General features: G+C 45.4%; 1 protein-coding gene across 1 annotated transcript; it reads right to left on the reverse strand.

Moving 5' to 3' along the window:
* Positions 1-20,706: 20,706 nt before the first annotated feature.
* On the reverse strand, positions 20,707-49,626 carry LOC138638133 (carboxypeptidase N subunit 2-like). Its single transcript, XM_069727173.1, has 2 exons — positions 49,503-49,626; positions 20,707-23,706 (listed from the first exon to the last, which is right to left on the reverse strand). Exon 2 carries the CDS (start codon positions 23,697-23,699, stop codon positions 21,288-21,290), a length of 2,412 nt encoding a protein of 803 aa, XP_069583274.1. The 5' UTR covers positions 23,700-23,706; positions 49,503-49,626; the 3' UTR covers positions 20,707-21,287.
* Between the last annotated feature and the right edge of the window lie 22,463 nt (positions 49,627-72,089).

Consider the following 72,089-nt stretch of genomic DNA (forward strand, 5'->3'; position numbering starts at 1 on the left):
GTGTTGCAACTTTTGTGCATGTGGCAATTTTTCCGCGTGTGCAAGTTTTGCGTGTGGCGAGTTTTCCATGACGTGAGTTTTGCACTTGTGGCGAGTTTTGCGTGAGCCTAGTTTTTGCATGTGGCAAGTTTTGCGCGTGGCGAGTTTAGAGCGGCGACTTTTCTGTTTCGACTTTTATGTGGCGAGGTTGGTGTATGTGTGGTGAAACGTGTGCTGAGGGTAATATGTGTTCAAGCACGTGGTAGTGTGTGGCGCATTTTGTGTGTGTGTTCATATCCCCGTGTGTGGTGAGTATCCCATGTCAGGGCCCCACCTTAGCAACTGTACAGTATATACTCTTTGGCGCCATCGCTCTCATTCTTTAAGTCCCCCTTGTTCACATCTGGCAGCTGTCAATTTGCCTCCAACACTTTTCCTTTCACTTTTCCCCATTATGTACGGGCAAAATTGTTTGGTGAATTGGAAAGCGTGGGGTTAAAATTTCACCTCACAACATAGCCTGTGATGCTCCTGGGGTCCAGACGTGTGACTGTGCAAAATTTTGTGGCTGTAGCTGCGACGCCTCCAACACTTTTCCTTTCACTTTTTCCCCATTATGTAGATAGGGGCAAAATTGTTTGGTGAATTGGAAAGCGCGGGGTTAAAATTTCACCTCACAACATAGCCTATGATGATCTTGGGGTCCAGACGTGTGACTGTGCAAAATTTTGTGGCTGTAGCTGCGACGCCTCCAACACTTTCCTTTCACTTTTTCCCCATTATGTAGATAGGGGCAAAATTGTTTGGTGAATTGGAAAGCGCGGGGTTAAAATTTCACCTCACAACATAGCCTATGACGCTCTCGGGGTCCAGACGTGTGACTGGTGCAGATGCCAATCCCGGACATACATACACACACATACACACACATATACACACACACATTCAGCTTTATATATTAGATAGATAGAAAGATTAAAAGCCGGTTTTTCTTCTATCTATCTCTCTGTACAATATAAATATATATTTATATGTATGTGTGTGTTTTGACGAATATTTCCTTTGAAAATTATGTGTAAATGACAAAGAATTGCTGTATGTAAAAGCTCATGTTAAAAAATTCATTGCAATCGCACTGCATACGGATACATAGGTGCGAGAAAATCGCATCATCGTGTTACGACTTGTGCGACTCTCGGCAGGGAGACTCGGACCGATTTTCCATACGGTGTGACCCCGGCCTTAGAGGCAGATGCTGGACATGTAATACAGCCGGCATCTGCTGCATATAAAGCAGTGTCAGCTCTGAGCTGGATTCATGCTTTGCCTTAGTGACCTATGACAAGAATATACATCATGGGTCATTAAGGGGTTAGCACTGAAAATTATTGAAGTATTTATGAGTTACTCTAGTCTAATTATTATTTAAGGGGTTATAAGTCCCCTGTCTACAGGTTCTAAGTTGCTACTAGGCACCTGAGGGCAGGTCGTGGTGGGGGGCGACACCAAGAAAGAAATATATATTTATTTTAAATTTCCCCCTTCTTCTTATATCCGCTGGACAAAGTTTGAAAGCCGCCATCTTTATTGGGGGGAGGGCGGGTACATGGGCAGAGGAGCACAGATCAACTCTCTGCCTGGATGGAAAAGGATGAATCACTAAGGTAAAGGACCTGTGATGACGTCATGCCCATGTGACTCTTATGGGAGGAGCAAAGCTACAGATTGGGAGTAAATTGGATTCCCTGGTAGGGAACAGCAAATTAGTCACTGGTGACAGGACATTAGGCAACAGCGGGGTGCATGCTACATGTGGGGGTACATATAGGGGTGCAGGCTATATGAGGGCATAGAAATAGGAGTGCAGGTTATATGTGGGGGTACATATGGAGGTGCAGGCTATATGTGGGAGTATATATAGGGTGCAGGCTTTATGTGGGGGTACATATAGGGGTGCAGGCTATATGTGGGGTACATATAGGGGTGCAGGCTATATGTGGGGTACATATAGGGGTGCAGGCTATATGTGGGAGTATATATAGGGGTGCAGGCTATATGTGGGGGTACATATGGAGGTGCAGGCTATATGTGGGGGTACATATGGAGGTGCAGGCTATATGTGGGGGTACAGGCTACATGTGAGGGTACATATAGGGATGCAGGCTATATGTGGGGGTACATATGTAGATGCAGGCTATATGTGGGGGTACATATGGGGGATGCAGGCTATATATAGGGGTATATATGGAGGTGCAGGCTATATGTGGGGGTACATATGGGGGATGCAGGCTATAGGGGTATATATGGAGGTGCAGGCTATATGTGGGGGTACATATGGGGGATGCAGGCTATATATAGGGGTATATATGGAGGTGCAGGCTATATGTGGGGGTACTTTCCAAAAAAGCAAAGGTCATACAATTAAAGCTCATCTATAGAAATAACAATATCAACCGAAAACACAGATATGGATCACAGAGCAATAGAATTTTATTAACAGTTATTGATAACAATAATATACCTCATTGAGGTTGGTTTATCAATGGTGCTCTGACTTTACCACTTATACCAATAATGTCTGAATGTCCTCCATTTGTTATTATTCTTCAGCAATTATGACATGACTTTGTTAGCCTTTTGTGAAATGGCAATAATAACTGGGTTTCTATGAGATGGTCTTTGTTCAAACCTTGTATTGCACTGTGCACTTATCACTTTATATTTGAATTAAAGCTCTTATGAATATCCTTAATTATCCCTTTAGCTGCTATTTCACTGCTATCTTTTGACATCTATTGTGCTGTTTATCATTAACCAGTTTACCAATGATGGAAACATCATATATATATTTCTATGTGGTTTAATTATGCCTCTCTGATTTAACCAACCGCCTTTGGACGTGGCACTCAGGTGTCACTACCCCTTTAATTTACTCTGTATCTACAAGTTCTTACAAAGAAAAACTTTTTTAATGTATGTTATCAATAACTGTTAATAAAATTCTATTATCTATTGCTCTGTGATTCATATTTGTGTTTTGGCTGATATATGTGGGGGTACATATGGGGGATGCAGGCTACATGTTGGGGTACATATGGGGTTGCAGGCTACATGTAGGGATACATATGGGGGTGCAGGCTACATGTGGGGATACATATGGGGGATGCAGGCTACATGTTGGGTTATATATGGGGGATGCAGGCCACATGTGGGGGTACATATGGGGATGCAGGCTATATGTGGGATAATATATGGGAGATGGAGGCTACATGTGGGGGTACATATGGGGAATGCAGGCTACATGTGGGGGCAGGCTATATGCAGGGGTATATATGTAGGGGAAGGCTACATGTGGGGGTACATATGGGGGATGCCAGCTACATGTAGGGGTACATATGGAGGTGCAGGCTATGAGTTGGGGTACATATGGGGGTGCAGACTATGTGTGGATGTACATATGGAAAATGCAGGCTATATGCTCAGGTACATATTGAGATGAAGGCTATATGTGCGGATACATATGGGGATGCAGGCTACATGTGGGAGTACATATGGGGAATTCAGGCTACAAGTGGGGGTACATATGGGGATGCAGACTACAAGTGGGGGTACATATGGGGGATGCAGGCTACAAGTGGGGGGAGATATGGGGGCGCAGGCTACAAGTGGGGGTAAATATGGGGGTGTAGGCTATATGTTGTGGTACATTGGTTATAGGCTATATGTGCGAGTACATATGGGGGTTCAGGCTATATGTTAGGATACAAATAAGGATGCAGATTATATGTGGGGGTACATAAAGGGGTACAGGCTATATGGGCAATACATATTACTTCAGGTATATGTGGTGGTCCAGGCTCTATGGGCAATACATATGGTGAACATACTATCTGTGGGCATCCAGGCTCTATGGGGTGTGCATATGGGAGTGTAGGCTTTATGTGGGTACATATGAGGTGCAAACTATATCTGGGGGTATAGGCTCTATTGGTGTTACATATGTGGGATGCAGGCTGTATGTGAGAGTTACATGGGGGTGCTGAAAAAACATCTTCTATCTGTTTATGTAAATGACCCCTTCCAGGTTGTGGGCAGGATGTTGCACAGAAGATAATGTCTCCACACTTCATGTGCATAAATCTCACCTCCCATCAGTGTCACTCGGTCCCTGGAATTTTGTTCAATCGAGAGGAAATTTTGTGCTTGCGCATTACTGTTCTTTTCTTTCCTCCGCAGTCTTTCACCCTTCTATGGGTACAGGCATCAAATTCAAGTGCCTTCTGAGTAGGTGCCGTTCTCAGTGTTCCCAGCGTGATTATGTAATGTGGCGCGGGATGGTAATTGTGGGCGAGGTACTTATCTTTCACGGTCTGGCATGCTACATGAAGATGGAGATCCTGGTCAGGTGTGTGGGCTTTATCCATAGGGGCGCTACACCCTTGCGGGTCACATGATGCTGATGACTTCAACTGTTGAGCGGTTCAATGAGAGAGACCACCAGTCAACAATAAACAGTTTTTTAGTGAACGGTAATTTGGCAGGAATTATGTACAATAGGTAGCGGCCACATAACTTCACAAACATTTTTTTAGAACATGGAGCATCTTCATATAAGCAGTTTGCAGGATGCAGTGATGGACAGGAGGCAGACCAAGGGTTAACAAGGGGTTTAATAAACAGTATTTACTCCTCGTAGAGAGATATGTACACAAGGATCAAGGTTATACCTAATACAGAGAAAACTAATAGGGGGAAAGATTTTTAACAAACAGGAGAGAATAATACAAATAATACTCAACACTTTGGGCATCAGCTACGGGTGTGCTCCTGCCTATGACTGAGGACGTTTAGATTATGTGACAAAAAAAAGGATCTGTCACAGTTCTATGAAAACAATGAGGGAAACTTCCCTGATGTTAATGGTGTCCTCCTGTGGTCCTGATGATGGTGGTGTCCTCTGGTGGTCCTGGCGGTGGCAATGTCCTCTGATGAACCTGGCAATGGCGGTGATAGTCTGTGGTATTATCATGGGCAGTGGCCCCAACGGATGAATGGAGGAAGGAGGAATAGTCTCTTCCCTCAGCGGTGAGAGTCCCTACAATGCTGGTCGCTTTTACGCTGTCCCGATACACTCTATAATGGCCAGCTCGGTCTGCTGTGCCATACTGATGAGCGCCTGTATCCCGTACACAGACCTTGCCTCTCTCGGTCAGTACACCCGGCCGGGGCGGTCTTGTCAGCGTCGTCGGTTGAGTCAGCAGTCTCTTAAAGGTCCACGATATAAGCGGGGACAGCAGTGTTAGTGAAGACAGCGTTATCTGTGGTGTCTCAGCGGGACCCCGTCTGTCGTTTCCTGTCAGCGCATCCTCTCGTCCCCGGCTCCAGTCAGCGCGCCCCATCGCCCCACAGCTAATCTACTCTGACAGGACTCTCATACGCGTGCCTTTCCTGCCTGAACTGTTTGAATTTCTGCACGCGCATTAACTGTCTGCTAAGCCACGCCCCCTTGTCTCGAGCACAGGGACACCCCAAGCTCTCCCCCTGTATCCTAGGTGACAAACCCATTAAAGATGAGGCAAACCTGGTAAGTTTCTCCCTCTTACATTCCCCCTCTCTTTGTGCTCGCGATTCCATGGGCGAGAGTTCCTGCAAGAGGCATTGATATTCTTTTATGTTTTGAACACATTGTAGCCAAATAAAATTTTCCTGGTCAAATCGATTAGGGGGTTTTCCTGCTGTCGAACGTTTAGAACGTCGTTCGCTCTGCCCTGGAGAAACAGCCCTTGTAGGAATTTACGGAGTCTCTGGAGTCTCAGATTTCTGTTCTTTTTCTGATTCTATCCCTGTAGGTTCAGCATACTCGTCATCTTCTTCATTACTTGCAATGGGTAGAGGATCCTCAAGGGCATCCTGCTTTTCTTTCTCTATTCGCAAAGGATCTTTAGACACGCAGGGGCGTAACATGTTTCAGTGTACAACACGAGTAGAAGTATTGTCAATACCTTTGGGCTAGACTTCGTAAACAGGTCCTTCACAATTGACTAGTCACCGTACACGGTACGGTGTCTTTTCCCATCAATGATCTAATTTGTTTCGAGGATGCTTCTCTCTGATTAACACCCTGCCGCCGGCCTGTAGAGCTGTTCCCCATAGAGGAGCCGTTTCTGTATGTTCCAACGTTCGAAAACGGATCTGAACCAGACGATTCAGAGTCTGTAGTCGATGACGATATCCTCGGACCCAGCTTGACACCCCCGTCCTTGGGTTGTCCTCCTTAGGGTCAAGCTCCAACTCAGTGATTTCTTTTCCTGGCCAGCCGAAAAGCAGAGTATAGGGCGTGTATCTGGTGGTACGATGTACTCGATTGTTATACACCCACACTAGTTCTGCTACATAATCTGGCCATAATCCATCTTCTAGGGTTTGCTACATTTGTATGAGGGTTCGATTGAACCGTGTAGGCAGTTGGTTGAGTGCCACCCATTGCCGAAGTCAGGCAAGGTCTTCATCTTCCTGCTGAATCAGTACCCACTCATCATGAGGATGCTACAACACTCCCCCCGGAATTTCTGCCTGTTCTGTTTCCCTAGTAGCCGCCAACGTACTGGCAGATCAGTGGAACTTCGGCACTTCATCAGCCTCCAGCTCTTCATCACAGTTGTGTACCGATGAGTGCTTGTATCCCGTACACAGACCTTGCCTCTCACAGTCAGTACTCCCGGCCGGGGCGGTCTTGTCAGCATCGTCGGCTGCGTCAGCAGTCTCCTGTCAGAGCAAACTCTCATCCCCGGCTGCAGTCAGCGCTGCCCCGTCACCTCACAGGTGACCTACTCTGACAGGACTCTCGCACGCTTGCCTTTCCCGCCTGAACTGTTAAAATTTCTGCACGCGCATTATCTGTCTGGTTAGCCACACCCCTTCTCTCAAGAACAAGGACACCCCAAGCTCTCCCCCTGTATCCTAGGTGACAGACCTGATGGTTCTGGACCCGTTACGGATGAGGCAAACCTGGTTAGTTTCTCCCCCTTACATTCACACACACTTTTTGCTTTCCTTCTCTAGTTTCACTTGCCTCTGCCTCAGCTAGGATCTCTACCTTCATCACCACAATGCACAGTACTCCGGGTGTCTCTACAGTCCCCAATAATGGTACCACCATCCAATAAATGAGTGTCCTATACTTCAACCCGTGGTTCTGCATCCTCCTTTCCCTTAGGGGAACTAGTATGGCAGTTACTTAACTTCTTTACTTGCTGATGCCTTGGAACTACCGCCCAGGGCACTCTCTTCGTCTTGCATTCCCTGTTCCATCTTAGCCTGTTACCTCTCTGACTTGTAAACTCGTACAGCTAAGCATCTTGTCCCATGACCCATCTCTGGTGCATCACTCTGTCCTTCTGTCACTTTTCTTTTCTCTACTCCAGCTCTCAATATTTGCTGCCTTGGTCTAAACTCACATCAGGGACACTGACATTATGCAGCTCTGCTGACTAGTCAGACCTTAGGGCTGCTTCTGTTCCATGCTAGGCCCTATCTGATCTCCTGACAGGAAACTGTCTCTGTCCTTGTTACCTTAGCCCCTCCCACTCTGGACTAGTCACAAACATTAAGCCTAACTGCCCCCTACTGTTGGACAAAATTCAATGTATTACTAATAACGTATGCTCAATACACGTTGCACAATATAACAATACATGTGTCTTCAAGGGGGAACGTAGGCAGACTGTATATCTTACAACACTAGGGACAGCACCTGGGCACAAGATGGTTGAGGCCTGTGCCCAAAGAAGGGCAGAAAACTGCAGAAGAAAGAAGAGAACAGTAATGCACATGTGCAAAATTTACTCTCGAGCAGCCGATGTCACAGGTAGAGTGACACTGATGGGAGGCGAGATGTGTGGAGGTGAAGTGTGAAGGCAAAGTTATCTTCTGGACATTGTCCTGCACCATAGCCTGGAAGAGGTCATTTACATAAACTGATAAAAGATGATTTACTAGCAACAAGGCATCTGATAAGAGGCAGACAGATATCACATTTTTCAGCATTCTATAACCTGTATGCTCATATTCTTAGTTTAGATAGGTCAAATGTGGTGACAAATTCCTTTTAAAAATGATTTAACTCAACAAACTAATGTGTCGCTCGTACATCGGTGACTGGAAGGCTGTTTGGAAAGGCTGATAATCGGTTCCAATGTAAATGCATTTAAAGAGTGACTAAAATTTGTGGAGGGTTTTTTATGTTTTAGGCACTTTATTTGTGAAAAAGAAGGGATACTTATCATCACTCATAGTGTCAAGCGCAGCTCATGAATCCACAAATTCACAGAGGGAAGTACGGATAATAGATTCCCAGTTGGTTGCTGGGTGGAGTGCAATAGAAAAGGAAACAAAATCCAGCAATCCCAAATAGAAAAAAAATATTAAAATTTCACATTTAATAGAAAATCTTTAAAAAATTTTATCATGAAATAGAATAAAAATAGTGGAAAAATGATAGAGGAAAAAAGGGGGAACTATAAATTATGCATATGTGACGCATTTCAAACCACACTGGTTCTTAACCATTGCTAAATCTAAAAACTCTGATTGTGCCAGAAGTACTGCTGCACTCAGGAAATGGATTAATACATCATTGGATTTAGGATCTCTTTGCCTATATCTGGCTGCTCTCAGATGAGGTAGAAGTAACCTGCTGACAGTTTTCCTTTAATTTGTCAGACTTGACAACAGTGTACAGTGTACCAGTGTACAAGTGTGAGATGTGTGTCAGCATCAGTATAATGCTGTACCTGTTGTAAAGAGATTTGATTCTTTGAAGTAATGTTCTTATTCGGTCACAAGATGTCGCTGTTCCCTAAGCGTTACTGAAAGACTGTAAAAACACAGGCAAAGATGCTTAACTGTCCAGGCCTCTAAACAAATGCACTATCAGGGTGCAGCGGAGCCAAGTAAAGATGGCAACTACACAGGTGCAGTAATACCGATGATGCAGACAGCTTACAATACGTAAGCTGGCATGTGGCCATAATATCAACTAATACCTTACATACACATATATTGTTATGTGTTTTTGTCCAATTTATTTTTTGGGGTGCAGCTGGGCCCAGATGGCTCTGTAAACTGTGGCCTCTATTCACACTGGATGCATTATAGTTATCACTGGGCAGCCCGCCATAGGGCATCATTAATAGGCTGTGAGCCAGATGCTCTGCGTTTTCTGTGTGAACATCGCTACATGCAGATTATTTTTTGTTTGCACTGGTGTGCCAAGCGGCCAATCTCTGACTGTAGGCTGGCTGCCTCATCGGTATTACTGCACCTGTGTAGTTGCCATCTTTACTTGGGTCCGCTTGCATTTGTTTAGAGGTCTGGACAGGTAAGCATCTTTGCCTGTGTTTTGGTGTTTTTCAATAAAAGTGGAGGATTTTTCCTCTTTTGGTTGTTTTTGTTGTTAGAGTAGGACTGGCAATTGTGAGGACCCTTGACGTGGGTTGCCAGCTTACGTATTGTGGCCATGATATCAACTAATACCTTACATACACATATATTGTTATGTGTTTTTGTGCACTTTATTTATTTTTCGAGGTGCAGCTGGGCCCAGATGGTTCTGTAAACTGTGGCCTCTGTTCACGCAGGATGCATTATAGTTGGCACTGGTCAGGCCGCCATAGGGCATCATTAATAGGCTGTGAGCCAGATGCTCTGCATTTTCTGTGTGAACATCGCCGCATACAGATTATTTCTTGTTTGCACTGGTGTGCCAAGCGGCCAATCTCTGATTGTACGCTGGCTGCCTCATCGGTATTACTGCACCTGTGTAGTTGCCATCTTTACTTGGGTCCACTGCGCTCTGATAGTGCATTTGATTAGAGGCCTGGACAGGTAAGCATCTTTGCCTGTGTTTTGGTGTTTTTTTTTTCAATAATAGTGGAGGATTTTTCTTCTTTTGGTTGTTTTTGTGGAGACACAATGAGAAATTAGGTGAAACACAGGAACAGGAAATGTGGCTATCCTAAGGGCAGTCTACAGTTATTGAGATCAGGGAGAGGACATGCTGGAGGGGAATCCAACAACATCCTCTCATGGAAACAACACTGAGACCAGTGCAGTTGCAAAGTGGAGCTGATGGTTTCCGTGACCAGAACCTGTCCAGATGTGAGAAGATTTCTGCCAGCCACACTGCTGACAGATGGAAAAGGCCAGGATCTAGCGTGAGAGGTGTTGGACACCGCTGAGGAGTTCAGTGACATTCATCAAAGGTACCATTCATCTGCCCTGCATCGGTCCATATACACCAATTGTTTTTCCCGAGCAGGCCAGGTTGAGTAAGAAATATCAAAAGATTGACCATCACTTCCAAACAGAAATCAGGTGTGTACAGACACTTGCTAAGAGTAGCCATCTCCATATCTAACAAACAAAATAAAGTAGCACTCTGTAGCAGTATAGCATGCAAACATGAAATTTGAATTGCATTACTGCACTAGAAGATATGAAAAATTAAGAATACTTAGAGCATAAATTGGCAAATTTGCATGTACCTGACAGTCGCAAAAAGGTGATTCTTGTTGATAGGACCTATCCTGTGGGGACTCCTCTCATGGGCTAATAGCGTACATTTATATGGGAAGGTAGGATCTTACTGTAATTAAAACTGTCAGATGCTGAGGGATGGAGTGCTCAGTCAGAGCCAGTTTATGTAGTCGGTAAGAAAACTTAGGCCCACTGCACCGCAGTGGGTAACCTTGCATGCACCTCACTACATTCACTCAAGGCTGAAATAGAGCCTGTAGTTAGATAGTGTGGCATAATGACTGCTTCAGGCCACGTTTGTTGCCAACATTAGCGTCCAGAATGTCCAGATTTGCTGCCACGTTTCCTGTGAGTTCCGCAATTAAGAAACTTAATCTACACCAAGGTGCCACAACCAACTTTAGGCCAAACATGAACTTCTTTTTGTTTCAGAAGAGAGTTTCTGAGCAAAATTATGGCACAGGATAATTGTTCAACTTCGATAGACTTTTGTTTACGGCTAACTATCTGTCGCAGTTTTGTAACTGTTACGGTATATACGGTAGTTGAGGTTGGACAAGTCATATGAGTTCATTGAAGTCACATCCAGATGGGGAAGGGATATTTGGTTTGGGAATAGAGGTCAAATGTCACAGCATGGGAGACCCTGAAGACAGAGTGCCGACACCACAGGATTGGCGCCTGCACAGGAGGTGAGTATAAGCTTTGTTATTTTATAAGGTTCAAGCAAGGGGTATGAGAAGAAGCTGTCCAAGTAGTGGACAACTTCTGTAAAAAAAAAAGCCATGTTGGAATATTTTGTTTTTTATTTTCCTGGAAAAAAAATGGGTGAGAGAATTTTACCAAGCGGGATGCCTCTCTGGCATCAAATTTGAGATCAGAATTTTTTTAACATTTGTTAGATATATAGAGTATTTTTCGGACTATAAGACGCACCGGACTATAAGACGCACCCAGGTTTTAGAGGTGGAAAATTGGGAATAATATATTTGAAGCAAAAAAGGTGGTAAAATATTTAATAACATAAACATACTATTATATGTGTTGTTATTATATATAATAGTATGTTATTATGTTGGAAGCTGCAGGTAGAAGATGGTGCTGCGGGACCAGTGTGTCTGTAAAGTACTGTATGAAGATGCTGGAGGGTGAGTATAAAAAGGGGGGCACAGGGCTTATATTTAAAGCACCACTCCAGCACTGAAAAATAGATCCCATTGGGAGAACTATAACTCCCAGCATGTCCTGCAGAACCTATGGCATGCTGGGAGTTATAGTTTACCACAGAAGTGGCAGAGTGCTTTACTGTGTGTTGTAGTGACTAACCTTTTAATTGTGGCAGCCAGCCACACTGTGGTGAGGTAAAATGCTGGAGCATCCCATCCCATGACACCACAGAGCGCTCCCTCTTGTTGCCTCTCCACAGCACAGGAGTTAGCTTGCAGATTGTAGTGTGGTGTCTGCAGGACCTGTGATGACATCAGAAGAGGGAGGGCTCTGTGCTGTCATGTGATGCTCCAGCCTGCCCTCTTCATGACATCACACAGGTCCTTGTGCTGGAGCACTCCGCATCCATCCAGCACAGCTCCGGCAGGCAGGTATGCAGCGATCCTGTCCCCTCTGGCCCCTGCTGCCTCCTCCACCAGACACACAGGTCTCCCCAGCTGCTGCAGGAATCCAGGGCTGGGGAAACCATGTGTGTCCCTGTGAAGGAGTATTCATTTGCTGCTCCTGGCTCACCACTCAGCTGACAGGTGGGTGGAGAAGCAGCTAATGAATATTCACTGCACTTTAATGATCGGGACCATGTGGTTTCCCCAGCAGATTCCTGAAGCCCACATGGACATTTTTCTGCCTCCTGCCTCCCAGGGAAATCCCACTCACTGCTGCCCCCTCCCCACGTTACATCCCTACTAGGGTTGAGCGACCTTTACTTTTATAGGATCGGGTCGGGTTTCACGAAACCCGACTTTTTCAAAAGTCGGGTCGAGTGAAATCGCCCGATCCTATAAAAAAAGTCGGGGTCGGGGTCGGCCGAAACTCGAAACCCAATGCAGTGCATTGGGTTTCCATGGTTCCCAGGGTCTGAAGGAGCGGAAACTCTCCTTCAGGCCCTGCGATCCATATTTTAGTGTAAAATAAAGAATTAAAATAAAAAATATCGCAATACTTACCCTCTGACGCGCCCTGGTACTAACCGGGAACCTTCCTTCCTTAGAATCAGCCTTCCAGGACCTTGCGGTGATGTCGCGGTGACGTCGCGGCTTGTGATTGGCCGCGCGGCCGCCCATGTGACCGCTCGCGCGACCAATCACAAGCCGCGACGTCACCGAAGGTCCTGGAAGGGCTGATTCTTAGGAAGGAAGGCTGTCGGAAAGAAGCAGGGCGCGTCCGAGGGTGAGTATATACCTAATAGGAATATTAGGCGGCCATGGGCGGCCGCGCGGCCAATCACAAGCCGCGATGTCAGCGCGACGTCACCGCAAGGTCCTGGATATATTAGGTATATACGCGCCCTGCTTCTTTCCGACAGCCTTCCTTCCTAAGAATCAGCCCTTCCAGGACCTTCGGTGACGTCGCGGCTTGTGATTGGTCGCGCGAGCGGTCACATGGGCGGCCGCGCGGCCAATCACAAGCCGCGACGTCACCGCGACATCACCGCAAGGTCCTGGAAGGCTGATTCTAAGGAAGGAAGGTTCCCGGTTAGTACCAGGGCGCGTCAGAGGGTAAGTATTGCGATATTTTTTATTTTAATTCTTTATTTTACACTTAAATCTGAATTCCGATACCAATTCCCGATATCTTAAACATATCGGGAATCGGTATCGGAATTCCGATTCTAGATTCAAAAGATCGCCGACTTCATGGCCGACCCCACACAGGGGTCGGGTCGGGTTTCATGAAACCCGACCTTGCCAAAAGTCGGCGACTTTTGAAAATTTTCGACCCGTTTCGCGCAACCCTAATCCCTACCATAAGACGCACCCACACTTTCCTCTCAAATTTGGAGGAAAAAAGTGCGTCTTATGGTCAGAAAAATGCGGTAGATTATATTTTTAGATTATATGTGTACCATGTATACTTGTTCATGCCAATTATCTTATGTTATATATTACCATAATAGAGCAATTTTCTGGTAAATTTCTATATGTCTCTATATTAGCCTTACTTACCTCCTACTATACATTTTGTGGGATTGTGCTGCATCTTGTGGTTTCTCACTTTTTTATAAACTTTCAATATGTTGTATCTTGTAATGCTATAATAAATCCATTTTCATTAGTGATGAGCGAGCGCTAAAATGCTCTGGTATTCGAGTCAAGCAAATCATAATGCTTGGGTGCTTGACCCAAGTAACAAGTATAATGGAGGTCAATGGGAAAATCGACCATTTTTCCGGTGGCCCCTACTGATAGTCTGAAGTGGGTCTAAAAATTGCTGAAAACTATGGAAATAGTGCTGAAATGGCATGGGAACAGCAAGTGGAAGACAAGGTTGGTGCTGAAAACAATGTTGTCAGAGTATTACGCCACTTTATAACATACAAAACCGGACTTAAAATGGATTTGACTGGAAAAAATGTTAAGAAACATTCTTTCCAGGATAATGATATGTATATAAGACAAAATAAATAAGAGAAACAAGCGTTGCTCCACACCTTGGGCAATATTCCCACCCAGTGTTTTTGCATGTTTGCATTGCTTTCAATGTTGAAGAAACATTCAAAAGGAAATGTAACTTTATAATTTTAATACCTTATCTGGCCATGTGGTGTGTGAGACATGGTCAGACACATTAAAAGTCACTTTTTTCTTTTCAGGTCATCACTATTTGTAAAGGACCATCAGGGGGCCTTTTGTACTGTTAGAGGACCAGAAGGTGTCTTGGGGACAGATAAGACCAAGATAGAGTTTTTTGGTAAAGCACATCATTCTACTGTTTACTGTAAATGGATTGAGGCCTACAAATAAAAGAACATAGTATGATGGAGGTTCAAAGATATTTTGGGGTTGTTTTACTTCCTCTGGTCCTGGGTGCCTTGACTGTGTTCGAAGCATCAAGAAATGTGAAGATTACCAAAGGATTTGGGTATGCAATGTAGAGTCTGTGGCCAGAAATCTGGGTTTGCATCATAGGTCATTGGTCTTCCAGCAGGACATTAACCCGAACATACTTCAAGAAGCACCCAGAAATAGATGGAAGCAAAGCACTGGAGAGTTCAGAAGTGGTAATTCCAGCTCCAGCGTAAAGTCCCCTACCACTGCCTCTTACATACAGATGCTAGAAACTTCAAATGGACACATCAAATAAACTCATTTTGCCTGCTTTGATTAATTTCTGAGTACAGAAAACCATAAAAAACATTAATTGGTCAACAAGTGCATGGAAAAAAAACAGCAGCAAGGCTTAGAATTTATAAGGTAATAATCCCTGACTAGATGCCTCTCATACGCTATTCCTACTGCCACACCTCACTGTGGTCAAAGTGCATATGAGATCGATATTATCATAACAGAATAGAATCTATTTGAATTAGTCTTGAAAAAAAGTGATTAGCTTAATTTAGCAGCATCAAGGACTGTTATTTCATCAACCTTGCTGGGGAATACAGTGGAGCGTTTCACATCTACTCAGCCTGATATGGAGGAGACCAGGATCTTCTGTACTTACTGCTCAAACTCTCCTGTCCAAGCTGTGAAATCCTGTATGCAGTGTGAGAACTCCCTATGTGACGACCACCTGACAGCCCACAGCAAGGCACTGTATCATATACTAATAGAACCCATAGGTTCTTTTGGTTTCAAAAATATTTCCCTCAACTAGAAGTTGGATCCACTGAAAAGCAGTTTTCCCTTTGCTAAGGAGTGGATCTCCTACACTGGTAAAGGGTATGTACTAAGTGCAAGGGATGCCAAAAATTAGAAGCTGGCACTCCCAATACCACTTTGAAGAGACGTAGTGGAGGGCCTCAGAAAACATTTTTTTCCCATTATTAAGGAGTGGGTTTTCTAGACTGGTAATGCCCATGCACTAAGTGTATGGGCTAAAAAACATTTACCCCTGGAGGGTATACATACACATAAAAGAATGTTAAAGGCAGTCCTCTAAAACTTGTCAATGGAGCATCATAAACACCCTTAAAAATGTATAGAGAGGGTAGCATGATCACCCTGTTGATATGGTGGTGGAGGAGGACGACACAAAAAAGGATGAAATCCTGAAGCGTATACCGTGTGGGTGGGAAGGAGTGCATGGGAATAGACCAGAAATAACCTCCACTAGATTTGAGTTTAGGTTCTCCTGCTGTCATCCGGTGATTTTTAAAAGTCTGGCCCAAGAGTGGGGTATAGGACAACAGAAAGGAGGTGGTGAGAAAAGTTGAACATGGGACAGTAAAAAGCAGCTACAGAAATGTATGTATGAAATGGCAGGAAGTTTTGCAAGCAGTTCATAAATGTGACTGAGGAAGAGGTCTTTAGGTTCTGCACTAGTCCAGCTAGAATTTGAAGACCATGACATAACTGATCAGCTGGGCGATTCTACAGGAAGCTTGGTGACTGAGCCCACAGCATTCTTGAATCACTTACACACTCTAATTACAGCATTTACAAATGCATTGTATGAGGTCACGCCAATTTAGTCATAATGTTGTTGGGAGTACACATATCGCACACTTGACTTATTATTTCTACACAACTGTGCAGTAGTGTTGAGCGATACCTTCCAATATTTGAAAGTATCGGTATCGGATTGTATCGGCCGATATCCTAAAAATATCGGATATCGCCGATACCGATATCCGATACCAATACAAGTCAATGGGACACAAATATCGGAATGTATCCTGTAATGGTTCCCAGGGTCTGAAGGAGAGGAAACTCTCCTTCAGGCCCTGGGATCCATATTCATGTGTAAAATAAAGAATAAAAAAAAAAAATATTGATATACTCACCCTCGGATGCGCCCTGGTTGTAACCGCTGCATCCGCCATGCTTCCCTTCCTAAGAATGAGCGCGTGAAGGACCTTCGATGACGTCGCAGCTTGTGATTGGTCGCGTGACCGCTCACATGACCAATCACAAGCCGCGACGTCATCGCAGGTCCTTCAGGCGCTCATTCTTAGGAAGGGAAGCATGGCGGTTGCAGCGGTTACAACCAGGGCGCGTCTGAGGGTGAGTATATCAATATTTTTTATTTTTATTCTTTATTTTACACATGATTCTTCTTCTCGATACCGATTCCCAATATCGCAAAAATATCGGAACTCGGTATCGGAATTCCGATACCGCAAATATCGGCCGATACCCGATACTTGCGGTATCGGAATGCTCAACACTACTGTGCAGCCATTAACAATAGGCAAACATTTTCCAATGATACACAGGAAAGTCGCTGTGATTTTTATGAATATTCTGCATTCTATCCAATCCACTACAAGGGACACAGAAAGCACTCTAATATCTCATTTAGTTAGCCATCCACTAAATTATACCTGTCAATAAGGCCGGCTTCACACATAATTTTACAATCTGTGGCTTTGATTCATCAAGACCGGCAATGTTCACGCTAATCTTGATGAGGGGTGTGTTGGAGTCAGATGCTTCTGATTTATTAAGAGGAGCACACCTCTTATTGAATCAAGAGTGTCTAAAAAGTGTTATACGCCACCATGCACAGAGCCTGGGGAGGGACTGGACTAAGGTTTCTGATATAAGGAAAGCCTCAGCTCATTATGAATTAGACAGCGCTTCATAAATCCCAATATGGGTGGATATGGGCAAAATGGGCATAAGAACACCAAAGGCAAATGGTACAAAAATTTAGCGCAGCGCTTTGTTAAGCCAAAATGTAGCTATTTTTCAATTTACAATTTATATCAGAATTCTAGCATACTTGCTTGGATAAGTTGGGGCCTATGTGCAGTTCACAATTCCAGGAGAGACTTCAGGGTTATTGACCTAAAAGCCTCATATATGCCTATAGGAATCTTAATTTGGGTCTTGAAACCAGTGATCTGTCTCAAAATTGCAAATTGTGTGCAAAATTGTGAGGCCAACCTTAATCTCCTACCTTATTTTCATAGCATTGTGTGATGGGTACTATGAGCACAGGAGATGCATATGGTGAACAATGTAATATAAAGGATTGTTCACAAGTCAAATATAATGGGATAAGGGATCTGCACATGCCACATCAAAAAGACCATTCTTACAATACTATACAAAGTGCAAGCTGTCACACAATATATATTTTTATTCATACTTTAAACATTTCATTACACATCATAAACAATATTTTATTTTATGCTATCATGAAATCTCTCATGTGCCTAATATTTGGTCTGTTTCTGTTACTATAAAATCTTAGGGGCTGATCCATTAAAGCGTTTTACATCAGTTTTCTGGTATAAAATCGTTTGCAAAATGTGAAGATGCGCAAAAAAATGTTGCAACCTTTGGCATTATGACACCAGTCTTAGCCAGCTCTGCCAAAATGAGCTGAGCTTGGTTATGACTAGGGTCTGTCTAACATTACCAGATGTGGTGGAAGCACACACCCCTTGGAAGTTGTGCTTGCTTCATTTAGGATACCGTCACACAGTGCCATTTCGATCGCTACGACGGTACGATTCGTGACGTTCCAGCGATATCGTTACGATATCGCTGTGTCTGACACGCAGCAGCGATCAGGGATCCTGCTGAGAATCGTACGTCGTAGCAGATCGTTTCGAACTTTCTTTCGTCGCTGGATCTCCTGCTGTCATCGCTAGATCGGTGTGTGTGACACCGATCTAGCGATCTAGCGATGCGATCTAGCGATGCGTTCGCTTGTAACCAGGGTAAACATCGGGTTACTAAGTGCAGGGCCGCGCTTAGTAACCCGATGTTTACCCTGGTTAAAAGCGTAAATGTAAAAAAAACAAACAGCACATACTTACATTCCGGTGTCCGTCAGGTCCCTTGCCGTCTGCTTCCCGCACTGTGACTGCCGGCCGTAAACTGAAAGCAGAGCACAGCGGTGACGTCACCGCTGTGCTGTGCTTTCACTTTACGGCCGGCAGTCAGTCAGTGCGGGAAGCAGACGGCAAGGGACCTGGCACTACGATTTACCTACGATCACGGCCAGGTCGTATCGCTGGTCGTGATCGTAGGTAAATCGTATAGTGTGACGGTACCTTTAGAGGCATGTTTCTCCCTAATGAATCAGCCTCCTCTAATTCAATCTAGTCCCTTCCTTAGGACCAAAGTGAACAATCCCAGTATTACTGGATCAGATCATTAGTCTTACATTTCTTCACATATTGGGCACAAAACACTGTGTGGACATGAAAACTAGTGTATATTATAACTTTTATCAGAAATCCCACAAACCAGGCATTTATTGCTCTTTTTAAGCTATGTACATTAGATTAAGTAAGATCTTGGAGATGTTGAAAGGATCTGCAATCAATAGAATGGGCAAAGTTGCTTACCGAATTGTGTTAGGATCAGGATGGAACATGTTCAATGCCAATCCCGTTGTACAAAGCTTCCACTGGTAGATTGGGCTCTGTAAGAAATATCAAGCAGATGCTTGTCTCCCTCTCACTTTTGGCATATATTGAAGGTGAGGAAATAGCAATTAAACCAAAATCTTGCTAACACATATAATATGTGTATGACCAGCTTTAGGGACAGAGGGTAAAGCCATGCAATCGTCAGTGATTCTTTTTTTCCCTTGTGGCTTATTGTGCACTTTGAGTCTTTACTGTATAGCACTGAGTCAGCTCATACACTTTATGGACAGAAGTGTTGGACACTATATCTTAATAAGGTTTTTAGTCCTACTGTCAAAGGTGTATAATATCCACCAGTCTGCCTTGCTTTACAAACATTTTACAAACATTTGTGAAAAGAATGGGTCTTTCTAAAGAGTTCACATACTTCAACCATGTTAGTATAATAGTATGCCACTATAGCAACAAGTCAGATCAAGAAAATTTTTTCCCTTCTAAATATTCCACGATCAACTGAAAATGCTATTAGTGAAAAGTAGAAAAGTTGGGGAACCACAACATTGGTGGCGACCATGTAAAGTTACAGAGCAGGGTTGCCGATTACTGAGGCACATAGGGCATGAAAGTCATCACTTTCCTGCTGACTCACAAAATCTGTATGTTAGAAGCTTTAACATCATGGATTTAAATGTCTGAGTAGCTGCATTAAAGTCTTAGGGTACCGTCACACTATACGATTTACCTACGATCACAACCAGCGATATGACCTGGCCGTGATCGTAGGTAAATCGTAGCGTGGTCGCTGGGGAGCTGTCACACAGACAGCTCTCCAGCGACCAACGATGCCGAGGTCCCTGGGTAACCAGGGTAAACATCGGGTAAATAAGCGCAGGACCGCGCTTAGTAACCCGATGTTTACCCTGGTTACAAGCGTAAAACTAAAAAAAAACAAACAGCACATACTTACATTCTGGTGTCCGTCAGGTCCCTTGCCGTCTGCTTCCCGCACTGTGACTGCCGGCCGTAAAGTGAAAGTGAAAGCACGTCACCGCTGTGCTCTGCTTTCACTTTACGGCCGGCAGTCACAGTGCGGGAAGCAGACGGCAAGGGACCTGACGGACACCAGAATGTAAGTATGTGCTGTTTGTTTTTTTTTAGTTTTACGCTTGTAACCAGGGTAAACATCGGGTTACAAAGCGCGGCCCTGCGCTTAGTTACCCGATGTTTACCCTGGTTACAAGCGAACGCATCGCTGGATCGCATCGCTAGATCGATAGATCGGTGTCACACACACCGATCTAGCGATGACAGCGGGAGATCCAGCGATGAAAGAAAGTTCCATACGATCTGCTACGACGTACGATTCTCAGCAGGATCCCTGATCGCTGCTGCGTGTCAGACACAGCGATATCGTAACGATATCGCTGGAGCGTCACGAATCGTACCGTCGTAGCGATCGAAATGGTATAGTGTGACGGTACCCTAACATCTCCAAGCACAATGACAAACATTGGATGAAGTGATATCAAGGACGCCACCACTGGATTCTAGAGCAGTGAAACTGTGCTGTGACAAATCACTGTTCGCTATCTGACACTATGGTAAACAAGTCTGGGTTTGGTAAATGCCAGGATAGAGTTCACCACCGACTATATTGTGCCAACTGTACAGGAGGTATATATGGTATTTTTTTTCCGCATTGGTCTTAGTTCCTGCTAAACAAAATCTTAGTGGTTCAGCATACCAAGATATTTTGTGCCATTATTTGCTTCGACTTCATGAGAACATTCTGAGGAAGGCCATTTTTTTCGAGCACGATTGTGCCCCAGTGCCCAAAGCAAGGTCCATAAAGGAATAGTTTTGGGAGGTTGATGTGGAAGAACTTTACTGACCTGCACAGAGCCTTGACCTGAACCCTATCTCACACCTTTGGGATAAATTAGATAGCAATTGTGAGCCAGGCCCTTTGGCCAACTACAGTGTCTGATCTCACAAATGAGGATGAATGGGCAAAAATCTCAGCCACACTTGGAAGCTTTTTTTAGCGCTAGAGGATGGACCAACTCCATATTAATGCCTATGCATTTGGAATGGGATGTCATGAAAGCTCCTGTAGGTGTCCCAATACATATTTTTCATACAGTTATATAAATTCCAACTGGCATACACCAGCTTTAGGCTACACACCTACATTAATGTCACTATAAATTATTTTCATAGAGAGCTTTACGGTTCCTTTCATGGTCTCTATAATCACATTGCTTAGTAAGTGTGCCTAAGTCTTCTCTTTTTTACTATACATATGCACCAGCCTTACAGGGAGCACTGGTATTTTTACACTACGTATAGATTTATGCAGAGTGTAAGTAAATATTATTAAAAAAAATGTAGTGCAGAGTTCAATACATAATAAAGTTAGGTAGGAGACAAAAAGGAACTGACAGTGATGAATTCTAGATCCAAAGAGAAGATTGTCTTTTAACTGTGACTTTTCTGATGAAGGTAGTACGTATTTTTCACCATCACTAATTATCTCGGTGGTTGTCATAGTACTTGATGCACTTAAGTTGCTTTCTGTAGAAATGGCATTGATAAAGAAGATTGCTGTTGTGGGTAATGTGGCACCCTGTGTTGAAGTCTGTGATGTTGGAATACATGTAGAAGAGACACTTGTAGTTGTCTTCTGTGTAGTAAATAAACTAGTTAGTTCCCTTGGAGTGCTTGCAAATGTAGATGGTGTAGACAATGTTGTGGCTGCTTCAGTGTGTGTAGTATAGACAGTTGATGTAGTTTGATGATTGCTTGTTGTTTCCATGATTGTAGTTGGCAGAGATGTTGTCGCTTGAATTGTTGATAGTTTCATTGTTGTAGTTTGGGTGGTTGTAAGTTTTGAGGTTGCCATGAGTGTTGTAGCTTGTGGTGTTGTTAGTTCTCTCGTAGTAGTTTGTATTAGGGTTGTTTTTTGAGGTGCTGTAGATTTTAAAGTTGTTGTAGGTTGTGGGGTTGTCTGTTCTGTGGTTGCCATAGTTGTTGTCATCTGTGATGTTGTGACTTTTTTGGTTGTTGTTGTGATAAAAGTTGTTTCTTGAGGTGTTAAAATGCTCAAAGTTGTAAAACCTGTTGTAAGCTCTGTTGTTGTAATGGTGGTGGTTGGGATAACAGTAGTTTTTCGAGTAGTAGTTGGCAGAAGAGTGGTGTAAAGAATTGTTGTTTTAAGTGTTGTAGGCAATACAGTTGTTTGAGGCCTTACAGTAGTGACCTGCAGAGTTGTGAGAATAGTTGTTGGCTGAGTTGTGATAATGGGTGCTTTAGTGGTGGCTAGAGATGTCCTAGGAGTTGTTAAACAAATGAGTTCATCAAACTTTAGAGAGATGATTACACTTCCTTTGAAGTTATCTGGTGATTCACACAATATGTCCTTAATGTCTTTCACTTTTTGTTTGTTATCATTAATCCAGTTGTGAAAATCTTTAAGGTTACAGTCACAATTCCAAGAATTATTCCTTAAATATATAGTAGTAAGTTTAAGCACTGAATCAATTGGTTTAGGCATGATGGTGAACTTGTTGTTATTCAATCTTAAAGTCTTTAACACTGGTAGGGATGAGAACACATCATCTTGTAAGCTGCTGAGATAATTATGTTCCATATTGAGTTCTGTTAACCTCCCGAGATCTAAGAATATTTCCTTGTTTAGCATAGTGATTTGGTTTGAGGAAAGCACTAACTTTTTCAAAGACCTAAAGTTATTGAATGCAGTAGCTGGAATATCAGTTAATTCATTCTGGCTCAGATCAAGTTCTATAACATTTATACCATCAGTTATCTCATCTGGAAGCATTTTCAGTTTATTTGCATTCATTTTGAGTTGCTTTATTTTATTTAACCCAAATAACATTTTATTTGGAAGCTCCTCTAATAGATTTCCATCCAAAAGCAATTTTTCAAGATTTGCTAAATTAGATAAAAAATTTGGGGGCCACAGTTTTATTCTGTTGTTATACATATTAAATTCCGTTAGATTTTTATTATTGTCCACCAATCCTTGAGGAAGTTCTGTGAGCTCATTTTCATAGAGACGAAGGACTTTTAGGTTAAGTAATTTACTGAATATGTCCACAGGTAACTGAGTCAGTTTATTTTTTGCTAGATGCAATATTTTGAGTTTACCAAGTGCATCAAAAATGCCTGGGGGAAAAGAAGATAATTTATTGAGATTTAAGTAGAGTTCTTCCAAATTGTGCAGGTCATCAAAAATTCCTTGGCCCAAAGAACTAATGTTGTTGTATTTAAGAACCAGCTTCCTCAGATTGGTAAGATTGCTGAAGATTCCAGTCTTTATTGCATGCAAATCTGCATTTGCAGATAACTCCAATTCAGAAAGGTTTTGTAAGTTATAAAAGGCACCAACTTCTATTTCGCTAATTTTATTATTCATGAAGTATATTTTTTCCAAGTGACCCATGTATTTGAATGCATCTTTTCTGATAGTCGAAATTCCTGTTTGCACTAAGAAGATTTCCGTTGTTTTTGGGCTTATGGATTTAGGTACGTCGGTGATGGTTTCCTTCATGAAGACTTCCTGGTAATCTTTGGGGCAGTCATACACAACTTGACAGTTTGTAGTTGAAGAAAATGTCACATTAATTGCTCCAAGTAATGCCAGAAGGTGTAAAATCAAATGCATTTTATGTCTGTAAAAGAAAATAAAAATAGAGTGTTAGGTCTTAGGTCTGCTTTACATATAGAGTTGCCAACCATTCACGCATTTCTGGACGGTCTGTAAAACTTATAGATTTTCTTCATTTAAAAAAATTGCAATGTTAATGATTTTTTTTAAAGGTTGGAAAAATTGATCATCATTTTACAGATTTCTATAATTACTGCAAATGTAGGAAGGAATACTAATTTTATTCTTAATAGTTTATTTTTGTTTTCCATAGTATTCATAAATAATGTTCAGTGATTTTTTCCAGAATACACAAAAATTTAGGTTGGCATCCCTTTTGAACAACTCATACATTTTACACAGTTGAATCATAAATCTCCACCAAAATCTAAGATAAAGTCCACATTTTGCTGCATTTTGGGGGGTGGATGTAACTCATGACATTTCGGAGTGTACAGGGCATTCGGTGGATTTCTTGCTGTGCACTATGTGAATTGGTTTTGTTAACTACATAATTTATAAATTGCTTTATAGCTCTGCCATCATGAACCTGTAGGTTCATGCGAGCATGTAAAAAATCGTTCAGAGTTTCATCTAGAACACTTGGACAATTTTTTCTCATTTGTCATCTGTGTGCAGTCTGTATGCAAGTGGATTATTACAGCAGCAGCTATGAATCACTTATAGTTTCCTATGTTACAGAAATGCAATGAATTAGTAAAAATCATATGTTATACTGTGGCTCCGTATGGAATCTGATTTTTTTTGAGCATCCATAGACTTGAATAGGCACATCTCATCTGATTTACGGACGAAACTAGTGCATGCTGCAATTTTTTCACACTCAAATTCAGTCATTTATACTGCGTCATTGAATAAGGCCTCTTTCACACTTCCGTCTTTCTTTTTCCATCACAATGCGTCATTTTGTGAAAAAAACGTATCCAGCAAATGTTTCTGCTGGATCCATTTTTTTCTCATAGACTTGTATTAGCAACGGATTGTGACGGATGGCCTTCCGTTTCATCCGTTGTAAAATTGACAGCAGAGACAGCGCACAGAGGAATTTTTTTTCTGTATGTCGGACAATCGCTCAGTGACAGATCCTGCGCTGTCCGTAGTTGGCTATAATGGAAGTCTATGGACGCAGGATCCGTCGCTGACTGTCAAAGGCTGGTTTCACACTTGCGTTTTTGTCTGCAGCGTTTTTAATGCATTTAAAACGCATGCAAAAACGCATGTAAATGCATGTCAACGCTGCGTTTTTTTGATGCATGCGTTAAACGCATGCGGCAAAAAAACGCAGCGTTTACATGTGTTTGCATGAGTTTTTGCATGCGTTTGTGTTTTTTTTTTAACATTTCACAAAAAAATTCAAGGAGCCAAAAATAGATAACCTGACACCACCAATGGGAATTGAGAGGGCGTATATGATGGGCTCTCTATATATTGACCCTAGGGGTACAGAAATGTTAACAGCTTGCTACTGTTTCCTGTGTTATGATGGATCTTTCCATGGAGAGCTTTTATTTCAACCTGGATTTCAGCTTCAAGATTTTTCTGGCCTGTGCTTTTGCTTGGGAGCAAGACCGAAACCGCCAAAGATGGAGAAGGAGACAACGTAGGCGTTTTTGGAGGCACCCCATCATTGAAGTGCGTAAGAGCCGTGGAGCCTATCACACGCTCTATGCCGAGCTGAATGCCAACCCGGAGAAATTCCAGGATTACACGAGAATGTCACAAGAATCGTTCCGGGATTTGCTGTCTCGTGTCCAAGGAGCCATACGGCGACAGGACACACAGCTCCATAGAGCGATTCCACCCGAGGAACGTCTGCTAGTGACATTAAGGTACGTTCAAAATCTAAACCAATGACAGTCCAAATTTTGGTTATTATGACATGTATTTTATGTGTTTTTTTCTTTTTGTTATTTTTAAACACAGCATAAAAAGAGTAGATTTTAATGTTGTTGTTTTTACGTGTGTTTTTCTTCTAGATTTCTTGCCACAGGGGAGAGTTTATCTTCCCTCCACTTCCAATACCGCCTTGGAATATCAAACCTGTCCGGAATAGTTGTGGACACCTGTCGTGCGTTATGGAATGTACTCCGTGAGGAGTTTATACCAGTACCCACCGTTGACATGTGGCGTGAAATTTCCGATAAATTTTTGAATGTGTGTGATTTCCCCAACTGTTTAGGGGCGGTGGATGGAAAGCACATCCGCATTATCAAACCTGCCAGAACCGTATCGGAGTTTTTCAACTACAAAAAATATTTTTCTGTAGTGCTCATGGCAATAGCGGATGTGGAGTGTCGCTTCATCGCCGTGGACATTGGAGCTTTTGGCTGTGGCAATGATTCCCAGACTTTCAAGAGCTCGGATATGGGCCGTCGGGTGTATGGCAACAATTTTAATTTTCCCCCTCCACAGCCTCTCCCCAACACTCAAGGCCCACCGCTGCCATTTGTTATGGTTGGGGATGAGGCCTTCCAGATGTGTGAAAATCTACTGAAGCCATATTCTAGTCGGGACTTGGACCACACTAGAAGGATCTTCAACTACAGACTGACCAGGGCCCGAAGAACAGTAGATTGCACCTTTGGCATTCTGGTGTTGTGATAGGCAATTCAGTATCACAATGGACATAGCGGTCAGAGCACATACAGTGATCTGACAATAACCCAAAATAATAGAACGAGCTCTGAGACGTGGGAACTCTGCAGACCGCAATCCCTAATCCTCTCCAAACAACACTAGAGGCAGCCGTGGATTGCGCCTAACTCTGCCTATGCAACTCGGCACAGCCTGAGAAACTAACTAGCCTGAAGATAGAAAATAAGCCTACCTTGCCTCAGAGAAATACCCCAAAGGAAAAGGCAGCCCCCCACATATAATGACTGTGAGTTAAGATGAAAAGACAAACGTAGGGATGAAATAGATTCAGCAAAGTGAGGCCCGACTTTCTTAACAGAGCGAGGATAGGAAAGATAACTTTGCGGTCTACACAAAACCCTAAATAAAACCACGCAAAGGGGGCAAAAAGACCCTCCGTACCGAACTAACGGCACGGAGGTACACCCTTTGCGTCCCAGAGCTTCCAGCAAAACAATTAGACAAGCTGGACAGAAAAAATAGCAAACAAATAGCAAAGAAGAACTTAGCTATGCAGAGCAGCAGGCCACAGGAATGATCCAGGGAAAAACAAGTCCAACACTGGAACATTGACAGGAAGCATGGATCAAAGCATTAGGTGGAGTTAAGTAGAGAAGCACCTAAAGACCTCACCAGATCACCTGAGGGAGGAAACTCAGAAGCCGCAGTACCACTTTCCTCCACAAACGGAAGCTCCCAGAGAGAATCAGCCGAAGTACCACGTGTGACCACAGGAGGGAGCTCTGCCACAGAATTCACAACAGTACCCCCCCCTTGAGGAGGGGTCACCGAACCCTCACCAGAGCCCCCAGGCCGACCAGGATGAGCCACATGAAAGGCACGAACAAGATCGGGAGCATGGACATCAGAGGCAAAAACCCAGGAATTATCTTCCTGAGCATAACCCTTCCATTTAACCAGATACTGGAGTTTCCGTCTAGAAACACGAGAATCCAAAATCTTCTCCACAATATACTCCAATTCCCCCTCCACCAAAACCGGGGCAGGAGAGTCAACAGATGGAACCATAGGTGCCACGTATCTCCGCAACAATGACCTATGGAATACGTTATGTATGGAAAAAGAATCTGGGAGGGTCAGACGAAAAGACACAGGATTAAGAACCTCAGAAATCCTATACGGACCAATGAAACGAGGTTTAAACTTAGGAGAGGAAACCTTCATAGGAATATGACGAGAAGATAACCAAACCAGATCCCCAACACGAAGTCGGGGACCCACACGGCGTCTGCGATTAGCGAAATGTTGAGCCTTCTCCTGGGACAAGGTCAAATTGTCCACTACATGAGTCCAAATCTGCTGCAACCTGTCCACCACAGTATCCACACCAGGACAGTCCGAAGACTCAACCTGTCCTGAAGAGAAACGAGGATGGAACCCAGAATTGCAGAAAAATGGCGAAACCAAGGTAGCCGAGCTGGCCCGATTATTAAGGGCGAACTCAGCCAAAGGCAAAAAGGATACCCAGTCATCCTGATCGGCAGAAACAAAGCATCTCAGATTGGTTTCCAAGGTCTGATTAGTTCGTTCGGTCTGGCCATTAGTCTGAGGATGGAAAGCCGAGGAAAAAGACAAGTCAATGCCCATCCTACCACAAAAGGCTCGCCAAAACCTCGAAACAAACTGGGAACCTCTGTCAGAAACGATATTCTCTGGAATGCCATGCAAACGAACCACATGCTGGAAGAACAATGGCACCAAATCAGAGGAGGAAGGCAATTTAGACAAGGGTACCAGATGGACCATCTTAGAAAAGCGATCACAGACCACCCAAATGACTGACATCTTTTGAGAAACGGGAAGATCTGAAATAAAATCCATAGAGATATGTGTCCAAGGCCTCTTCGGGACCGGCAAGGGCAAAATCAACACACTGGCACGAGAACAGCAGGGCTTAGCCCGAGCACAAATCCCACAGGACTGCACAAAAGTACGCACATCCCGCGACAGAGATGGCCACCAAAAGGATCTAGCCACTAACTCTCTGGTACCAAAGATTCCAGGATGACCAGTGTTGTGAATTCTGTGGCTGAGTTCACTTCTGTGGTCACAAGTGGTATTGCAGTCTCTGGGCTTCCTCCCTCAGGTGTTTTGGTGAGCTCGTTGGCTGCCTTGCTATTTAGCTCCACCTGAGGCTGTCTTCCTTGCTCCTTGTCAATGTTCCAGTGTTGGATCTGAGCTACTGCATCTTTCCTTGGGCCTGCTGCTCTGCTAGATAAGTGCTTCTAGTTTGTTTTCTGTTTTTTTCTGTCCAGCTTGCTATTAACTTTTGCTGGAAGCTCTGAGAAGCAAAGGGGTGCACCGCCGTGCTGTTAGTTCGGCACGGTGGGTCTTTTTGCCCCTTTGCGTGGTTTTCGTTTTAGGGTTTTTTGTAGACTGCATAGTTCTCTTTGCTATCCTCGCTCTGTCTAGAATATCGGGCCTCACTTTGCTGAATCTATTTCATTCCTACGTTTGTCTTTTCATCTTGCTAACAGTCATTATATGTGGGGGGCTGCCTATTCCTTTGGGGTATTTCTCTGAGGTAAGTCAGGCTTGTATTTCTATCTTCAGGCTAGTCAGCTCCTCAGGCAGTGCCGAGTTGCATAGGTAGTGATAGGCGCAATCCACTGCTGCTTATAGTTGTGTGAGGATAGATCAGGTACTGCAGTCTACAGAGATTCCACGTCTCAGAGCTCGTCCTATTGTTTTTGGTTATTGCCAGATCTCTGTATGTGCGCTGATTACTGCACGCTGTGTTGCCTGATTGCCAGCCATAACAGTACAAGGAGCCACACCAATGATTCCCAATAGAGGGAAAAAAGAAATCCTGACATCATTTTTTTTTCTTAGCTCTGTCTTCAGTCTTTTTTTTCCCCTAGACATTGGAGTGCTTCAGGACACAGCTGTGGACATGGATATTCAGGCTCTGTGCTCCTCAATGGATAATCTCGTTGTAAATGTACAAAAGATTCAAGATACTATTGATCAGAAATCGATGCTAGAACCAAGAATTCCGATTCCTGATTTGTTTTTTGGTGACAGAACTAAGTTCCTGAGCTTCAGAAATAATTGTAAGCTATTTTTGGCCTTGAAACCTCATTCTTCTGGTAATCCTATTCAACAGGTTTTGATTATTATTTCTTTTTTGCGCGGCGACCCACAGGACTGGGCATTTTCTCTTGCACCAGGAGATTCTGCATTGAGTAATGTTGATGCATTTTTCCAGGCGCTGGGATTGCTTTACGATGAGCCTAATTCAGTGGATCAGGCTGAGAAAAATCTGCTGGCTTTATGCCAGGGTCAGGATGATGTAGAAGTATATTGTCAGAAATTTAGGAAGTGGTCAGTACTCACTCTGTGGAATGAATCTGCACTAGCGGCTTTGTTCAGGAAGGGTCTCTCTGAAGCTCTTAAGGATGTAATGGTGGGATTTCCTATGCCTGCTGGTTTGAATGAGTCTATGTCCTTGGCCATTCAGATCGGTCGTCGCTTGCGCGAGCGTAAATCTGTGCACCATCTGGCGGTATTGTCTGAGAGTAAACCTGAGCCTATGCAGTGCGACAGGACTATGACTAAAGTAGAACGGCAAGAACACAGACGTCTGAACAGACTGTGTTTCTATTGTGGTGATTCTACTCATGCTATTTCTAATTGTCCTAAACGCACTAGGCGGTTCGATAGCTCTGCCGTTATTGGTACTGTACAGTCCAAATTCCTTTTGTCCATTACCTTAATGTGCTCTTTGTCATCGTATTCTGTCATGGCGTTTGTGGATTCAGGCGCTGCCCTGAATCTGATGGATTTGGATTATGCTAAACGTTGTGGATTTTTCTTGGAGCCTTTGCGGTGTCCTATTCCGTTGAGAGGAATTGATGCTACACCTTTGGCCAAGAATAAGCCTCAGTACTGGGCCCAGCTGACCATGTGCATGGCTCCTGCACATCAGGAAGTAATTCGCTTTCTGGTACTGCATAATTTGCATGATGTGGTCGTGTTGGGGTTGCCATGGCTACAAACCCATAATCCAGTATTGGATTGGAACTCTATGTCGGTAACCAGCTGGGGTTGTCAGGGAGTACATGGTGATGTTCCATTTTTGTCTATTTCGTCATCCATTCCTTCTGACATCCCAGAGTTCTTGTCGGACTTTCAGGATGTATTTGAAGAGTCCAAGTCTGATGCCCTACCTCCGCATAGGAATTGTGATTGTGCTATCGATTTGATTCCTGGTGGTAAATTCCCTAAGGGTCGTTTATTTAATTTGTCCGTACCTGAACACACCGCTATGCGCAGTTATGTGAAGGAGTCCCTGGAGAAGGGACATATTCGCCCATCGTCGTCACCATTGGGAGCAGGGTTCTTTTTTGTAGCCAAGAAGGATGGTTCGCTAAGACCGTGTATTGATTACCGCCTTCTTAATAAGATCACTGTTAAGTTTCAGTATCCCTTGCCATTGATTTCTGACTTGTTTGCTCGGATTAAGGGGGCTAGTTGGTTTACTAAGATTGATCTTCGTGGTGCGTATAATCTGGTGAGAATCAGGCAGGGAGATGAATGGAAAACGGCATTTAATACGCCCGAGGGTCATTTTGAGTATCTGGTGATGCCGTTCGGACTTGCCAATGCTCCATCTGTTTTTCAGTCTTTTATGCATGACATTTTCCGTGAGTATCTGGATAAATTCTTGATTGTTTACTTGGATGACATTTTGATCTTCTCAGATGATTGGGAGTCTCATGTGAAGCAAGTCAGAATGGTTTTCCAGGTACTGCGTGCTAATTCCTTGTTCGTGAAGGGATCAAAGTGTCTCTTCGGTGTGCAGAAAGTTTCATTTTTGGGGTTCATCTTTTCCCCTTCTACTATCGAGATGGATCCGGTTAAGGTTCAGGCCATCCAGGATTGGACTCAGCCGACATCTCTAAAAAGTCTGCAGAAATTCCTGGGCTTTGCTAATTTTTATCGTCGCTTCATCTGTAATTTTTCTAGCATTGCCAGACCATTGACCGATTTGACCAAGAAGGGTGCTGATTTGGTTAATTGGTCTTCTGCTGCCGTGGAAGCTTTTCAGGAGTTGAAGCGTCGTTTTTGCTGTGCCCCTGTGTTGTGTCAACCAGATGTTTCTCTTCCGTTCCAGGTCGAGGTTGATGCTTCTGAGATTGGTGCAGGGGCGGTTTTGTCACAGAGAGGTTCTGGTTGCTCAGTGTTCAAACCATGTGCTTTCTTTTCCAGGAAATTTTCTGCTGCTGAGCGTAATTATGATGTGGGCAACCGAGAGTTGCTGGCCATGAAGTGGGCATTCGAGGAGTGGCGTCATTGGCTTGAGGGTGCTAAGCATCGCGTGGTGGTTTTGACTGATCATAAGAACCTTACTTATCTTGAGTCTGCCAAGCGCTTGAATCCTAGACAGGCCCGTTGGTCGTTATTTTTTGCTCGTTTTGATTTTGTGATTTCATACCTTCCGGGCTCTAAAAATGTGAAGGCGGATGCTCTGTCTAGGAGTTTTGTGCCCGACTCTCCGGGGTTATCTGAGCCGGCGAGTATCCTCAAGGAAGGAGTCATTGTGTCTGCCATCTCCCCTGATTTGCGGAGAGTGTTGCAGAAATTTCAGGCTAATAAACCTGATCGTTGTCCGGCCGAGAAACTGTTCGTCCCTGATAGGTGGACTAGTAAAGTTATCTCTGAACTTCATTGTTCGGTGCTGGCCGGTCATCCAGGAATCTTTGGTACCAGGGAGTTGGTTGCTAGATCCTTCTGGTGGCCGTCTCTGTCACGGGATGTGCGTGCTTTTGTGCAGTCCTGTGGAATTTGTGCTAGGGCTAAGCCCTGCTGTTCACGTGCCAGTGGGTTGCTTTTGCCCTTGCCGGTCCCGAAGAGGCCTTGGACACATATTTCGATGGATTTCATTTCTGACCTTCCCGTTTCTCAAAAAATGTCGGTCATTTGGGTGGTCTGTGATCGCTTTTCTAAAATGGTCCATCTGGTGCCCTTGGTTAAATTGCCTTCCTCCTCTGATTTGGTGCCTTTGTTCTCCCAGCATGTGGTTCGTTTACATGGCATTCCTGAGAATATTGTTTCTGACAGAGGTTCCCAGTTTGTCTCGAGGTTCTGGCGAGCCTTTTGTGGTAGGATGGGCATTGACCTATCTTTCTCCTCGGCCTTCCATCCTCAGACTAATGGCCAGACCGAATGAACCAATCAGACCTTGGAAACATATCTGAGATGTTTTGTTTCCGCTGACCAGGATGATTGGGTGTCATTTTTGCCGTTGGCTGAGTTCGCCCTTAATAATCGGGCCAGCTCGGCTACCTTGGTCTCTCCATTTTTCTGCAATTCTGGGTTCCATCCTCGTTTCTCTTCAGGACAGGTTGAGTCTTCGGACTGTCCTGGTGTGGATTCTGTGGTGGACAGGTTGCAGCAGATCTGGACTCAGGTAGTGGACAATTTGACCTTGTCCCAGGAGAAGGCTCAGCTTTTCGCTAATCGCAGACGCCGTGTGGGACCCCGACTTCGTGTTGGGGATCTGGTTTGGTTATCTTCTCGTCATATTCCTATGAAGGTTTCCTCTCCTAAATTTAAACCTCGTTTTATTGGTCCGTATAGGATTTCTGAGATTCTCAATCCGGTGTCTTTTCGTCTGACCCTCCCAGACTCCTTTTCCATACATAATGTATTCCATAGGTCGTTGTTGAGGAGATACGTGGCACCTATGGTTCCATCTGTGGAGCCTCCTGCCCCTGTTTTGGTGGAGGGGGAATTGGAGTATATTGTGGAGAAGATTTTGGATTCTCGTGTCTCTAGACGGAAACTCCAGTATCTGGTCAAATGGAAGGGTTATGCTCAGGAAGATAATTCCTGGGTTTTTGCCTCTGATGTCCATGCCCCAGATCTTGTTCGTGCCTTTCATGTGGCTCATCCTGGTCGGCCTGGGGGTTCTGGTGAGGGTTCGGTGACCCCTCCTCAAGGGGGGGGTACTGTTGTGAATTCTGTGGCTGAGTTCACTTCTGTGGTCACAAGTGGTATTGCAGTCTCTGGGCTTCCTCCCTCAGGTGTTTTGGTGAGCTCGTTGGCTGCCTTGCTATTTAGCTCCACCTGAGGCTGTCTTCCTTGCTCCTTGTCAATGTTCCAGTGTTGGATCTGAGCTACTGCATCTTTCCTTGGGCCTGCTGCTCTGCTAGATAAGTGCTTCTAGTTTGTTTTCTGTTTTTTTCTGTCCAGCTTGCTATTAACTTTTGCTGGAAGCTCTGAGAAGCAAAGGGGTGCACCGCCGGGCTGTTAGTTCGGCACGGTGGGTCTTTTTGCCCCTTTGCGTGGTTTTCGTTTTAGGGTTTTTTGTAGACTGCATAGTTCTCTTTGCTATCCTCGCTCTGTCTAGAATATCGGGCCTCACTTTGCTGAATCTATTTCATTCCTACGTTTGTCTTTTCATCTTGCTAACAGTCATTATATGTGGGGGGCTGCCTATTCCTTTGGGGTATTTCTCTGAGGTAAGTCAGGCTTGTATTTCTATCTTCAGGCTAGTCAGCTCCTCAGGCAGTGCCGAGTTGCATAGGTAGTGATAGGCGCAATCCACTGCTGCTTATAGTTGTGTGAGGATAGATCAGGTACTGCAGTCTACAGAGATTCCACGTCTCAGAGCTCGTCCTATTGTTTTTGGTTATTGCCAGATCTCTGTATGTGCGCTGATTACTGCACGCTGTGTTGCCTGATTGCCAGCCATAACAGACCAGCCAACACCGAACAATGAACCTCAGAGATAACTTTATTCGTCCACCTATCAGGGACAAACAGTTTCTCCGCTGGACAACGATCAGGTTTATTAGCCTGAAATTGTTGCAGCACCCGCCGCAAATCAGGGGAGATGGCAGACACAATTACTCCTTCCTTGAGGATACCCGCCGGCTCAGATAAACCCGGAGAGTCGGGCACAAAACTCCTAGACAGAGCATCTGCCTTCACATTTTTAGAGCCCGGAAGGTACAAAATCACAAAGTCAAAACGGGCAAAAAACAGCGACCAACGAGCCTGTCTAGGATTCAAACACTTAGCAGACTCGAGATGAGTCAAGTTCTTATGATCAATCAATACCACCACGCGATGCTTAGCTCCTTCAAGCCAATGACGCCACTCCTCGAATGCCCACTTCATGGCCAGCAACTCTCGGTTGCCCACATCATAATTTCGCTCAGCAGGCGAAAACTTCCTGGAAAAAAAAGCGCATGGTTTCATCACTGAGCAATCAGAACCTCTCTGCGACAAAACAGCCCCTGCTCCAATCTCAGAAGCATCAACCTCGACCTGGAACAGAAGAGAAACATCTGGTTGACACAACACAGGGGCAGAAGAAAAACGATGCTTCAACTCTTGAAAAGCTTCCACAGCAGCAGAAGACCAATTGACCAAATCAGCACCCTTCTTGGTCAAATCGGTCAATGGTTTGGCAATACTAGAAAAATTGCAGATGAAGCGACGATAAAAATTAGCAAAGCCCAGGAACTTTTGCAGACTTTTCAGAGATGTCGGCTGAGTCCAATCATGGATGGCTTGGACCTTAACAGGATCCATCTCGATAGTAGAAGGGGAAAAGATGAACCCCAAAAATGAAACCTTCTGCACACCAAAGAGACACTTTGATCCCTTCACAAACAAAGAATTAGCACGCAGGACCTGAAAAACCGTTCTGACCTGCTTCACATGAGACTCCCAATCATCCGAGAAGATCAAAATGTCATCCAAGTACACAATCAGGAATTTATCCAGGTACTCTCGGAAGATGTCATGCATAAAGGACTGAAACACTGATGGAGCATTGGCAAGTCCGAATGGCATCACTAGATACTCAAAATGACCCTCGGGCGTATTAAATGCAGTTTTCCATTCATCGCCTCGCCTGATTCGCACCAGATTATACGCACCACGAAGATCTATCTTGGTGAACCAACTAGCCCCCTTAATCCGAGCAAACAAATCAGATAACAATGGCAAGGGGTACTGAAATTTAACAGTGATCTTATTAAGAAGGCAGTAATCTATACAAGGTCTCAGCGAACCATCCTTCTTGGCTACAAAAAAGAACCCTGCTCCTAATGGCGACGATGACGGGCGAATATGCCCCTTCTCCAGGGATTCCTTCACATAACTGCGCATAGCGGTGTGCTCAGGCACGGATAAATTAAACAGTCGACCTTTTGGGAATTTACTACCAGGAATCAAATTGATAGCACAATCACAATCCCTATGCGGAGGTAGGGCATCGGACTTGGGCTCATCAAATACATCCCGGTAATCAGACAAGAACTCTGGAACCTCAGAAGGGGTGGATGACGAAATTGACAGAAATGGAACATCACCATGTACCCCCTGACAACCCCAGCTGGACACCGACATGGATTTCCAATCCAATACTGGATTATGGGCTTGTAGCCATGGCAACCCCAACACGACCACATCATGCAGATTATGCAACACCAGAAAGCGAATAACCTCCTGATGTGCAGGAGCCATGCACATGGTCAGCTGGGTCCAGTATTGAGGCTTATTCTTGGCCAAAGGCGTAGCATCAATTCCTCTCAATGGAATAGGACACTGCAAGGGCTCCAAGAAAAACCCACAACGCTTTGCATATTCCAAGTCCATCAAATTCAGGGCAGCGCCTGAATCCACAAACGCCATGACAGAATACGATGACAAAGAGCAGATCAAGGTAACGGACAGAAGAAATTTTGACTGTACTGTACCAATGGTTGCAGACCTAGCGAACCGCTTAGTGCGCTTAGGACAATCAGAGATAGCATGAATGGAATCACCACAGTAGAAACACAGCCCATTCAGACGTCTGTGTTCTTGCCGTTCAACTCTGGTCATAGTCCTATCGCACTGCATAGGCTCAGGTTTAATCTCAGGTAATACCGCCAAATGGTGCACAGATTTACGCTCACGCAAGCGTCGACCGATCTGAATGGCCAAAGACATAGACTCATTCAAACCAGCAGGCATAGGAAATCCCACCATGACATCCTTAAGGGCTTCAGAGAGACCCTTTCTGAATATAGCTGCCAGCGCAGATTCATTCCATTGAGTGAGCACGGACCACTTTCTAAATTTCTGGCAATATACCTCTATCTCATCCTGAGCCTGACAAAGAGCCAGCAAATTTTTTTCTGCCTGATCCACTGAATTAGGCTCATCGTACAGCAATCCAAGCGCCAGGAAAAACGCATCGATATTACTTAATGCAGGATCTCCTGACGCAAGAGAAAATGCCCAGTCCTGAGGGTCGCCACGCAAAAAAGAAATGACGATCCTAACCTGTTGAACTGGGTCACCAGAGGAGCGAGGTGTCAAAGCCAGAAATAGTTTACAATTATTTTTGAAACTCAGAAATTTAGTTCTATCTCCAAAAAACAAATCTGGAATAGGAATTCTCGGTTCTAACAAAGAATTCTGAACCACAAAATCTTGAATATTTTGAACTCTTGCCGTGAGCTGATCCACACATGAAGACAGACCTTTAATGTCCATTGCTACACCTGTGTCCTGAACCACCCAAATGTCTAGGGGAAAAAAAAGGCAAAACACAGTGCAAGGAAAAAAAAATGGTCTCAGAACTTCTTTTTTCCCTCTATTGAGAATCATTAGCACCTTGGGCTTCCTGTACTGTTGTGATAGGCAATTCAGTATCACAATGGACATAGCGGTCAGAGCACATACAGTGATCTGACAATAACCCAAAATAATAGAACGAGCTCTGAGACGTGGGAACTCTGCAGACCGCAATCCCTAATCCTCTCCAAACAACACTAGAGGCAGCCGTGGATTGCGCCTAACTCTGCCTATGCAACTCGGCACAGCCTGAGAAACTAACTAGCCTGAAGATAGAAAATAAGCCTACCTTGCCTCAGAGAAATACCCCAAAGGAAAAGGCAGCCCCCCACATATAATGACTGTGAGTTAAGATGAAAAGACAAACGTAGGGATGAAATAGATTCAGCAAAGTGAGGCCCGACTTTCTTAACAGAGCGAGGATAGGAAAGATAACTTTGCGGTCTACACAAAACCCTAAATAAAACCACGCAAAGGGGGCAAAAAGACCCTCAGTACCGAACTAACGGCACGGAGGTACACCCTTTGCGTCCCAGAGCTTCCAGCAAAACAATTAGACAAGCTGGACAGAAAAAATAGCAAACAAATAGCAAAGAAGAACTTAGCTATGCAGAGCAGCAGGCCACAGGAATGATCCAGGGAAAAACAAGTCCAACACTGGAACATTGACAGGAAGCATGGATCAAAGCATTAGGTGGAGTTAAGTAGAGAAGCACCTAACGACCTCACCAGATCACCTGAGGGAGGAAACTCAGAAGCCGCAGTACCACTTTCCTCCACAAACGGAAGCTCCCAGAGAGAATCAGCCGAAGTACCACTTGTGACCACAGGAGGGAGCTCTGCCACAGAATTCACAACATTCTGGTTGCTAAATGGCGCATTCTTGCAACAGCCATAAATCTAAAAGTGGAAACAGTGGACTAGGTGGTCAAAGCCTGTGTGGTTCTCCACAATTACATAATTGCTAAGGAGCGACCCCACATTGAACTGGATGAACCAGTTGCACACCCACTGCCTGATTTTCAGCATCACCCGATGCGGTCAACTGCAGCCGTTGGTCTCATGCGGGACCAATTTGCGGCCTATTTTGTTTCCGATATTGGACGGGTGTCATGGCAGGACAATGTTGTGTAAATGTCCTGTTGTATCTTTATCTTTACCAATTATTATATACTGATAAAAATTTTTCAAATTAATAAACTTGAGTGTTGGTTGTGTTGACCGTGTTTCTTATCTTTTTCCTCTCTAAACAAAGGTTGACCAAAGACGGGCAGTAGATATATGTATGTATATCATATTTTGTAATCCAAAACCAGGAGTGGGTGATAGATGATGAGGTAATAGTTATTATTTTAATATCATAATTGACCTCTTATATTGTTGCACTCCCTATTTTGGTTTACAAATAATGATATAAAACACTGGCCGCATACTTCTAATAATGGCAACCATGTTGATTTATTGGTAACCATGTTGATTTATTGGTAATCTTGTTGACGTCATTGCGTCAAGACTAAAGGTACCTTCACACTAAACGATATCGCTAGCGATCCGTGACGTTGCAGCGTCCTGGCTAGCGATATCGTTCAGTTTGACACGCAGTGATGTCGTTGGTCGGGGCTAGAAGGCCAGAACTTTATTTGGTCGCTGGCTCTCCTGCTGACATCGCTGAATCGGCGTGTGTGACGCCGATTCAGCGATGTCTTCACTGGTAACCAGGGTAAACATCGGGTTACTAAGCGCAGGGCCGCTGTCTGTCCCCGGCGCTGTGCTTTCCTGCACTCACTGTGAGCACAGCGGCCGGAAAGCAGAGCGGTGACGTCACCGCTCTGCTTTCCGGCCGCTGTGCTCACAGCCAGTACAGAGAAGCACAGCGCCGGGGACAGACAGCGGAAGGTAAGTATGAAGCGTTTGTTTTTTTTACTTTTAGGATGGTAACCAGGGTAAACATCGGGTTACTAAGCGCGGCCCTGCGCTTAGTAACCCGATGTTTACCCTGGTTACCGGCATCGTTGGTCGCTGGAGAGCGGTCTGTGTGACAGCTCTCCAGCGACCAAACAGCGACGCTGCAGCGATCCGGATCATTGTCTGGATCGCTGCAGCGTCGTTTAGAGTGAAGGTACTCTTAGACAATCACTGTCACGCTATCTATACCCATCAAGTCAAGTGTCAGAAATAATGAATTCATGATAAACATATACATGCTCATGAATTCACAATTTCTTACACCTGGCCAGGTGAGCATACATATGTAGCGTGTGACAACCATTGTCACCTCATTTGTTGTGTAATAGATTAGGTATAAAGAAGAGAATATGGTGAATATACAAAGCAGTTATCAACTCAATAGGTCAGGTGTCTTAACTTATGAGTTTTTGGACACCTGACCTGTTCAGTAGAGTACTGAACTTGATTTCCACCATTTTCTCTTTGTACTGTCACACTAGGTACAAAAACAGAGTATGGAAATAACTGTTATATTTTTTGGGACACCTCATATCTGTATACTAAAGACACACATATAGATGTAGTCTTGTATTTTAAACTACTGGAGATATGTTTTGGCCCAAAGAATAAGTGTGCGGCGAAGTTTATTGGTGTGTATTGACGGCGGCGATAGACACAATAAACCAAACATAATTGTGGCAAATTAACATTTTTTTATTTAGTTAACAAACCAATTTAAAAACTTATTTTTTTGTACCGCGACGGGTTGTACCGCGACAGCTTGGGGTAGAGTGATGTAAACGGGGGGTGTTAAGAACTGAAGCCTGGCTCACCGTGGAGGAGGCAGGGGTGGCAGGAGAAGGGGCAATGAAACTGGAAGGGTCTGGAAGTTCGGGGATGGGGCTTAACACATGAGAGGCTTGAGACGCACTGGAAGGGTGAGACAAAACTGACAATACAGACACATCGGTAGGTGATGGGGGAGGAATACTAAGAGTTTTTTTTTTTTGGTTTTCTGAGTTTTCGTTTGTGTTTTCCTGGTAGGGGGACGTCTTGGTGGGCTCATATGTTGTTGCGTGGTGGCAGGAGATACGTCAGGGTCCGGCTCTACTATCTCACAGTCCATTTTGATTGTGGATCGCTCGGCCACACCAGAGTCCAACTGCATCGTAGTGGGGGGGAAACATAAAGCCCTGCCAGGGTCCTGGTGCATCGTTGGGGGGGGGGAACATAAACCCCTCCCAGGGTCCTGCTGCATTGCTGGTGGGGGGGAACATAAAGCCCTGCCAGGGTCCTGCTGCATTGGGGTGGGTCCTGCCCGGAAAGCCATACCTGGGTCCTGCTGCATCGGGGTGGGTCCTGCCCGGAAAGCCATGCCTGGGTCCTGCTGCATCGGGGTGGGTCCTGCCCGGAAAGCCATGCCTGGGTCCTGCTGCATCTGGGTGGGTCCTGCCCGGAAAGCCATGCCTGAGTCCTGCTGCATTGGGGGGTGTCCTGCCCAGAAAGCCATGCCAAGGTCCTGCTGCATCGGGGGGGGGGGGGCGTTCCGATACGCCATGCCTGGATCCTGCTGCATCATGGTGTCAGTGAAGGAGGTACAAGCCGGAGCAGCGGTTGTCACGGTGGTGGCGGTGGGATGTCCAACAGCACTCATTATCGTGTTGGCGCTGTAGTGGAGTACACCTGTGGATGGAATAGAGGTGGCCGTGCAGTGGTATGCAGCAGAGGTAGGAATGGAGGTTAATCGTGACAGTGACAGCATAGTTGGATATGCCGCCACTGTCTGCTGTACATTGCGACTCTGCTGCATAGCCTGCACAAAAGCAACATTGCAGGCCTGCATCACACTGAGCTGGAAATCAGGGCTAAGGTGTTCCGACATGCCCTGCTCTATTTGGTTAAAAAAATGATGAGCTGGCCTCTGGAGGTCGGCTTTATCTTGATCAAGGCTTTTGGTGACATCCTGGATCCGGCAATTTAAGAGGTTATGAGACACATCCATTCTGTCACCTAAATCCTTGATTGCTTCGTGTAAAACCGAGCTCAAGTGCAAAAACTCGGGCATGAGTGACCTATCCGAAGCCCTCTGTCACTGCCGGGATGAGCCCGCAAAAAAGGGTGCAGTGGAAGAGGACTGCGAAAGGGGAATACCTGATGGGCCAGCTCCCTGGTCTCCAGTGAGTGTGGAAGGCCCACCTGCTGCTGCGCTGCTGGATGGCTGGGACGGGTCCGTGGCTGCCGGCTGAAGGACCGCTCCAGAACCTGGGGCGACAGTCGTGCTGTGTGTGCTGTGAAAAAAGGAAACAGAAAATTAATACCAAAATATAACAAGACGGTACATCCTGTGGAATTTGAAATTACATATTATGTCAATGCAATACAACCGGAAGCATGTGAGAAATACTTACACTCTCTGGAGAAGGACCGGTCTTAAAAAGGACAGCACACGGTGGTATTTGTACAGCCGGTGCCTTGCTCCGGAACCACTTGCAGCACGATTCTCTTCGCGCACGTCCTTGTTGAAGCGGTCCTTCATGGAACGCCAACGTGTTCTTATTTTCTCCACTGTGAAATAAGAATAAAATATAATGGTCAGAAAATGGACTTTTGGCTGTGCAAAGACAACTGTGTGTGATGAAAGAAACTCCGAAAAGTTTCTTTCATCACACACAGTCAAGAGAGCACGGCCAAGGTCTGCTGTTTCACACTGCAGTGCAATACTTACCAAATGCATTACGGACCCGTGGCGGGGCATTCTCCCAGCAATCCCACAAGCGCTTGTGCCACCTCACTCCATAAGCGGCGTAGTGTGCTGTTTATTGAATGCTGTGGATCCCGGCCGTCCCACAACGGAACTCGCTCCTAGACAAGGGTTATCAGGAGGTCATTATCTATACGGTCATCGTCCCATCGTGAAACCTAAAATTAAAAGAAAATCATTTAAGTTTGCTCAATCACATTAGGAAAAAAAAATTAACAGATGATGAGAAATGGCATGAATATGAAAGTCAACTTAGAAAAGGATTCCAGAAGAAAAATTAAAAAAAATACAAGGGTAAAGAAAGGAAGATTCAAGAATATTACAATGAGGACAGTCTGCCTTGTATACATACCCGCTGCCGTCTTCCCACCGGACCTTGACTCCGCTGCTCCGTCCCTGTCTGTCCCTCAGTAGAAGTGCTCTAAAAAAAAAGAAAAATCAAATTGTCACATGTGTCGATGTGACAGTGAATACTTACCAAGCTGATGGGCCAAAAACTCACCTCACTCACATGATCCACTTCCGACTGACGTGGCTCAAACTCCTCATCAGATTAAGACTCCGCAGAAGACATTCTGATGCATGTTTAAAGAAAAAAATTGAAGAAATTAGGACATGTAGATCCAAAAAATTGAAAATAAAGGCATTGGCTAGGATATACTCACATTGCTCTGGGTCTTGTCCACCAAAATGCGTCCCGGCAGTGTCTTGTCTTCTTGGGATTCTGATGAGAAGTGTCCTGAAACTTCCCCCAAGGTCCCTTTTATCACCCTGCTGCTAGGGGGTGGCTTATCAGTGTCTATACCACCTTATCTAAATTGAAATGCATGCGTTTAAAAACGCATGCAAACGCATGCACAAAAAACGCATGCACAAAAAACGCATGCGTTTCCATTGACTCTAATGCATGTTTTACGCAAAAAAATGCATGAAAACGCATGCGTTTTTATGCATCAAAAAAACGCCTCTCAAAAATACTACATGTTGCATTTCTGCAAATAAATGCATGCAGCAAAAAAACGCATGCGTTGCAAAACGCGACCAAACGTGTACAAAAAAAACCCCATGCGTTTTTAATGTTAAATATAGGAAAAAAAACACATGCGCTTTTTGGTACAAAAAACGCTGCAGACAAAAACGCAAGTGTGAAACCACCTAAAAGCAGGAATCCAGCGACGGATGGCGCCTTTTGAAACTAAGCATGCGTGGAAGAATTTGCAGTCAGGGAAATTATCTCTCGCTCTCTGTCTCTTTTTACTATTGATGCTGCGTATGCAGCATCAATAGTAAAAAGATATAATGTTAAAAATAATTAAAAAAATTTTAAAATCGTGATATTCTTATGCAGCGCCCCAGAATCCTGGTCGTTGCAGTAAAGTCGTTCTTCCACCAGGGGGAGCGATGTTACGTCTGATGGCACCAAAGGAGTTCACCCTGCCAGGTATCACAGCCACACACACACTTCACACGCCAGCCACCAGGGGGAGCAAAAGGTTCTATTTATTAGGCCACTCCTCACACTTGGGTAAAACTGGGGGTTTGGTTAGGAAGTTAGGCAGACAGAGGAAGAAGGAGAACCTGACTGGAGGGAGAAGGAGATAGTCAGTCAGAGAGGAGAGGAGCTGACTGGGCTCGGCCCAGCAAAAGGGAGAGAAGGACACGGAGCTGCGCCTGCAACCCATGCGGCAGCCTCCTAAGAAAGGAGAAGAAATGAAGTGTGCCGTAGTGAGTGAGCACAGAAGTCGTAGCAACAGGAGTAAAACACCAGTGGGAGGCCAGCTAGGAGCAGGCTGCCTCCCACTGAGCGCAGATCTGGTATCCGGAACACCGAGGGAGTAATAGACTCTACGCTTTACTTCAGAGACCAGCAGGACAGTCGATTCCAAGTTGGCTGCCCAACCTAAGAACCTAAGCAGACAAAGTGGCAACACGGAGGAGGGGTGACGCTAGGATCCCTATAAAATAGCCTCAGGCCACCACCGTCATACGGGTTTGTCCTATCCATCTGGGGGACAGAGAGAAGAATAACAAGAGTGAGGACCCTATGGGAGCTAATGCACGTAGGGACCTACTACGTTACTGTGTGCAAGGGGAAGGCTACTGATTTCCACCTGGATAGGGGGACTCTGGAATTGCCATCAGACCGGCCGGACTCTGCCTACCCTGTCATCTGGCACCCTGGACTGTGGATGCTGAAGCCTTCAGTAAAGGTAAAGAGACTGCACCCATTGTGTCCTCGTTATTCACCGCACCTTGCACCATCCACCATCACCATCTACACTTCCGGGAAGCCCTGGGGATATACTTCACCTGTGGGAAGGTATACCATCTAGCTGCCATTTCATCACCCCAGCGGACCCCTAAACAGCGTCGGTCACCCTGACCGAATACCACAGGTGGCGTCACGAACACTACCGTTATCTACAAACCTTTCCCCTTTTATTGGGAGCCCCTCATAGGGCCACGGTCAGGGTCGGGCCACCGTGACATCCCAGTTGAGGGAACTGAAGGACCCGGTACCGAGTACCCCATTGCCCTTACATGGGGGCGATCCACTTACCTTCCGGCGTCCCCCACAGCCTTCCCGATGGTCGCGATGCTCCCGGCAGCTCCTGTTCCCAGTAATGCCTTGCTAAATGACCCAATGATGTAGTGGTCTCGCGAGACTGCTACGTCATCACAGGTCATTGTCTCACAAGGCATTACTGGGAATGGGAGCTGCCAGCAGTATCGCGAGCATCGGGAAGGCTGCGGGAAGGCTGCGGGGGACGCCGTAAGGTAAGAATATCACGATTTTTAATTTTTTTATTATTTTTAACCTGGGTTGTGTTGTGTATGTGTTTTCGCAGCGGAAAAACGCAGCAAAGACGCATACACAATGTGTGCACATAGCCTCGATGGATCCATAAAAAAAACGGACCCAGTGCACAAGTTTTTTACAATCTGCACAGGATCCATCTTTTCAACATTTTGATGGATTGTGACTGATTGTAAAAAACGGAAGTGTGAAAGAGGCCTAACATTGGTCTAAGTGTGGTCCGTTTTTTTCACAGATAGCACCCAGACCAAAAATATGGTCAAGTGAACGAGGAAATATATTTCTAAAGTCCCTTTTGATATGAAATTCTCACCAGATGTTGATAACGTCTTATCCTAACCATGTATATATTTGCAGACATTTTGAGAATTGAAGAATACGCAAAGGACAAAAATAAAAAAGATCTCCAAAGTAAGCTCTATTCTCACATAAGATCCATTGTGGGCTGCAGAAAGAGAAAGCAGTCCAAGAATAAAGCTATGCTGATACATGACAGCTAGAAAAAAAGACAGCATCATCCCCAATACACAAGACTCATATACAGCATGCATTACTCATATAGTCACGTCTACTTATGAAAGATCTGAAACTACAAGGAGGTTGAAAAATTTAGGAGGAATAGGCACTGCTTAAAAACTATTTTGTGAAAATGGGTGGTAATAAGATAAAAAATATATATACTCACCTACTGGACAAACTCCTCATCCGAAGCCGCTAGGGAAGAAAGTGGGGTTTTCTAACTTAATGGGGTTTTACCATGAGCAAAGCTTATTTCTATCAATGTTTTAATCAACAGATCTTTAAATAATAATATATTCCACTATTTGATGTGTTTAAATAAAATATTCCTGTGCTGAGATAATCTTATAAATGTGTCCCTGCTGTGTACTGTGTAATGGCCGTGTCTGACCGTGCAGGGACATGGTCTGATCATACCACAGCTCCTGGGCAGGGGAGGAAGCAAGAGAGTATACAGACATTACAGCATGGTATCACAACTAATTCTGTCTTTGAGGTAAAACATTGCTTAAAAACAGGCACAGAAATGCTTTCCTCACAAAAAGAATCAGCTGCGATTCCATGCTTTAATGTCTATATCCTCACTTTTGCTTCCTACCTGCCCAGGAGCTGTAGTATGATCAGACCATGTTCCTGTACGGTCAGACACAGCCATTACACAGTACACAGCAGGGCACATTTATAAGATGATCTCAATAAAGGAATATTTTTTAAAAACACATCCAATTGTGGAACTACATTTTTTTCCAAGATCTATTGATTAAAATGTACTTTGTTCATGTGAAAACCTCTTTACCCCTTCATGACCGGAGGTATTCTTGTTTTTGCATTTTCGTTTTTCGCTCTCCTTCTTCACAGAGCCATAACTTTTTCATTTTTCAGTCCATAAGCCATGTGAAGGCTTGTTTTTTGCGGGACGAGTTGTACTTTTGAGCGACACCATTGATCTTTCCAGACTGCAGCATGTCAATTTATCTAGCAGAGACGCGAGACTCCGCAAGATAAATTTCACCCGTAATTATTATTATTATTTATTTACATAGCACCATTGATTCCATGGTGCTGTACATGAGAAATTTTCAGATATTACTTACAGTAAGCAAACTAACAATTACAAACTGATACAGAAGGGCAAGGACCCTGCCCTTGCGGGCTTACATTCTACAGGATGGTGGGGAAGGAGACAGTAGGTCAGGGATTGTAGGAGTTCCAGTGTTGGTGAGGCGGTAGCTTGGTAGTGGTGAGGAGGCAGCGGGGTCAGTGCAGACTGTAAGCTTTCTTGAAGAGGTGGGTTTTCAGGTTCCGTCTGAAGGATTTGAATGTGGTTGATAGTCGGACGTGTAGGGGCAAAGAATCCCAGAGGATGGGGGATATTCAGGAGAACTCTTGGAGGCGGTTGAGTGAGGAGTGAATAAGCGTGGAGGAGAGAAGGAGGTCTTGGGAGGACCCGAGATTACGTGAGGGAAGATATCGGGAGATTAGTTCAGAGATATATGGAGGAGATAGGTTATGGATGGCTTTGTAGGTTAGTATTACTAATTTGAACTGGATACGCTGAGGGAATGGGAGCCAGTGAAGAGATTTGCAGAGGGGGGAAGTGGAGGAGTAGCGAGGAGAGAGATGAAATAGCCGGGCAGCAGAGTTAAGGATGGACTGGAGAGGTGTATTGAACTCAATGATTCCATGTGGTTCAATGAACACATGCGGAATCACCTGTGTTCAAAAGCCAACAGCGCTTTGTACGTAGCGAACATGAGTTGGGTCCAAAATGCTGCCTAATATGCAATGTGTGGACATACTCTAAGGCATTGTTTTCCACTAGTGATGCTGTGCAAATTGTTTCATCGCCCATTTGCCTAAGGTTTTTATTATTGCAGGTTCATTACTGTAATTAATCTAACATTGTCCAAAATAAAGAACCCATTGGCAAAATGCTATAGAAAAGGCTGATGCAGTATGTGACATTGAAGTAGAAATTGTTGTGAAGAAATGCTTATTGGGGTGTATACACAGTGGCATGTAAAAGTTTGGGCACCGGTGATCAAAATCCAATAAAAGACAATAAAAAGCATCTTTTAGTGTGTGACAGCAGCTAAACATAAAAACCCAATATAAATCTGGTATCTCTGTAATTGCACTAACCCGAAGAATGAAGTCACCTAATCACTTATACCGCACGAGGAATGGCGCAAAAAATAAATAAAATCAATTCTTCACCTGCTGTTCATTTTTTCATTCTGCCTCCTAAAGATCCCAGTAAGGCTCGGTGCACATTTATCCTGTACACTGCGCTGAGCACTTGCACCAGGGTTTCCGTGTAAATCTCTGAAATACATGATTTAGACGGAACCTCTGGTGGAAGATTCCCTATAATGAGGCAGATGGAGGCACTGTGGATGCCATATGACCTGTGTTCTGGCGATGTCCATCTTTTTAGGATTGCATAAATGTGCTGTCGGCCACAGTTTTATGCACTTCTGAAAAAAGGGCACTGCTGAAAAGAGGCCAGATGGAGTCCAGAATAACTGTTCTACCTTATTATAGTGAATGGATCACTTGGCGGTTTCATCTGAATCACGTCACTCAGAGACAGATGGAAACCCCAAAGTAAGTGCTCAGCGTAGAGAGCCGGATAACTGTGATCCCTAACGTTATGTAAAATGTTCCCAATATAAGCTTCAACTCAATCCACAAAAAAGCAAGCCCTCACTCAGGTCTGTCACCTATTAATAGAAATATAGAGGCTTCCAAGTTACTGGTAGCATAAAGGCTCTGAAAAAGAAAAATGGCTCCTCACCTGCCAAAAAATATTCAGCAAATTCTCCACTCTCAAATCCAAATGCCCCTCTCCCTTCTGAGCCCCACAGTGTACCAAAACCACATATTGCATCCACGTTTGGCATTTCTGTAGTGATAAGAGCCTGCCGAACTTAAGGGTGCATGCCTCCAGAAGCACAGGCTGGGTATAACGTACTGATGACTACAATGTACTGGTTACTACAGCATACTGGTCACTACAACTGCAGTTTGCAATTTTCATTCTGCAACATTCATTGCTGCTTGTTGCTGGAAAATACCAATGTAGTCAAAATCGTCACTACACCTGTAGATAAATTCCCCAAGGGGTATAGTTTAAAAAATGGGGTCACTTGAGGAGGGATTTTGCTCTTCTAGCAAATAGAGGATCTATATATGGAGTCCGCAAACTGTTCTAGGAAAATCTGCGCTCCAGTAGGCAAATATTGCTCCATTCCTCCCGAGTCTCTCCATATGCCTAAGGTAACGTTCACATTTGCGTTGTTGGGCGCAGCGTCGGCGACGCAACCAACAACGCATGTACACAACGCAGCGTTTTGCGACGCATGCGTTGTCATAAGATCGTACAGAGCAGGAATTTCGGCGCAGGGAAAACTCTACAAGTAGCGTTTTCTGCGCCCTGTCTGTGCGTCAATATGACGCAAGCGTCGTAAAACGCAATACAACGCATACCGGTGCATGTCCATGCGCCCCCCATGTTAAAGATAGGGGTGCATGACGCCTGCGTCGGTATGCGTCGACGACGCTGCGCCCAACACCGCAAATGTGAACGTAGCCTAAGTAGTACTGTACAGCCACATATGGGGTATTGCCACGTTCAGTAGAAATTGTGGGACAAGTTTTGGTGTCATTTTTACCCACTTCTTATGTGAAAATGTAAAATCTGGGACTAAAACAAAATTTTGTTTTTAAAAAGGTAGTTATTTTTTCTTCACTCCTCAATGGTATAAAATTCTGTGACAAACCCATGGTGTCAATATGATCACTGCACCCCCAGATGAATTCATTGAGAGGTGTAGTGTTTAAAATGGGGTCAGTGGGTCATGGCACCTGCAAACTATAACAATAAAATTTGGTGCTCTTTGCCTTCTGAGCTTTGCACTGTGCCTGAAAAATATTTCCCGATTAAATGTAGGGTATTGGCGCACTCAGGAAAAAATGGACCTTAGTTTGTTGTAGAAAAAAATCCTATTAGCCCTTAGAAAAATTTAAAACTTGGGGCTAAAACAGCATTTTAGAGGTAAAAATGTAATTTATTCTCTCTTCATCATATGTCAATATGATCACTGCACCACTAGATGAATTCATTGGGGACTATAGTTTGTAAAATGAGTTCACATATATTGGGTTTCTGTTGTTCTAGCACCTCAGCGGCTCTGCCAATGTGACATGGCACCCCCAAATCATTACAGCAAAATCTGAACTCCAATATGACGCCTCTTCCCTTCTGAGCTTTGCACCATGCCTCAAAATTATTATTCCCCCACATATGGGGTATCGGCATACTCAGGAGCAATTGCACTACAAACTGTATGGTGCAATTTCTCCTGTTACCCTGTTGAAAATGCAAAATTTGGGGCAAAAATAACATTTTTGCGAGGAAACCAAGCTTTCTATAACAGGAGAGCACCTTCTATAACATATTTCTGAGCAGTCAGTTTTATTAGTTGTTTTACTATTGAGATTTATAGGATGCACTTACCTTTATGGGAAGCCCCTGTGGGGTCTATTCTGCTCCTGGTAGAGAATAAGACATTATCCTGTGATAGGACGGACAGCCTGGTGCAGTTCACACTCCGGATCTGCTGACAGCCTCACACTTCTGTATACGCACCTTCTACTAGCAAAACATCTGTGGGGAAGAGATAAGATGTTGTCTTGGCCGATAAGCTTTTCGTGCGTAATTTGGACGTTCAGATAACCAATCCCATTATGTCTAGTCCACAGTTTACAGAGAAATCCTTCTGTGTTTTTGGCGTTACTCTGCACATGCAGTGTGATAATAACTATGTGGCTTTTGGACGCCCGTCTTAGATGCTTGCACCAGCTGAATTTATAAACATCTGACTGCATAACACCAGCCGAGGAATTTCCTTTACTCGGACACCAAATGGCCAGGCATTACAGATTAGCTGTTTCAGTGGCACCAAAATACATTTTTAATCCAGATTCACCCAACAATCCCAAAAAATTAAAATTTGGAAAGCCTCTAGAATTAGACTCATTCAGCCGTATGTGAGAAAATTTCCAAGGGTCTCTTAAAAGCCCTCATCCCCTCAGTTATGATTGGCCTAGGTTTTCTAGTGCCCAATCCAATTTAAATTCCACTAATCCAGTATTATAATTGTCTTGTGTGCCGGATCACCAGAATTGTACAAATATTTTCAAACTAAAGAGGCTTCCTGCAATATTTTTTAAAACTGTTCAAATTAAAGGATTGCAATAAAATACAGAACTAAGTATTACTTACCACTCCATTCCTCACCACTCCTGGTAATCTCACCAGGACAAGAAGTGATAACCTGCCATTCACGCACGTGACCGCTGAGGCCAATGATTGGCTGCAGGGTCAGTTGACTGTTGGAGTAGTAACACACATCACACAGCCTTTATCAAGTCCTGGACTCATCTGTTTAGATACGTTACCAAACAGTTAAAAAACACCACGTGGACCCAGTATAGCGTCTGTGACATAATGTATGACATTTTAAGCCTTTCATTCCAAAATCTCTGTGTAACTATAAAGTTTTGGCCACAAATAATCTTGGAAATGAGAAAATATACCTGTAGGAGCTGTTATTATAGTGCTAAGAATTGCTTTCACAGCTGTCATTAAGGAAGTGCAATATGTGCAATCACAGCCAACAACTGCTAATATTGAAGACAATGTCACCAACTCCGATGACACAGGATGCTACTTTATTGCCTAGTTTATTCATTTGGGAGTTGTAACTAAAGTCTAATAGTTTTATTTGTACACTGTATGATTGGATTATTCAGGCACTATGTGATATACCATAAGGTGGTGTAATCAGAAGAAAGTTATATTCCAGACACCAACTCACATAGGCTATGTGCACATGTTGTGGATTTCCTGCAGATCCGTGCAGAAACGCTGCAGATACGCAAGTGATTTACAGTACAATGTAAATCAATGGAAAAAGTGCTGTGCTAATGGTGCAGAAAACTCCGCACTGAAAATGCTGCGGGTTAAAAGAAGGAGCATGTCATTTATTTGTGCTGATCTGCAGCCTTTCTGCACCCATTGACTTCCATTGAGTCGAGCACATCCGCAGCAAAACCGCAGATCTAAAAAAGATCTGTGGTTTTGCTGTGGGAAACGCTGCAGATCGGGAGGGGGGAGGAGTGCGTGGGTGGAGTGTGGGCAGAGTCTGTGTGTGTGGGCGGAGACTGTGTGTATGCGGGGAAGATGTGCGGGTGTTTGTGGTGGTCTGCGGGGCGATCGCGGGGGTCTGCAGGGATCACAGGGTTGTCGGGCATCTGTGCAGGGCTGCAGGGGGTCTGTGTCGGGCTGCGGGGGTCTGTGCCGGGCTGCGGGGGGTCTGTGCCGGGCTGTGGGGGGTCTGTGCCGGGCTGCGGGGGGTCTGTGCTGGGCTGCGGGGATCTGTGCCGGGCTGCGGGGGTCTGTGCCGGGCTGCGGGGGGTCTGTGCCGGGCTGCGGGGTGTCTGGCCAGGCTGTGGGGGGTCTGCGGTGGTCTGTCGGGGGTCCTTGGGGGTGTGTGCGCGTGCAGGCATCGTCCAATGGGACTACAAGTCCCATCGGTCGATGCCTGCTACAGTGACAGTGATTGACACATTAGCCAATGATGGGACAGTAGTAGTCCCATCATCCGGCTAATGTGTTGAATGTAAAAAAAAACCACGAACATACAACATACTACATACATACAACATACTACATAAATACAACATACTACATACATACATACTGCATACGACATACTACATACATACAACATACATACTGCATACATACTACATACATACTACATACATACAACATACATACTACATACATACAACATACTACATACAACATACTACATACATACATACAACATACATACTACATACATACAACATACTATATAAATACTACATACATACAACATACATACTACATACATACAGTACTACATAGATACTACATACATACTACATACATACTACATTCATACATACAGTACATTCATACATTACATACAATACATACATATAGACATACAATACATATAACATAGAGTTTATACTCACCATCACTTGTCACTTTGTTCCCCGCAGCCAGTGTCACCTGTAAAAAAGATTAAAATAACAAACAATATACTCCCTGATCCGCAGAAATTCACGAGTGTCCCACGACGATCTCCCGTGGAGAACAGCAGCATCAGCTGATGCGACTGCTCTCTAGGGGCTCCAGGAATACAATGACGGGAGGAGGGTATCCTGTATTCCTCCGCCACTGTAAAAAAATAGTCCCAAGTCTCACTTTTGGCATTGCTGTGTGAGAAAGTTCCCACGCAGCTTTTGCCATAAATTGAGACCAGTGAACTAAGGTAACCTCTCAGTGATGCACTGCAGGAGCCATTGTCTCCTGTCAGTGTGTCACTGAGGGTCCTATAGAGAAGTGACATCACCCGATGTCACTGTTCTATAGGGGAGATTGTCGTGGGACACTCGTTATTTATTGGATTGCGTCTGACAGGGAGTATACGGTTTATTATTTTACTTTTTTTGCAGGTGCTGAAGTATGGTAAGTATGGTGAAATTAAGAAAAATGAAATACTTTTTTCTGGCTGTGTCTTTTTTTAACTATTTCACTACTGTAGGATTAATAATGGATAGGCGTCTTATTGACGCCTCTCCATTATTAACCCGGCTTAATGTCACCTTACAATAGCAAGATGACATTAACCCCTTATTATCCCATATCCCACCGCTACACGGGAGTGGGAAGAGAGGGGCTAAGTGCCGGAATTGGCACATCTTACAGATGTGCCATTTCTGGGGCGGCTGCGGACTGGTGTTTGTAGCTGGGGGGAGACCAATATCCATGGCCCCTCTCTAGGCTATGAATATCAGCTTGCAGCTGTCTGCATAGCCTTTATGGCTATAAAATATAGGGGGACCCCCACGTCATTTTTTTTGGGGTCCCCCTATTTTAATAGCCAGGAAAGGCTACGCAGACAGCTGCGAGCTGATATTCATAGCCTGGAAAGGGGCCATGGGTATTAACCCCTTCCCAGGCTACAAATATTGGCCCCCGGCCGTCGGCTTTCCCCCTCTGGCTCCCACGCCGTTTTTTTCTTTCTGTTCATTATTCAACATCAGCCTATCTTTGGATATATCTATAGATATATCTATAGACTAGATGGTGGCCCGATTCTAACGCATTGGGTACATCATCATCTTGTGAGACTGGAATGCATGGCCTGGAGCGTCGTGAGGAGTGGGAAAGGCCCTGGAAGGTGAGTACATCACGATTTTTTTTGTTTTTTATTATTTTTAACATTAGATCTTTTACTATTGATGCTGCATAGGCAGCATCAATAGTAAAAAGTTTGTCACACAGGGTTAATAGCAGCGTTAACAGACTGCGTTATACCGCGTTATGCCGCGGTGTAACGCAGTCGGTGTAACGGACTGCTACAACGCTATGTGGGTGGCGGGCGCTGACTGGGGGGAGTATGGAGCGGGCACTGACGGCAGGGGAGTAGGGAGTGGCCATTTCACGGCCGGACTGTGCCCATAGCTGATTGGTCGCGGCCCCTGGCCACGACCAATCAGCAATTTGGGATTTCTGACCCTCACACAATTATATAGTAGATACATAGATGTTTTTATCCATATATCTATCTGGCTAATGTCACACATCAGGTTTTTGCCGCCAGGCACAATACGGCGAGTTTTGAAAAAAAAGATCCGTTTTTTTTTTCTGCTGGACCCATTTTTTCCATAGAGTTGTATTAGCGCCGGATTGCGCCTGATGGTCACACTTTTCATCCGTTTTTTGCCGGATCCGTCAAAAAAGCTGTTTCTGCCGGACGGAAAACACATACAGAGGAACGATTTTTCTGTCCAGCGAAAAAACGCACAGCAGTGGATCTGGCAAAAAACTTATGAAACTGAGTTGTTAAATGATGAATCCGCCCTCCGAATCCGTTTTTTCATGCACGTTTCAATTAATATCATGCACATTTTTCGTTCGCTCTCTTTTAAAAAAAAAAACGTTTTTTCAAAAGTTGGCCGGATCCTGCCTGACAGAAACAAACTGATGTGTGAAAGTAGCCTAACTATCCATATACAGTGCCTACAAGTAGTATTCAACCCCCTGCAGATTTAGCAGGTTTAATAAGATGCAAATAAGTTAGAGCCTTCAAACTTCAAACAAGAGCAGGATTTATTAACAGATGCATAAATCTTACAAACCAAAAAGTTTTGTTGCTCAGTTAAATTTTTATAAATTTTAAACATAAAAGTGTGGGTCAATTATTATTCAACCCCTAGGTTTAATATTTTGTGGAATAACCTTTGTTTGCAATTACAGCTAATAATCGTCTTTTATAAGACCTGATAAGGCCGGCACAGGTCTCTGGAGTTATCTTGGCCCACTCCTCCATGCAGATCTTCTCCAAGTTATCTAGGTTCTTTGGGTGTCTCATGTGGACTTTAATCTTGAGCTCCTTCCACAAGTTTTCAATTGGGTTAAGGTCAGGAGACTGACTAGGCCACTGCAACACCTTGATTTTTTGCCTCTTTAACCAGGCCTTGGTTTTCTTGGCTGTGTGCTTTGGGTCGTTGTCTTGTTGGAAGATGAAATGACGACCCATCTTAAGATCCTTGATGGAGGAGCGGAGGTTCTTGGCCAAAATCTCCAGGTAGGCCGTGCTATCCATCTTCCGATGGATGCGGACCAGATGGCCAGGCCACTTGGCTGAGAAACAGCCCCACAGCATGATGCTGCCACCACCATGCTTGACTGTAGGGATGGTATTCTTGGGGTCGTATGCAGTGCCATCCAGTCTCCAAACGTCACGTGTGTGGTTGGCACCAAAGATCTCGATCTTGGTCTCATCAGAGAAGGAGAACCTTGAACCAGTCAGTCTCAAAGTCCTCCAAGTGATCATGAGCAAACTGTAGACGAGCCTTGACATGACGCTTTGAAAGTAAAGGTACCTTACGGGCTCGTCTGGAACGGAGACCATTGCGGTGGAGTACGTTACTTATGGTATTGACTGAAACCAATGTCCCCACTGCCATGAGATCTTCCCGGAGCTCCTTCCTTGTTGTCCTTGGGTTAGCCTTGACTCTTCGGACAAGCCTGGCCTCAGCACGGGAGGAAACTTTCAAAGGCTGTCCAGGCCGTGGAAGGCTAACAGTAGTTCCATAAGCCTTCCACTTCCGGATGATGCTCCCAACAGTGGAGACAGGTAGGCCCAACTCCTTGGAAAGGGTTTTGTACCCCTTGCCAGCCTTGTGACCCTCCACGATCTTGTCTCTGATGGCCTTGGAATGCTCCTTTGTCTTTCCCATGTTGACCATGTATGAGTGCTGTTCACAAGTTTGGGGAGGGTCTTAAATAGTCAGAAAAGGCTGGAAAAAGAGATAATTAATCCAAACATGTGAAGCTCATTGTTCTTTGTGCCTGAACTACTTTTTAATACTTTAGGGGAACCAAACAGAATTCTGGTGGGTTGAGGGGTTGAATAATAAATGACCCTCTGAAAAGACTTTTCACAATCTATCTATCTATCTATCTATCTATCTATCTATCTATTTATCTATCTATTTATCTCAGGCCAGCATCACACTTGGCGTAGGAAAATACGGTCCGTTTTTTACTTGCGCAATACGCAGAAATGTTCCCAAAACAGTGTTCTGTATTTAATCCTTTGGCAAGGTTGGCAAGACTTTCATTGGAAGAATTTTTGCGCAATATGCTGACAAACGCAGCATGCTGCGATTTTCTACGCCCGTAAAATACGGCTGCGAAACATACGGCAGATAGGAGCTGCCCCATAAAGAATCATTGGTCCGAGTGCAATGCATTGTTTTTGCGCCTCTCATACGTCCGTAAAACTCTCTAGTGTGACGCCGGCAGGGGTGGATTAAGGGTAGCCAGGGCCCCGGGCTGTTCAGACACTGTGGGCCCCCCTGGTCATGTGACGGGCGTCATGTGACGGGGGTCATGTGATGGGGGTCATGTGACGGGGGTCATGTTATACCTGAACCAGATTATTCCAGAAAAATGGCCGGGCCCTACTCTACTGTAACCTATTAAATATTTGTTAAAATATGCAATACAATTTAGGTCTATTTTGACCAATATCACATACAAGGAACAAATACCACCGAACCATGACGAGACCACAAATTACAACCACAGTGATCGAATAATATCACATACAAGGAACAAATACCACTGCACCATGTCAAGACCACATATTACCTTACCACCACTTGGTGACCAAATAGCACATACAAGGGGCAAATACCACAACACCATTTCCAGACCACATATTACCACCACATAGGAACTGAATCCTACAATGCTGATCATTAATAAAAAAACAAAAACACAATACTATCACCATAAGTGCCAGTATTCACAGGAGATCTATACTTAGTATGCAGTGTCTGTGTAGAGGTAATACAGAGATCACTGGAGACATTATACACAGGAGCTCTGTATATAATGTATAGGCAATACAGTGACCACTGGTGACATTGTACACAGGACCTCTGTATATAGTATACAGTGCATAGTGTCAGTGTATAGGTAACACTGACTCACCAGTGACGTCTCTAGGTGAAGTCCTCCATCTTTCATCCAGCACAGACCGCCATAATTTCTTCCAGCCGGGACTCGTTTCTGCAGGAAATAACACAGTTATCTCAAGCTCCGATTGCAGAACACGTTACTTAATTTTTCACAACTTCTACATTACACCACATGAAGAAAAAAAGGCGATAGTGTCACTCTGCACAGTAACAGGACCGCCCCCCCCCCCCCATTTAAAACAGTATACTCAAAAAATAAAATAAATACATCACTGCCGTAATAATATCCCTTAATTAGCCCTTATGGTAATAATATTCCCCATCCTGGCCCCATTTATCCCATTCCTGGCTCCAGCCATATGTTCTCGCATCCTGCCCTCATGAGTATCCATTCTACCCCATGTGATCTCCCCATCCTGCCCCATCTGTCTCCACTGTATCCATCCTGCCCCATGATCCAATCCTGCCCCATGTCTTTCATTCTGCCCCGTGTCTCCAATCATGCCCCGTATCTACATTCTGCCCATGCCTCCAGTCCTGCCCCCAGTGTGTCCAGAAATCTGCCCCAGTGTGTCAAGCATAATACCCCCAGTGTGTCCAGCAATCTGCCCCAGTATGTCCACCATATTGCCCCAGTGTCCAGCAATCTGCCCCAGTGTGTCCAGCATTGCCCCCAGACAGTGTGTCCAGCAATCTGCCCCAGTGTCTCCAGCATTGCACCAGTGTCTCCAGCATTGCACCAGTGTCTCCAGCAATCATCTGCCCCAGTGTGTCCTCCAGCATTGCCCCCAGTGTCTCCAGCATTGCCTCAGTATGTCCAGCAATCATATGCCCCAGTGTGTCCTCCAGCATTGCCCCATGTGTTCAGCAATCTGCCCCAGTGTATCCAGCATTGCCCTTAGTGTGTCCTCCAATCTGCCCCAGTGTTTCCAGCATTGCCCCCAGTGTGTCCTCCAATCTGCCCCAGTGTCTCCAGCATTGCCCTTAGTGTGTCCTCCAATCTGCCCCACTGTCTCCAGCATTGCCCCCAGTGTGTCCTCCAATCTGCCCCACTGTCTCCAGCATTGCCCCCAGTGTGTCCTCCAATCTGCCCCAGTGTCTCCAGCATTGACCCCCAGTGTCCTCCAATCTGCCCCACTGTCTCCAGCATTGCCCCCAGTGTGTCCTCCAATCTGCCCCAGTGTCTCCAGCATTGCCCTTAGTGTGTCCTCCAATCTGCCCCACTGTCTCCAGTAGGGTTGAGCGACCTTGACCTTTTTAGAGTCGAGCCGTGTTTCGCGAAACCCGACTATCTTAGAAGTCGAGTCGAGTGGAATCGGCCGATTATCGCGAAAAGTCGGGTATCGACCGAAACACGAAACCCAATGCAAGTCAATGGGGGAGCATAGTCGGCAGTGAGTGGAGGCCAGGAAAACACCTACACTGCCCATTTTAATGGCAAAAACATCCATTCTTGTTACAGAAGCTTGTCAATCTTAATTTACCTTATAATAATAGTTAGGCATTGGAAGTTGGGGGTCATTTGGCTAAAGTTGTGGGGGGTAGGGCTGGTTCAAGTAATTAGTGGGCCCAGGAAATCTGGACCACGTCACGGCAGTGGAGCAGGGAGAGGTAAGTATTTCAACTTTGCAAGTGCTGTGAACCTGAGCAAGCAGGGGGGCCCACTCGTTGGCATTGGCACTGGCACAGGGCCCCTCAAAGTACAGCAGTGTGTTTGCACGGCGGGGGCGACTCTCACCGGCAGCAAAACTTTTGCGTACTATGAGAGGCCCTGTGCCAGTGACGTTGCCAACTTCTATTCCTCCCCCCACCTGATGAAGGAACCTGCACTTTCATCTGCACCTTCCTCTTTGTCCCCGTGTAAGGTGGTATGGTATGCGGGAAGAGGAACCTGACTTTCAGCAGGGTCACAATCTTGCTGTGTAGCGTGCACGGGGAATTTTGCGTTATGGGTCAATGTACCAGCAGACTCATCTATCACTGGCTGGGCAATGGGCAGGATGAGGAGGAAACACAGATATAGGCCCAAAGAATAAAGTTGGCTAAATGCAGTTCAAAATTGGTAACACAGGACTAACCAGGGGGCATTGCAGTGGAGGACAACAGGAATGACAGGCTGACACAGAGAGTAGGCCCAAATCAGTAAGTAGTCGAAATGCAGTTCAAAATTGGCAACCGTAGTAAACAGGCGGCACAGCTTTGTTCAGTGGAGGAGAACAGCAAGGAGTGGCAGACACCGATAGTAGGCTCCAACCCAACTAGTAGGCCAAATGCAGTCTAACATTAACAACTTATTAACGAGAGCCTGAAAATGGATTTTCAGGACAGGAAACCAGGAGAACAGCAAGGAGCGGCAGACACTGTTAGTAGGCCCCAAACCAACTAGTACGCCAAATGCAGTTGTTCCATTTAAGCACTATTTAACAGGAGCCTGAAGATAGAAGCTCAGGAAAGGCAACCTGGAGAACACCTTGGAGTGTAAGACACCGTCTCTACACCCCATACCAAATGTGTAGGCCTAATGCAGTGTAGTTTCCAACAACTACTAAACGAGAGCATTAAGATCGAAGCAATAGCGAGGAAACCTGGGGAACACCTTGGAGTGGAACACACCGTCTCTACACCCCATACCCAATTTGTAGGCCTAATGCAGTGTAGTTTTCACCAACTACTAAACGAGAGTAGGATGATCGAAGCAATGTGGACGAAACCTGGGGAACACCTTGGAGTGGAACACACCATCTCTCTACACCCCATACCCAATTTGTAGGCCTAATGCAGTGTAGTTTCCAACAACTACTAAACGAGAGCCTGAAGATAGAAGCTCAGGAAAGGCAACTTGGAGAACACCTTGGAGTGGAACAGTCTCTACACCTCATACCCAATTTGTAGGCCTAATGCAGTGTAGTTTTCACCAACTACTAAACGAGAGTAGGAAGATCGAAGCAATGTGGACGAAACCTTGGGAACACCTTGGGGTGGCAGACACCGTTAGTAGGCCCTACCAAAGTTGTACCCCCAATGCAGTTTTAAAATTCCTAGAGGCTGAAAACAAGACTATTGACGCTCAGCTTTTTTAAAAGGAACACAGCTGAATTGAGTGTCGCAGACAGACACAGGTAGTAGGCCTTAAACCAAAAATGTGGCTCACTGCAGCTTAAAAAAGGTTACAGGGGTACACAGGCAGCATTGCTCTGGCAGTGGAGGACAATTTCAATAGTGGACCGAAGACAGACTTTGTTAAAAAAAGGATGCTCTATGCAATAAAAAATATGTTCCAGGGGTACACAGGCAGCACTACACTGGTCAGTGTAGTAGTAGTAGAAAGAACGGGCCGCAGACAGGCTTCGAAGGCCTAACTTAAAAAAATATTGGACTGTAGGCACTTTAACATTGGTTCCAGGGGTACACGGGCAGCAGTACACTGGTCAGTGTAGTAGTAGTGGAAAGAACGGGCCGCAGACAGGCTTCAAAGGCCTAACATAAAAAAAAATTGGACTGTAGGCACTTTAACATTGGTTCCAGGGGTACACGGGCAGCAGTACACAGGTCAGTGTAGTAGTAGTGGAAAGAACGGGCCGCAGACAGGCTTCAAAGGCCTAACTTAAAAAAATATTGGACTGTAGGCACTTTAACATTGGTTCCAGGGGTACACGGGCAGCAGTACACTGGTCAGTGTAGTAGTAGTGGAAAGAACGGGCCGAAGACAGGCTTCAAAGGCCTAACTTAAAGAAATATTGGACTGTAGGCACTTTAACATTGGTTCCAGGGGTACACGGGCAGCAGTACACAGGTCAGTGTAGTAGTAGTGGAAAGAACGGGCCGCAGACAGGCTTCAAAGGCCTAACATAAAAAAAAATTGGACTGTAGGCACTTTAACATTGGTTCCAGGGGTACACGGGCAGCAGTACACTGGTCAGTGTAGTAGTAGTGGAAAGAACGGGCCGCAGACAGGCTTCAAAGGCCTAACATAAAAAAAAATTGGACTGTAGGCACTCTAACATTGGTTCCAGGGGTACACGGGCAGCAGTACACTGGTCAGTGTAGTAGTAGTGGAAAGAACGGGCCGCAGACAGGCTTCAAAGGCCTAACTTAAAAAAATATTGGACTGTAGGCATTTTAAAATTGGTTCCAGGGGTACACGGGCAGCAGTGGTCTGGTCAGTGGAGGCCTAGTGGAAGGAGGGACCGCAGACAGGCTTCGAAGGCCTAACATAATAAAATGGGCTGGCTGTAGGCAATTTAAAATTGGTTCCAGGGGTACACGGGCAGCAGTAGACAGGTCAGTGGGGGCCTAGTGGAAGGAGGGACCGCAGACAGGCTTTGAAGGCCTAACATAATAAAATGGGCTGGCTGTAGGCAATTTAAAATTGGTTCCAGGGGTACACGGGCAGCAGTAGACAGGTCAGTGGAGGCCTAGTGGAAGGAGGGACAGCAGACAGGCTTCGAAGGCCTAACATAATAAAATGGGCTGGCTGTAGGCAATTTAAAATTGGTTCCAGGGGTACACGGGCAGCAGTAGACAAGTCAGTGGAGGCCTAGTGGAAGGAGGGACAGCAGACAGGCTTCGAAGGCCTAACATAATAAAATGGGCTGGCTGTAGGCAATTTAAAATTGGTTCCAGGGGTACACGGGCAACAGTAGACAGGTCAGTGGAGGCCTAGTGGAAGGAGGGACCGCAGACAGGCTTCGAAGGCCTAACATAATAAAATGGGCTGGCTGTAGGCAATTTAAAATTGGTTCCAGGGGTACACGGGCAACAGTAGACAGGTCAGTGGAGGCCTAGTGGAAGGAGGGACCGCAGACAGGCTTCGAAGGCCTAACATAATAAAATGGGCTGGCTGTAGGCAATTTAAAATTGGTTCCAGGGGTACACGGGCAGCAGTAGACAGATCAGTGGAGGCTTAGTGGAAGGAGGGACAGCAGACAGGCTTCGAAGGCCTAACATAATAAAATGGGCTGGCTGTAGGCAATTTAAAATTGGTTCCAGGGGTACACGGGCAGCAGTAGACAGGTCAGTGGAGGCCTAGTGGAAGGAGGGACAGCAGACAAGCTTCGAAGGCCTAACATAATAAAATGGGCTGGCTGTAGGCAATTTAAAATTGGTTCCAGGGGTACACGGGCAGCAGTAGACAGGTCAGTGGAGGCCTAGTGGAAGGAGGGACCGCAGACAGGCTTCGAAGGCCTAACATAATAAAATTGGCTGGCTGTAGGCAATTTAAAATTGTTTCCAGGGGTACACGGGCAGCAGTAGACAGGTCAGTGGAGGCCTAGTGGAAGGAGGGACAGCAGACAGGCTTCGAAGGCCTAACATAATAAAATGGGCTGGCTGTAGGCAATTTAAAATTGGTTCCAGGGGTACACGGGCAGCAGTAGACAGGTCAGTGGAGGCCGATTGTAATGAGTGTCTGCCTTAGTAGTCCAAAACAATAAATAAATGTGAATGTCTCGCATTAAAACAAAACGAAAACACTAAAGGGTGCAATCATTAGGTTCAGGGGTGGGATCCTCTGCGTAGTTTCAGACCTACTAATTTAACGCAAAGTATTTACTGTGGTAAATAGAGGACACTGCCCCTGACTATGTTAAGTACCATCATACATGTCAACACAATGGTATTGTCAGTGGCAGGAATGGAAGGATGTCAGCGCATAGACTAAACATTGGTGGAAGTGTGAGAGATAACTGTGGAAGTGGTAGAGCAATGTTTGACCTGGGGGTGGGTGAACTCTCTTGTGTCCGGCGGTACAGGCCCAGGGCCCCTCATGTTACAACAGTGTGTCTGACGTTGGGTGCGCACCACCACCGCCAGAGACACTTTATTGTACTATGAGGGACCCAGTGGCATTGCCGTCGACCAAAAGCGGGCACACCCACCTCTTAAGACAAACAGCACTCTCACGGTTGCTTGCGCCAAGTCGCGATACCACGGCCCCTTGTGGGGAGTTTGGCCATTTAGGGAGGTGTAAACATGTCGTATGCTGGACAATCAGCTGCAGCAAATTAGACATTAAAAAAGTAATTCACAGTAGTCCACAGGCAAGAGCTTTTCATAGGAAAGCTAGGTGTCAGCCGGGCAAGGTGGGGCAAAATAATTCGAAATCCAGTTGTGGTTCATTTTAATGAATGTTAGATCATCAACATTTTGGGTAGCCAGACGAGTCCTTTTTTCGGTTAATATTGAACCTGCAGCACTGAATACTCTTTCTGATAGGACACTAGCTGCCGGGCAAGCAAGCTCCTGCAATGCATATTCTGCCAATTCTGGCCAGGTGTCTAATTTTGATGCCCAGTAATCAAATGGGAATGACGGTTGAGGGAGAACATCGATAAGGGATGAAAAATAGTTAGTAACCATACTGGACAAATGTTGTCTCCTGTCACTTTCAATTGATGCAGCAGTACCTGTCCTGTCTGCGGTCATAGCAAAATCACTCCACAACCTGGTCAGAAAACCCCTCTGTCCAATGCCACTTCTGATGTGTGCACCCCTAACACTCCTGGTCTGCTGCCCCCTGGAGCTCGTGTGAGAACGATCACGTGCGCTGTGTGCTGGGAATGCCTGAAGCAAACGGTCAACAAGAGTTGATTGGTTGCTAATATTAGTTCCAAGTTCTCATGTGGCATAATATTTTGCAATTTGCCTTTATAGCGTGGATCAAGGAGGCAGGCCAACCAGTAATCGTCATCGTTCATCATTTTCGTAATGCGTGTGTCCCTTTTGAGGATACGTAAGGCATAATCCACCATGTGGGCCAAAGTTCCAGTTGTCAAATCTGCGGTTGTGATTGGTTGAGGGGCAGTTTCAGGCAAATCTACGTCACTTGTGTCCCTCAAAAAACCAGAACCCGGCCTTGCCACGCAACCAATTTCCAGTGCCCCCGGGAAAGCTTCCTCATTAAAAATATACTCATCCCCATCATCCTCCTCGTCCTCCACCTCCTCTTCGCCCGCTACCTCGTCCTGTACACTGCCCTGACCAGACAATGGCTGACTGTCATCAAGGCTTTCCTCTTCCTCTGGTGCAGACGCCTGATCCTTTATGTGCGTCAAACTTTGCATCAGCAGACACATTAGGGGGATGCTCATGCTTATTATGGCGTTGTCTGCACTAACCAGCCGTGTGCATTCCTCAAAACACTGAAGGACTTGACACATGTCTTGTATCTTCGACCACTGCACACCTGACAACTCCATGTCTGCCATCCTACTGCCTGCCCGTGTATGTGTATCCTCCCACAAAAACATAACAGCCCGCCTCTGTTGGCACAGTTTCTGAAGCATGTGCAGTGTTGAGTTCCACCTTGTTGCAACGTCTATGATTAGGCGATGCTGGGGAAGGTTCAAAGACCGCTGATAGGTCTGCATACGGCTGGAGTGTACAGGCGAACGTCGAATATGTGAGCAAAGTCCACGCACTTTGAGGAGCAGGTCGGAGAACCCAGGATAAGTTTTCAATAAGCACTGCACCACCAGGTTTAAGGTGTGAGCCAGGCAAGGAATGTGTTTCAGTTGGGAAAGGGAGATGGCAGCCATGAAATTCCTTCCGTTATCACTCACTACCTTGCCTGCCTCAAGATCTACTGTGCCCAGCCACGACTGCGTTTCTTGTTGCAAGAACTCGGACAGAACTTCCGCGGTGTGTCTGTTGTCGCCCAAACACTTCATAGCCAATACAGCCTGCTGACGCTTGCCAGTAGCTGGCCCATAATGGGACAACTGGTGTGCAACAGTGTCAGCTGCCGATGGAGTGGTTGGCCGACTGCGGTCCGTGGAAGAGCTGTCGCTTCTGCAGGAGGACGCGGAGGAGGAGGAGGGGGTGCGAACGCCTACAGCCAACTGTTTCCTAGTCCGTGGGCTAGGCACAACTGTCACGAAATTGATGTCCCCTGTGGACCCTGCATCCACCACATTCACCCAGTGTGCCGTGATGGACACGTAACGTCCCTGGCCATGCCTACTGGTCCATGCATCTGTAGTCAGGTGCACCTTTGTACTCACAGATTGCCTGAGTGCATGGACGATGCGCTGTTTAACATGCTGGTGCAGGGCTGGGATGGCTTTTCTGGAAAAAAAGTGTCGACTGGGTAGCTCGTAGCGTGGTTCAGCGTACTCCATCAGGGCTTTGAAAGCTTCGCTTTCAACTAACCGGTAGGGCATCATCTCTAACGAGATTAGTCTAGCTATGTGGGCGTTAAAACCCTGTGTACGCGGATGCGAGGATAAGTACTTCCTTTTTCTAACCAGAGTCTCATGTAGGGTGAGCTGGACTGGAGAGCTGGAGATCGTGGAACTAGCGGGTGTGCCGGTGGACATGGCAGACTGAGAGACGGTTGGAGACGGTATTGTTTCCGCCGGTGCCCTAGATGCAATATTTCCTCCTACAAAACTGGTGATTCCCTGACCCTGACTGCTTTTGGCTGGCAAAGAAACCTGCACAGATACTGCCGGTGGTGCGGAAAATGGTGGCCTTACAGTGACGGAAGGGATGTTGCGTTGCTGACTAGCTTCATTGGCCGAGGGTGCTACAACCTTAAGGGACATTTGGTAGTTAGTCCAGGCTTGAAAATGCATGGTGGTTAAATGTCTATGCATGCAACTTGTATTGAGACTTTTCAGATTCTGACCTCTGCTTAAGCTAGTTGAACATTTTTGACATATGACTTTGCGCTGATTAATTGGATGTTGTTTAAAAAAATGCCAGACTGCACTCTTCCTAGCATCGGATCCCTTTTCAGGGATTGCAGACTGAGCTTTAACCGGATGGCCACGCTGTCCTCCAACAGGTTTTGGCTTTGACACGCGTTTTGGGCCAGATACGGGCCCGGCAGATGAAACCTGTTGCGATGTTGATGCGTGCTGCGGCCCCTCCTCCACCTCCGCTTCTGAACTACTGCCGCCTGCACCCTGTTCCCCCAATGGCTGCCAATCGGGGTCAACAACTGGGTCATCTATTACCTCCTCTTCTAGCTCGTGTGCAACTTCGTCTGTGTCACCGTGTCGGTTGGTGGTATAGCGTTCGTGACGGGGCAACATAGTCTCATCAGGGTCTGATTGTGCATCAGTACCCTGAGAGGGCAATGTTGTGGTCTGAGTCAAAGGACCAGCATTGTAGTCTGGCTGTGGCTGTGCATCAGTGCACTCCATGTCAGAATCTACTTGTAATGGGCATGGCCTGTTAAGTGTTTCACTTTGTAAGCCAGGGACGGTATGTGTAAAGAGCTCCATGGAGTAACCCGTTGTGTCGCCTGCTGCATCCTTCTCTCTTGTTGTTGTTTTTGCTGAAGAGGACAATGAAGCGACTTGTCCCTGACCGTGAACATCCACAAGCGACGCACTGCTTTTACATTTACCAGTTTCAGAAGAGGAGGCAAAAGAGCTAGAGGCTGAGTCAGCAAGGTAAGCCAAAACTTGCTGTTGCTGCTCCGGCTTTAAAAGCGGTTTTCCTACTCCCAGAAAAGAGAGCGTTCGAGGCCTTGTGTAGCCAGACGACTAACCTGGCTCCACAGCTCCAGACTTAGGTGGAATATTTTTTTTCCCACGACCACCTGATGCTCCACTACCACTACCATCATTACCAGCTGACAATGAACGGCCACTGCCACGACCTCTTGCACCAGACTTCCTCATTGTTTTAAAAACTTAACCTAAGTAACTTTATTTGTTGCTGTCAAACAACTTACACGGTGAGCTATAACTTCAGTATGATTTCAATATCCCTTTACAGGTTGGTGAGACCGCAAGGAAAATCAGGCACAATGTTACACACTCTGTTGTTGGTGGCAACAAATGAGAGAGATGCCACACACGCAGGACTGTCACTGAAGCACAAATGTCAATATTAATCTCCCACCTATTTTTTTTTTTCAGGGAGACTTTAGAAACAAAATAAAATAAAATGATTTTTTCAGGAAGAATTTAGAAACAAAATAAAATAAAATGACTTTTTCAGGGACAATTTAGAAACCAAATAAAAAAAAATAAGGCTTTCTATGGCCCACTGAGTGAGAGATGGCACACACAGGAGTCAGGAGTGGCACACAAGCCCAGAGGCCAATATTTATCTCCCACTGATTGATTTATTGATTTTTACTGGTAGATTTTAGAACCCAAATCAAGCAAAAAAAAAAAATAGGCTTTCTATGGCCCACAATTTGAGAGAGAGAGAGAGAGATGGCACACCCAGGAGTCAAGACTGGCACAGAAGCAGAAATGGCAATATTAATCTCCCACTGTTTTTTTTTTTTCAGGGAGACGTTAGAAACAAAATAAAATAAAATGATTTTTTCAGGAAGAATTTAGAAACCAAATAAAATAAAATGATTTTTTCAGGGACAATTTAGAAACCAAATAAAAAAAAAAAAAGGCTTTCTATGGCCCACTGAGTGAGAGATGGCACACACAGGAGTCAGGAGTGGCACACAAGCCCTGAGGCCAATATTTTTCTCCCACTGATTGATGTAGTGATTTTTTCAGGTAGATTTTAGAACCCAAATCAAGCAAAAAAATAAATAGGCTTTCTATGGCCCACTGAGTGAGAGATGGCACACACAGGAGTCAGGAGTGGCACACAAGCCCAGAGGCCAATATTTTTCTCCCACTGATTGATGTAGTGATTTTTTCAGGTAGATTTTAGAACCCAAATCAAGCAAAAAAATAAATAGGCTTTCTATGGCCCACTGAGTGAGAGATGGCACACACAGGAGTCAGGAGTGGCACACAAGCCCTGAGGCCAATATTTTTCTCCCACTGATTGATGTAGTGATTTTTTCAGGTAGATTTTAGAACCCAAATCAAGCAAAAAAATAAATAGGCTTTCTATGGCCCACTGAGTGAGAGATGGCACACACAGGAGTCAGGAGTGGCACACAAGCCCAGAGGCCAATATTTATCTCCCACTGATTGATTTATTGATTTTTACAGGTAGATTTTTGAACCCAAATCAAGCAAAAAAAAAAAAATAGGCTTTCTATGGCCCACAATTTGAGAGAGAGAGAGAGAGATGGCACACCCAGGAGTCAAGACTGGCACAGAAGCAGAAAGGGCAATATTAATCTCCCACTGTTTTTTTTTTGTTTTTTGTTTTTTTCAGGGAGACGTTAGAAACAAAATAAAATAAAATGATTTTTTCAGGAAGAATTTAGAAACCAAATAAAATAAAATGATTTTTTCAGGGACAATTTAGAAACCAAATAAAAAAAAAAAAAAGGCTTTCTGTGGCCCACTGAGTGAGAGATGGCACACACAGGAGTCAGGAGTGGCACACAAGCCCAGAGGCCAATATTTATCTCCCACTGATTGATTTATTGATTTTTACAGGTAGATTTTAGAACCCAAATCAAGCAAAAAAAAAAATAGGCTTTCTATGGCCCACAATTTGAGAGAGAGAGATGGCACACCCAGGAGTCAAGACTGGCACAGAAGCAGAAAGGGCAATATTAATCTCCCACTGTTTTTTTTTTTTTGTTTTTTTTTTGTTTTTCAGGGAGACGTTAGAAACAAAATAAAATAAAATGATTTTTTTCAGGAAGAATTTAGAAACCAAATAAAATAAAATGATTTTTTCAGGGACAATTTAGAAACCAAAAAAAAAAAAAAAAACAGGGACTGTCCTACAATTACTATCTCCCTGCAGTAATCTCAGCCAGGTATGGCAGGCAGCAATTAGGAGTGGACTGATGCACAAATGAAATAAAAAGTGTGGACAAAAAAAAAAGATAGCTGTGCAGAAAGGAAGGAACAAGAGGATTTGTGCTTTGAAAAAAGCAGTTGTTTGCACAGCGGCGTACACACAGCAATGCAGCTATCAGGGAGCCTTCTAGGGCAGCCCAATGAGCTACAGCGCTGAGGAAAAAAAAAAAAAAAAAAGTAGCTTCCACTGTCCCTGCACACCGAAGGTGGTGTCGGACAGTGGAAATCGCTACAGAACAAGCGGTTTGGTGGTTAATGGACCCTGCCTAACGCTATCCCTGCTTCTGACGAAGCGGCAGCAACCTCTCCCTAAGCTCAGATCAGCAGCAGTAAGATGGCGGTCGGCGGGAATGCCCCTTTATAGCCCCTGTGACGCCGCAGACAGCAAGCCAATCACTGCAATGCCCTTCTCTAAGATGGCGGGGACCAGGACCTATGTCATCACGCTGCCCACACTCTGCGTTCACCTTCATTGGCTGAGAAATGGCGCTTTTTGCGTCATTGAAACGCGACTTTGGCGCGAAAGTCGCGTACCGCATGGCCGACCACGCACAGGGGTCGGATCGGGTTTCATGAAACCCGACTTAGCCAAAAGTCTGCGACTTTTGAAAATGAACGACCCGTTTTGCTCAACCCTAGTCTCCAGCATTGCCCCAGTGTGTCCTCCAATCTGCCCCACTGTCTCCAGCATTGCCCCCAGTGTGTCCTCCAATCTGCCCCAGTGTCTCCAACATTGCCCTTAGTGTGTCCTCCAATCTGCCCCACTGTCTCCAGCATTGCCCCCAGTGTGTCCTCCAATCTGCCCCACTGTCTCCAGCATTGCCCCCAGTGTGTCCTCCAATCTGCCCCAGTGTCTCCAGCATTGCCCCCCAATGTGTCATCCAATCTGCCCCAGTGTCTCCAGCATTGCCCCCAGTGTGTCCTCCAATCTGCCCCAGTGTCTCCAGCATTGCCCTTAGTGTGTCCTCCAATCTGCCCCAGTGTCTCCAGCATTGCCCCCAGTGTGTCCTCCAATCTGCCCCACTGTCTCCAGCATTGCCCCCAGTGTGTCCTCCAATCTGCCCCAGTGTCTCCAGCATTGCCCCCCAGTGTCCTCCAATCTGCCCCACTGTCTCCAGCATTGCCCCCAGTGTGTCCTCCAATCTGCCCCAGTGTCTCCAGCATTGCCCTTAGTGTGTCCTCCAATCTGCCCCACTGTCTCCAGCATTGCCCCCAGTGTGTCCTCCAGCATTGCCCCCCAGTGTGTCCTCCAGCATTGCCCCCCAGTGTCTCCAGCATTGCTCTCAGTGTGTCCTCCAATCTGCCCCACTGTCTCCAGCATTGCCCCCCAGTGTGTCCTCCAATCTGCCCCAGTGTGTCCTCCAGCATTGCCCCCAGTGTGTCCTCCAGCATTGCCCCCCCAGTGTGTCCTCCAGCATTGCCCCCCAGTGTGTCCTCCAGCATTGCCCCCCAGTGTGTCCTCCAGCATTGCTCCCCAGTGTCTCCAGCATTGCCCTTAAGGTACTGTCACACTAGACGATATCGCTAGCGATCCGTGACGTTGCAACGTCCTCGCTAGCGATATCGTCCAGTGTGACAGGCAGCAGCGATCAGGCACCTGCTGGGAGATCGCTGGTCGGGGAAGAAAGTCCAGAACTTTGTTTTGTCGCTGGACTCCCCGTAGACATCGCTGAATCGGCGTGTGTGACACCGATTCAGCGATGTCTTCGCTGGTAACCAGGGTAAACATCGGGTAACTAAGCGCAGGGCCGCGCTTAGTAACCCGATGTTTACCCTGGTTACCATCCTAAAAGTAAAAAAACAAACACTACATACTTACCTACCGCTGTCTGTCCCCAGCGCTGTGCTCTGCACTCCTCCTGCTCTGGCTGTGAGCGTCGGTCAGCCGGAATGCAGAGCGGTGACGTCACCTCTCTGCTTTCTGGCTGCCCGGCGCTCACAGCCAGACCAGAGAAGCAGAGCGCCGAGGACAGACGGCTGTAGGTAAGTATGTAGCGTTTGTTTTTTTACTTTTTAGGATGGTAACCAGGGTAAACATCGGGTTACTAAGCGCGGCCCTGCGCTTAGTTACCCGATGTTTACCCTGGTTACCGGGGACCTCGGGATCGTTGGTCACTGGAGAGCGGTCAGTGTGACAGCTCTCCAGCGACCAAACAGCGACGCTGCAGCGATCCGGATCGTTGTCGGTATCGCTGCAGCGTCGCTATGTGTGACGGTACCTTTAGTGTGTCCTCCAATCTGCCCCACTGTCTCCAGCATTGCCCCCCAGTGTGTCCTCCAATCTGCCCCATTGTGTCCTCCAGCATTGCCCCCCAGTGTGTCCTCCAGCATTGCCCCCCAGTGTGTCCACCGATAACTGATCCAAAAAAAAACAAAAAAAACAAGCAGTCTCCTCACCTGTCCGCGCTCCCGGCGGCGAGCTCCCTGCAGCAACGCACACTCGCCGGCGACTGACAATGACGTCAGACGCCGGCGACATGTGCGCTGCGGCCGACTTCAGCTGCCAGCCTCCAATTGGCTGGCGGCTGTTGTTGTTAACTATTGACGTGCGGGCGCGCGCCCGCACATCAATAGGAAACAGCCGCAGCGCCGGAAAGGGCCCGGTGAGCAGATGAGAAGGGGCCCGATGCGGGCCCCCTCTCTCTGCCCACCGGGTCCGGGGGCACACAAACGCCGCCCGGCGGGCAGTCACAGACACAGACGATTAGCAGAGGGTCAATCTGTGCGGTAGCCCAGGGCCCCCCCAGACCACTGGGCCCTGGGCTACCGCCCATATTGACCCTCTGATAATCTGCCCCTGGACGCCGGCCTCATTCCTTCTATCTATCTATCTATCTATCTATCTATCTATCTATCTATCCATCTATCTATCAATTTATCTGTCTGTCTATCTATGTGTGTAATGGAGTGTGCGTTGGACAAATGTAAAAGAGGAGGTTGGACAAGAAATGACATCACAAATCTTTTTTTTTTTTTTTCAATAGATCTTTATTTAGCTTTCAAAAACACATACAAATCCGCAGAGAAAAAATGCAGCAAGAGAGGGAAGAATCTGCAGCAGAAATTCCTAAGCCTAATCCACAACGTGTGCACATACCCAAAGTTGTCCGGTCTAAAACGACAATTCTGCCTTCACTGTATATGACTGCAGATTTGTGAATCCTGACATTGCATGCACTTGGAGCGCCCCCAGACACAGGGGCACGGGTCCTCGATACCGGGCCCCTCAGTCTCTGTATTGGGGTAGTTACGGTGGCTAGACCCGGTCCGTGACCCTGCTAAGGGGGGCCCAATGAAAGGTGATGGTGTGATGCGTGGTGCGAGGCGCGATGAATAACAAGGACACAGGGTTGCAGTCTCTTTACCTCTTTACTGAAGGCTTTGGGATCCGCAATCCAGAGCACTGCTAACAGGGCTGTCTGAGACCGGCCGGTCCGCAGACACATCCAGAGTTTCCTTTGCAGGTGGAAATCAGTGCCTACCCACTAGCGCCTATGTGTTGTGGTCCTTCCTTGCTGAGCACCACGGGATAGTCCTCACAACTGTTGTGTCTGTGTTCGTTGTTCTTTCTCTCTCTCTTCGTCCCCCAGATGATATGGTTAGGACGCACCCATATGACGGGTAGGCCTGGAGTTATTCTGGGACCCTAGAGACGCCCCTCTCCCACAGTCGCCTCCCTTGTCTGCTTAGGTGATTTAGGTGAGACAGCCAACCTATAATTAACTGTCCTGCCGTGTTGAAGCAGTGCGTAAAGTCTCTTACTTTCTCGGTGCTCCGGCCACCGCTATGCGCCTCAGAAG

The sequence above is a fragment of the Ranitomeya imitator genome, chromosome 5 (genome assembly GCF_032444005.1).
Source record: "Ranitomeya imitator isolate aRanImi1 chromosome 5, aRanImi1.pri, whole genome shotgun sequence".
Lineage (NCBI taxonomy): Eukaryota > Metazoa > Chordata > Amphibia > Anura > Dendrobatidae > Ranitomeya > Ranitomeya imitator.

Excerpts from the sequence above, each read along its gene's own strand:
- LOC138638133 (XM_069727173.1), bottom strand. The coding sequence starts at position 23,699 with ATGCATTTGATTTTACACCTTCTGGCATTACTTGGAGCAATTAATGTG.